General features: G+C 37.8%; 3 protein-coding genes and 2 pseudogenes across 3 annotated transcripts in view; all 5 read right to left on the bottom strand.

Moving 5' to 3' along the window:
• Positions 1–24559: 24559 nt before the first annotated feature.
• Positions 24560–26849, bottom strand: LOC121417900 (annotated as a pseudogene).
• A 15666-nt stretch (positions 26850–42515) lies between these two features.
• LOC121416708 lies at positions 42516–44323 on the bottom strand (annotated as a pseudogene).
• Positions 44324–49639: 5316 nt separating this feature from the next.
• LOC121417899 lies at positions 49640–55854 on the bottom strand. The gene is made up of 2 exons (XM_041611634.1): positions 54997–55854; positions 49640–54618 (listed from the first exon to the last, which is right to left on the bottom strand). The coding sequence occupies exon 2, from the start codon at positions 53930–53932 to the stop codon at positions 49640–49642; it is 4293 nt and encodes a 1430-aa protein (XP_041467568.1). The 5' UTR covers positions 53933–54618; positions 54997–55854.
• Positions 55396–57075, bottom strand: LOC121417898. Its single transcript, XM_041611633.1, has 2 exons — positions 56004–57075; positions 55396–55508 (listed from the first exon to the last, which is right to left on the bottom strand). The coding sequence occupies exons 1-2, from the start codon at positions 57073–57075 to the stop codon at positions 55396–55398; spliced, it is 1185 nt and encodes a 394-aa protein (XP_041467567.1).
• Positions 57076–70194: 13119 nt separating this feature from the next.
• Positions 70195–72089, bottom strand: part of LOC121417897 — a 1904-nt gene continuing 9 nt past the window's right edge. Inside the window, exon 1 of the mRNA XM_041611632.1 lies at positions 70195–72089. This exon is cut by the window's right edge and continues 9 nt beyond it. Coding sequence (XP_041467566.1) covers positions 70195–72081 — 1887 coding nt within the window. The 5' untranslated portion in view covers positions 72082–72089.

The raw sequence follows: 72089 nt of genomic DNA, 5'->3' as shown, positions 1-72089 counted from the left end.
CACACACCGATGAGGTATCGCGCGTTGTATTTCTTGGTATTGTGACGTCATTAATGCGTACCCATTGTCTGTCATACACACTGATGCATCCAGTCAAACTGTTCCCTGTACAACCTTTACAGTCTCTACCGCATACTATCTTGTCATCATTCAGTAATGCACAGGAGACTACCAATGATGTATCAGTACCTGTTATCACTCTCTGGATGTGTTTAGTGTTCATATCTAAAGGGGGTATCTCACTGGGCTTGAAACTAGTTCGCGACTAGTTCGCGACTACAAATTTTGCTAGTTGCAGAGACGTCTCCGCGACATCTCTGAGACGTCTGATGAAAATTACAGAGTCTCCGAGGAGTCGCAAGAAGATTAAACATGTTTAATATTTTTGGAGACTGTTTCTAGTCTCCGCGACGTCTCCGAGAAGTCTCCCTCAGTTGCTGCGACGTCTCGGAGACTTAATGATATCCGCGACTGCTGAGACGTCGCCGCGATGTCTCCGCGATGTCTCAGAGACGTCTCAGAGACATCGCGAAGACCTGCTGGAGACCAAAAAAAATTATAATACATTGCGGAGACGTCTCCGCGACACTTCTTCACACTGTTTGACCCACTTCAGAAACCACGTGACTGAACGCGTGCTGATATCCCTCCTCCTGCTCCAAGTCGGGTGTATGATCTTTCAAACGTTCCATCGAGACGTCTCCTTGGTGAGAGCGCAAGCCATTTTTGTCTCCGAGACGTCTCCGCGACTGCAGCGACTGATAAGTTGGAGACTGTCGCGGCGACGTCTCCGTTATTGAGATAGGGCCTTTACATGTATATATGCTCGCTATCTGAAACCCAGTCGGTGAACACATTCCATTCATCTATGCAACCAACAATAACTGGGTCTATGATTTTATCTTTGACACTTATTGCATCACGAAACATCCACTCGCCATCTGTTCACATATGTTCTTGGGTTTTGGTCCCACCTTTCAAATGAAAGCATTTTTTTTGACGGAATGCTACACTTGAGTGAGCACTGTCCATTTTAATAAATCTCACAGAAATCGGTTTGCGCAGAAATGCTTATTATTCAGGCTGTGTCAATGAAAAACGGGGGAAACAAACTGACCCTGCGGTTCATTTCTCATACTTTTTTTCATTTTCAGTTATTTGAATAAAAATATAAATTTGAACATTCTGTAACAATTTTGCAACCCAAGCTTACATTTTAACCCGAGGTAAGCACAACCATTACCTTTCTTGTGCCAGCTGGATCTGAAGAAAAATCTGAATGTAAAAAAACAATATATTTGGGATATTTCCAGCATTTTTACTAAGCTATTATTTTTAGTGCATAAGTTTTGATTTCCCTTTTCATTTTACTTCTTGTTTCTCGACACTTTCCCCGAGCATGACAATGATAAACAAAACGAAAATCATGCCAATCAAGCCATTCATCTCTGTGTAAAGCCAGATGCCGTCATAATGCCTCGGTGTGTGTGTGGGGGGGGGGGGTAAAGGCGCATTGGGGCTCTATGAACTATTTCGGGCAAGGAAACAAATTAAAAAGGTAAAACATATTTTCAAATTACTATTTTTATAAAGTCAATGAACTCTTCATGATTGATGTTTACCTTTATCCATATAACTATTTTTTTTATTTCTGTGTAAATAATTTTTTCCGAACTTTTCAAAAGTAAGTGGTGCTCACTCAAGCGGAAAGTAGCAGTTATATCGTCATTCTTTTAAAGAGACCTGTACTAATTTTTAATTGTGGAAAAAAGCTTTAGGATATTTTACACACACACACACACACACACACACACACACACATACACACACACACATATATATATACATATATATATATATATATATATATATATATATATATATATATATATATATATATATATATATATTAGGATTCTCCTAAGTGCAATTTTTTATACGCACTGTAGAGGAAAGGAAGAGATGAGCAAGAAGAAAAAGAGGTTCAAACCTTAGTCATATTCCTTTCAACCGAAAAAACATGCATCTGCAGGCATTACTTACAAATCAGCTAGTTTGGAATTATGCCACTACATGTACTCATAACTACCCAATCTAGTGAGATAAGAGATGTATTCTTCCTAAAGATCACCAAGATTGATAAAGGAAACCAAATACTCATCTGAAAACCTAAACTACAAGAGTGTTTCCCCTTTGCCATTGGAAATTCTTCACTTTCAGATGTTTCAAACAAACTATGAATAGAAACTCCGACCAATATCGTTTTCTCATGAGAGCATTTATAAAGTGTCATTTTTTATTTTTATTTTTAGGTCACAATATGAAACATAGCTCAATATGATTACAATGTGTATCTTTGTAGACCTAACCGTAATAAAAGTAATGGCAGGTAAATTAATTTGACTTTTAAACAAAGTTTAGTAGGGTATTTTCTGTCTGTTCGATCTACTCTCTTATTAGATGACCACCGCTGTTCTCACCATGTTTGGATCAACATACAGGTGCGAAAGTGCATTTCCACAATGAACACTTTTTAAGAACTCATACCGAAGTACCTTGACAGGGGCCGCGGAACGGTTTTCAAAGTGTGTGTGTGGGGGGGGGGTTGGTGGCTGGCCATGCAAAAAATCACAATCATATGATCACTATTTTTACGTTGTTTGTGCATGGTTTGGGAAAAAAGTGGGGGCTGACCCCCCCCCCGCGCTTCCGCGGCCCCTGCTTGACCAGTGAACATTTGTACCAGTGCCTTTGTTGGCAATTACACCTTTTGTGCCAAAGTTCAAGCAACTTGTTGCTGACAGACACTTTTCACATGTATATTGAAAGTGACTAGGAGACTGACATCCTTGTTAGAGTCTACAACATACATACTTTATTATTAATTCTACTTTGACTACCAAAAAATATTGGTACTTTAAGATATTACCTGTCTCCCCAATACCATGTATGTATAGGTACAATATAGAAACGACAATTTTGTTTTCATTAATATTGACTCTCGCTGCATTTTGAAATCTTTTTTATTTTACCTGCGTTCCATATAAAACTGTTATATTTTTGTTATTAAATGCTAAAAAAATAAGAGCCAGATTGCACAAGAGAGCATCTCGGACACCGACCGCAAGGGTCTTTCCGCTTTGCGTACATTTTTTTTCTAATTATCCACTCCACCCAGGCCCTTTCAGGTTTACTTTTCTCATCTGGCCATTCAAAGAAAAAGTTTGAGAACCCCTGTTGTAGGGTATAACGACCTTTATTACTCACCTTGTTTTTATAGATCCTCTCTGATGTATTATGACGTCACCTTCTATGATGATCTCTTGAAAAGAAATGATCGTTTTGATGTTATCTTAAAACTTTGTACAAATTTCAAAGACCGATTTGTTAAACTATAATTATCTAAGCGAGACAAGATGGCGTATGTACATGATCAATGTCGTGACACGTCTACGGATTACCCAGTGGTAATTTCCTTATTTCAGGGGTAATTTTCACACATGCCTAGGCTGTACTTCTGTGAGTCGGATGAATATTAAATATGAATTGAGAGAAATGTCACAACCCAGTTTTCAGTAGTCACATATTTGCATGGAACATGATAATAATAGCTTCATGGTGGGAGCGTCGACAATTGATGAACTTCAATGAGTATTCTGAATAGATTCTGTTTCTGTTTATGGCAGGACAGCGTTTTGCTGGTAAACGCCAAGCTGGTATATAACCAATTACCTAGGAAAGATTTTACGTCTAGGTTAATCAGTCTTAGTGGCTGACGTAATAGACGACAGATATCACTCTTGGGCCTTTTTATCAAAGTGGAGACAATGGCAGAGTAGGGATTCGAACTCACAACCTTGCGATTATGAGTCCAATGCTCTAACCACTGGACCACACGACCCCTTGATTGATATGAATACGAATTAAAGTAAAGAGAAGAAGAAATAGACACAGAGATAGTATAGCAGTGATATTGAGGAGAATAGATAATAGAGAGAGAGAGAACCAATCTATGAAATATTTGACATTTCCCAAAGTTAAAAAGGAACGGTAAGGGCAATTCCACAGGTTGGGACAAATCATGTAACGTGAGTAACCGACACATTCCAAAGATTTGCCAGGAGCATAATAGAATTTCCCAAGTTTTGTTTGTATATAAAGGATAGTCAGACTGTGCACTTTGTTGTGATACGGAGATGTTTAGTTCCTATCAATAATAATGGAGTTACAGCTCCAAGTATGAGTCAAGGTGTCTCCAAATGTAACGTGAGTAACCGTGGAATAGCCCGTAAGTATATTCTTAGAATCTGACGAGGTCTTTTTTACACCTCATATACAGTGCGTCCCAGAAAAAAAGCCCGGGATTCCTATGTATTTTCAATTCAAAGGCAAATGAATTCTTAAATTTCATTTACATAATCAAATAATTCAATTATTCCTCTTTATAGAATGAGACGAACACCTCATGTATTATAGAGCAAGACGAGTTTGAAATTTTAATGTCAAATCCAGAAAAAAAAAACAAATTGACATTGTTCGCGATACGACGACCGTGCATATTTGACGAGTAACTCATTAGCATTTTTTTTATAATTCTTTGTTAAGCTTCTCTCAAGTGATCCCTGAAATGAGAGCAATATTTTTTTTCTGTGCAAATCGTTTCTTATATGCCTCAATATTTTGTAATCTGGCGTGCGTAAGCGATTTGCTAAGCTGTGGGTTTCAAAATGAGAGATGAGATTCCACTCTTGACATGAGTATCAAATTCATTTTAAAAACATATTCATTTTGATTGTAAAATCTATCTCTGAAAACGGGTTTCTTTCTTTGTGGGACGCACTATATCAAAGGCAAAAAAGGTAAACGTCATGATTTATTAGAGGTCACATGATTAAAGCGTTTCTGATTGGAGGAGTTATCAGTCACGATGGGAGCATCGATGAGAGACATGCTTCAGTGTTTCTTGTGAATAGATTAACATGAATATGAATTAAAGCAAAGGAATATTTATGAAAAGGGAGTGAAAGGAGAGACAAAATGAACTTGCTAAACATTGAACACTTCACAAAGAAATAAGCAGGGAAAGAGAGAAGAGAAAAGAAAGAGAGAGAGTCAGAGAGATAACAACTCGTGAAATATTAGACATTACACCAGCAAAATAGGAAATAAACGTGGACTGTATAATCGTACATGGCATTGCTCCATGTGTACGGTATAGTGACAATAGGGAAACAGGGGCACTGGTAGTGCTGAATCACCCCACCCCAGGGATTGATTTGATTTATTGATTTCCGTTTCACAATTGTACATTATATGTTAAACATAACATAACATGGTCGAAAATACTACAAAACATAGATAATATATATGTATAACATAATCATTAAAGGAACACAATTCATTAAATAAATACATGTTATCTCAGATGAAATTTGTATTTAAAAGTAAAACGGTGGGTCTCGCTGAAAAAAACAAAGCTTGTATAAAAGGCAAGCCCCTAACTTAGTTTTATTACAAAATTACAACAAATAAATGTTGGGTCTTAATAATATATAGAAACTTTGTTTAAAAATAAATACACAATTTGTGTGCGCTTTACAAAAAAAACAAAAACAATTTGTCATACATTTCTAGGATGTGTTGTATATTACCTACTGGAAATCAGCCGGGTATGCCGAAATATAGAAATTTAATCAAAATCATCTGTTTTTGAGCGAAAAGCTATATATTGTATCGGTTTTTGTTCGTCAATTGTAAAACATAAATAACTCTTTAACAATAATTTCAAGGCCCTTTGGGAAACTTCACAACCACACCCTTCTCACTCGTCATATAATTAGAGCTGGTATGAGCTTCACAATGAAAGTATCGATGAGGGCGTGCTTCAGTGCTACTTGTGAATACATTGGTTTAATTACGGGGTGCATGGGGGCACGTGCCCACCCCCCCCCCCCCCCGCCATCGGCTGACCCCCAAAAAAATTAAAAAACGGGGAAAAGAAAAAATGAAGAAAGGAAGAAAAACGTAGTGGCAACGAATAAATTATTGTTCATTGTAATGATGTTTGCATAAAAAAACGTTTTTCATAATTTTATGAAACATGATTTCAGGGCCTATGTCTTTATTGTTCCTGTGCTCGTATTCTCTGTTCAACGTGATATATGATCCTGCAGTACTAAAACATCCCGTTTTCAAGTCAATTTACACGAAATATATTTCCTCGTACTTCAACTTATTATTGTTTTATGTAGTGACATATGCTTCTTATCCATGACTATTTAAAGTAATTGCCCCCTTTTATGATATAAATCTGAATACAAGAAATGTTCAGCTCGCGCTTCGCGCTCGCATCGTTTGGTTAGTGAAATACGCTTGGTCTTAGTAAATTCCTACAAACAAGCCTTAGAATGCCCCTCGCCAGGTCTGAATTTCCTAAATTTCCTCGCAATATATGATTAGTGAGATGCGTATGATAACAATGATTACAACTACAAAAAGTGCTTCGTGTGTTGAGATGTAATTTTAACAAATTCAACAGGCACTTGACCATGTTGACATTCGCATTAGATGACTATGTTGAGATATGTATGCTCTTAATTGATTCCTTAAAAATAGTCCTTAAAATATCCGTGTATGGGGTCAAAATATACAAATATTTCAGTTCGCTCTTTGCGCTCGCATTTTTTGTTTAGTGAGACAGGTACGTATCATGATTACAAAAGTTTGCTTATAACGTCCCATTTTGGGTCTGATTATCAAACATTTTCAGCTCGCGCTCGCACTATTTCATCGGTGACGTACATATCCGTTTAATGCACTGCACTTAAAATGTCAATACATGAATATATATCAATATGAATATGATTTAAAGCAAATTAGTGTTTATTAAACGAGGAGAAAGAGAGACATAAGAAGGTGAGACAGCATTTGAAAAGATGAAAAGATTTGAAAAGAATTCCATAAAGCATGTAAAGTAAGAAAGGAACATCGTGTGTATGATGATCGCATATGGCATGTATGTAGGTGCATTTACATGAGAACAAGAGCAGAGTAACCGTTTCGTGCTTCAGATTAAACTGGTTAAGAATTGATTGCCCCCCAAAAATGGATGTGATCCATGAGCTATGTGGTGATAAAAAATACAACTGCATTTTAATAACTCCATCTCAACTACCATCCTGTTTGAAAATTGATTGCATCTTGTATTAATTAAATGGGAGGGGGGGGGAGAAGCAGCGACCAAAAACAAGACCTACACTTGTTCAAGTGATATTTTTTAGTGTTGAAGTCTATCATATCATGGTAAGACCCCCTCTCTAGACTCAATAATTTCATGGAAATTCAATTCTGACCTTCTCTACGGCTAACAAATGACAGAGTGAATTCAATGTATTAAGATAAGGATGACAGACATTTTGACAGTATACAAACCTTTACTCTTTACAACGTTGTCCTCTTGAACTAATTGCCAATCTGTTTTTTTTGTGTTGATTCGATTTGTTTCAAACTTGAAATTTGACATCAACCACCCTAACACGCACACATCCACTTAAACATGCATGCACCCTCAAACACACCCACACAAATTCTTTTCTTTCCCTTTTGTATTAACTCTCCCCCATTCTCTACCCCTCATCTCTGTTCTCCATTTATATATTTCCTTTCTTTTTAAATCCATCCTCCATTCACACACACACACACACACACACTCTCTCAACCACCCCCTCTCTATCACACACACGCACCCTCCCTCTCTAACACAATCACACACGCACGCGCGCACACACCCATGCAAATTCTTTTCTCTGTATTAACTCTCTCCCATTATCTACCCCTCATCTCTGTCCTCCATCTATATATCTCCTTCTTTGTAATCCATCCTCCATTCACACACACACACACCCTCTCTCTCACACACACCCACACACACACACACTCTCTCTCTCTACTAAATCATTCATCTATCTCTTCTTCATCCCATCTTTTTCGACAAAACCCCCTCAGCTCTCCTTTGTTATTTGACATGTAATATCAAATGTATTTATGTGTTGTAGAAAGCGTGTGCGTAGTGATTGCTAAAGTAACCTATTGTATACAACCGTTCTCTAGAAAACACACACACACGCACACACACACACAGGGGCCGGGGGAACCGGGGGGGGGGGCTTCAGCCCCCAACTTTTTTTTAAAAACCGTGTACAAAAACGTTGAAATGATTTCTAGCATGGTCAGCTCCCCACCACTTTTGGCTCAGCCCCCCTCTCTCTCTCTCCACTCTAATAGACCTTCATTCCCCTTCACTATCTCTGTTCTTCATCTTTATATTTCCTCGTTTATACTCCTTTCTCAGGGGCGGATCCAGGTTTCGCCAATAGGGGGTGGGGGGCGAAAAAATATTTTCATCAACATTTTTCTAGTTTTTTTTTTTTTTGGGGGGGGGGTTCAGGAAGTTTTAAGTATATGTTAGTCTTTATTGTTATAACAAGATAAGGTATCTCATGTGGTCTTAATATATAATGCGAGCGCGAAGCGCGAGCTAAAATTCTTTGATATTTTATGTCCTTAGAACGGGAGATTCTGAGCAATTTTAAATCATGAACAGATATATGTATCCAACGAAACAATGCGAGTGCAAAGCGCGAGCCGAAATTTTATTATATTCACGTGAACTCAATTACGACTGTTTTTAGTGATTAATGAAGAAGATACAAGTATCACCAATTAAATAATTACAGTGCGAAGCGCGAGCTCAATTTTTTTTATATTCCGACCTGACTGAAAACTGGACAGTCCTTATAAGCGCGTTTTTATGTGTCTCAAACAATTAAATGCGAGCGCGAAACACAAGCCTAATCTTTTGATATACTGACATGATAAAGGAGCATTTTGACAAATTTTGGAAAGAATTTCCAAAGAGGATATTTATCTCACAAATCAAAGAATACGAGCGCGCAGCTTGAGTTGAAAATTTCGATAATTATAACAATTTGTGTAAATCAAACAAAATAATGAAAGCTTGATGTGCGAGCTAAAATAATGTGTGCAAATTGATTTCAGAACTGGATATATTAAATGTCATTTAATCCTCCTGAATGGGATTCATTACACAGGCAACGCGAGCGCGAAGCGCGAGCGAAATTTTTACATAAAATCTATTTTCCAATTCTTTCCCTCACCTTTTTTTTGTTTCCTTTCGGGGTCGGGCCGGCCGTTACGAGGCTGTAAATTACACATTATGTGTATAATACCCATACTTACTTTTATTTCTGTTTTTGATAGTTTCTATCAAGTTAAAGACTACACTTTTTCTGCAGGTTGCCAAAAAATAGGGGGGGGGGGAGGCCGGCTTGGCCCCCTCCTGGATCCGCGCCTGCTTCTCCCCCCACACACTCTCTCTCTCCATTCTAATTCACCTCCATTCCCCTTCGCCATCTCTGTTCTTCATCTTTATATTTCCTCTTTTGTTCTCCCTTCTCCCCCCACACACTCTTTCTCTCCATTCTAATACACCTCCATTCCCCTTCGCCATCTCTGTTCTTCATCTTTATATTTCCTCTTTTGTTCTCCCTTCTCCTCCCACACACTCTCTCTCTCCATTCTAATACACCTCCATTCCCCTTCGCCATCTCTGTTCTTCATCTTTATATTTCCTCTTTTGTTCTCCCTTCTCCCCCTCACACATATTTTCTCTCTCCATCTCTCTCTCCATTCTAATACACACTCTAGTAACATTCTCCCACTCTCCGTCCTTGATCTCTGTCCACTATTTATTTCCCTCTTTTGTGATCCCTCCCTCCTCCCACACACACACACTCTTTCTCTCAAATCAATCATCTGTATCTCACATGCTTTCTCTCTCTCTCTCCCTCTCTCTCTCTGTTTGTTCTCCCGTCTTACCCCACCCGCACACACACAAACACACTCTCCATTCTAATACACCTCCATTTACCTTCGCAATCTTTGTTCTTCATCTTTATATTTCCTTCTTGTCATCCCACACCCACGCACACTCTCTCTCAAATCAATCATCTTTATCTCACGTGCTATCTCTCACTCTCCATGCTCTCTGTTTAATCAATGCACTAGACCGATCTCTGTCTCTCTCTCTCTGCGTCATTGCACCCCTCTCATCAATAACCAACGGCAGTGTCTTGTAACGTAAAGAAATAAAATCAATCTTACGATCTGTCTTATCACATTGCAGTAAATGTTCGAAAAATTGATTGGTTTCATGTACATATACCATACAGAACAGATACCTCAGTTACAATGTTCATGTGAAACCGATTATTGTACTTTTATTATTCACAAAAGTTCAAAAGTCTTCATATATTATTGAACAAATCAAACGAGATTTAATGTGTGTCTGCATTCAATCATAAAGAAGTGATTTAACAACAGAGTCCAATGTACAACATCTACGATCAGGGGCCCGGTATGTTACGTGGCCAGGACCAACTCTACATCTCAGCACACAACAACCTCAACTTCTCCAACTCCTAAGTCACCCCAAATCCTCACAATCGATGACACATCTTTTAAAGACAGGGAAGCCGTGTTTGTGTATTTGATCTCTAGCCGCGAACTTTTTATTACTGATAGTCTACATCCAGACTTGGGTGCGTCACACCTCCACCCTTTAAAAACGAAAGTTATAACAGAACTTTCGTGACAAAATAGTACATAATCAATAGTAAATGTGGTTATTGAGGAATAAAAGTTCCAGACTTATGAAAATTTTGATGCTAAAGCCTTTTGTGCGTGCATTCGTTAAACTCTTTGTGATATCAATATCTTGGTTTAGAATACACTCAATATTTTGTTTAATTAGAACATTCCTTTTGAGAATGTTAGTATCCAAATAATCAAATACATGAACTATGTACTCACTGAGTGATTGAGTAAAATATACTTTAACATCCAAATGAGGGTTTTTGTTTTGAATTTGAGAATCCTCAAAAACCACTAACAACGACAAGTAAAAATACCATTGTATGAAAAATGCAATATAGTTGTACATCATGCTCATTCAATTTTGTCACACAATTTTTTTTTAACTCACTAATTAAAAACACAACCAATTTCAGATTGGTTAAAACCTGAAACTATATACTTTCTGAAGAAAATATCAATGCCATGAAAACGCAGCCCCAATTACTTATTTTGGGTACAATTTCTTTGTGTTTTGTTTTAATTTTTGTATCCAAAAAGCTTACAAGCCCCCAGTGACAAAGACTGAGCATAAATGTACATGTATATCTTGATACAAAATAACAAACAGTTTGCAAAAATAAGATCAATGATGGAAGTTAAAGTTCACTTTGGGTTCATTTTGATGAGGTATCAGTTCGCACTTTAGTTAGTGTTCAGTTTGTGATTGTTCAACTTCCAGTTTCCAAGATCAGTTTAAATTGAAGTATATCTGTCAAAGTTCCGATTCATCATTATCAATGTCAAGATCCAGTACATCCGTTGGATTCAAATTCACCATTTCTCAGTTTAGGTTTAAATACAATATTACTCAGCAAATCCACGAGACAAGGTATCCGCGATCACATTGTCCTTTCCAGGTATGTGTTCTATGATAAGATTGTATTCCTGAAGCATCAAGGACCACCTCATCAGCCTAGCGTTCTTGTTCTTCATTCTGTTGAGGAAGGTCAAGGGATTGTGGTCTGTTCTGACCACCAATGGATTGTTCGATATGTAAACATCAAAGTGCTGAAGGCCAAGAATCAGTGCGAGCGTCTCCTTCTCAATAGTGCTATACCTAGCTTGATGGCTATTTAGTTTTTTAGACATGTAGCACACTGGTCGCTCTATCCCATCACCATCTTTTTGAAGAAGAACCCCTCCAACTCCAAGACCACTTGCATCAACTTCCAGCACGAACGTCTTGCTGAAGTCCGGTGCTGCCAAAACAGGCTCACTAGCAAGAGTTGCCTTCAGGCGTTCAAAAGCGATCTGGCATGACGGTGTCCAAGTATATGGCACATCCTTCTTCAGCAGGTTCGTCAGAGGTGCAGAAACAGAAGCAAAGTTCTTGCAGAATTTCCGATAGAATCCAGACATCCCCAGAAAGCGACGTAGGGCTCGCTTATCCTCTGGAACCGGGAAGTCCACAATGGCTCCTACCTTAGCACTGATCGGGCGTACAGTCCCAAGCCCAACGATGTGGCCGAGGAATACCACCTGTGCACGTACAAAGTCCGACTTCTTGAGATTCACGGTCAAGTTTGCCTCGGAGAGGCGATCGAAGAGGGACTTCAGGAGATGAAGATGTTCTGCCCAGGTCTCGCTGTATATCACAATGTCATCAAGGTATGCCTGACATCCTTCAAGACCAGCAATCACTGCATTCATCAACCGTTGGAAAGTGGCAGGGCTGTTCTTCATTCCGAACGGCATGACTTTATATTGGTAGAGACCATCTGGTGTAACGAAAGCAGACAGCTCTCGTGCCCTTGGTGACAGGGGCACTTGCCAGTATCCTTTTAAGAGATCTAGTTTCGACACAAACTTGGCACTCCCTATCTTGTCAATCAGGTCGTCAATGCGAGGTATGGGGTACGAGTCTGATTTGGACTTGGAATTCAACAACCTATAGTCTGTACAGAACCTATAACTACCATCCTTCTTTGGTACTAATACACAAGGAGAACTCCACTGACTACTACTTGGCTCAATAATGTCATTGACAATCATGTAGTTGACTTCCTTCCTGAGAATTTCCAACTTTGACGGATTCAACCTATACGGATGTTGCTTAATTGGGGTACACTCCCCGACATCAACATCATGTTCTACGAGAGTGGTTCTACTAGGAACATCACCAAACAAATGACTGTATTCGGAAATCAACTCCTGCAACGACTCTCTCTCACTCACTGGAAGATAATTCAACCTTTCCCCAAGATTCTCCAGAACTTCTGAATTCTCAAGCTTAACTTCAGGCAAGGAAAGACCAACTTCCTGTTGTACGTCAACAGTATCACTCCTACCACAAGCAACACCAACACTCGCAACCGACTTCGCTTTGCAATCCTCGCTGCTCTCTACATACTCTTTCAACATGTTAATGTGACAAAGACGTTTCTGTTTCCTCTTATCCGGAGTGCGAATTACATAGTTCACCTCACTCACTTTCTCCTCCACAACGTATGGACCAGAGTACCGAGCCTGCAAACAATTACCTGGAATTGGCAAGAGCACTAACACCTTAGAACCGGGATCAAAGCTTCTCTCCCTAGCTTTGCGATCAAACACTTTCTTCATGTCTGTCTGAGCAGTCTTCATGTGCTGCATGGCAAGTTCTCTTGAATAAGACAACCTTTCTCGGAACCGAGATACATAATCTAGTAATCCACACTTCTCATCCGATTCAAGCATCTTCTCTTTCAACACCAATAAAGGCCCACGAACAGTGTGGCCAAATACCAAGTCAAATGGACTAAATCCTAATGAGTCTTGCACAGACTCCCGAACTGCAAACAAGAGTAAGGGTAGTCCCTCGTCCCACTCTTTCTCACACTGAAAACAATAAGTTCTCATCATGTTCTTCAAGGTTTGATGAAACCTTTCCAATGCCCCTTGGCTCTCAGGATGATAGGCACTCGAATTCACGCATCGAATTCCCAACTGCGACATCACTTGTCTGAACAAATTGGAAGCGAAATTAGAGCCTTGATCACTCTGAATAATCCTTGGTAATCCTACCAACGAAAAGAACTTCACCAGTGATTTGCAAACATTCTGAGCCGTTATTCTACGAAGTGGCACTGCCTCGGGAAATCTGGTTGCTGCACACATCATAGTCAAGAGATACTCATGTCCAGCCTTAGTCTTAGGCAGTGGACCAACACAATCAACAATAATTGTTGAAAATGGCTCATCAAATGCCGGGATGGGCCGTAATGGCGCCGGCGGAATCTTCTGGTTGGGTTTGCCAACAACTTGGCACGCATGACATGCCCTACAAAATTCCCTAACATCACTCCGCAGCCCTGGCCAAAAGAAATGTTTCAGAATTCTGTTAACCGTCTTATTGACACCAAGGTGTCCACCAAGACCAGTTTCATGTGAAACTTTCAAAATCTGCCTACGAAAGACCTTAGGCACCACAACCTGATGGATAACCCTCCAATCTTCATCAAGACTTGCATCTGGAGGTCTCCATCTCCTCATGAGAATATCATCCTTCATGTAAAAGCATGTGCTTTCATTAACAGCTTCCTCCTCAGACAGAGCACTATTGATACTTCCAACCAACTCAGGATCTTTGCCTTGAGCATCGATCAAAGACAACCTATTAAGTCCTACATCAGATTCACCATCCTGATTAACTCCACTATCGTCTTCAGCAGATTTGCTATCATCTACCTGACAGAACACACTGTTATCATCCAAATGACCAAGAAAACTATCTCCCAAATTAACAGTATCCGGACTAGTCTCTTTCAAACCCTGCTCTGAATTTTTCCTTTCCTGTTTTTCCTTAGCAGCCATAGACCTAGTCAATACACAGGAGGAAAACACGTCTGGCATCTCTTTTACCAAACTTTCAGTTTCCTCATCAGACACAGGAATGTTTGATTTAACTGGATGTGGCAAAACCTTATCACCCGCAAGATCATTACCTAACAGCAACGATACGCCTTCTACCGGTAAGGCAGGAGAAACTCCAACCTCCACCTGACCCGAGACAATAGCAGACTTCAAATTCACACTATGTAAAGGCACCTGTATTACACCACCTACACCTCTTACAAACACATCCGAATGAACAGCCGAGTCCTCAGAAAAAGGCAAAACATTAGCTAAGAGAAGAGTCTGGGTGGCCCCAGTATCCCGAAGAATACGGATAGGAACCTCCTCACTACTACCTGACAAACTTACAAAACCTTCAGTCACAAACGGTTTATACCCTACAGACACTGCTCTATTCTCTCTCTTGACACTAGCTAATGCATTAGGAACTACTTTCCTCTCACCAAAGCCCTCTTTCTCTCTCTTTTTCTTCAGCTTACTACACTCAGACATTCTATGTCCTTCTTGCTTACAGTAATAACAAGGACCAGGAACAGGTTTTTGCCTATTACCACTCTTGACAGTATTGTTACTACCTTGACTCTCATCTTGCCATGAATAATCCTTCTTACCAACAGACTGATTAACCTTCCCTTGAGGTTTACTCCTATCAACTACCTTATGTGTTAAGACATATTCATCCAAGAGTACTGCTGCCCTCTGAACGTTCATCACGTCACGCTCCTCTAAGTACTGCCTTAACTCATGTGAAACCGAACGTTTCAACTCCTCAGTCAACATAAGCTCCTTCAAACTCTCAAAGCTATTAACACCAGTTGAGGACAACCATCGTTCAAAATGAACAACCTTCTTACGAACCAAGTCTACATAAGTGTCCCGTTCGCCCTTTTTAGTATTGCGAAATGCTTGCCTATGTGCCTCAGGCACTAACTCGTAAGCCCTCAAGACAGAAGATTTCAGTTGCTCGTAGCAACCCCCCTCTTCCACAGACAATGAGGCATAAACCTCCTGGGCCCTACCGATGAGCACACTCTGTACCAAAGTTGGCCAGACAGATCTCTCCCAGCCTAAATTGACAGCTACCTTCTCAAAATGCTGAAAGAACTCCTCTACCTTACTCTCATCAAACTTAGGAACTAACCTAACATACTTACAAGCATCAAACTTGACAGAGGAATCACCACTCCTCACATCCAATTCCTTAGATTTCAAATCTAGGCTCTTCATCTGTAGCTCAACCTCTTTTGTACGAAGTTCAAGCTCTTTCAATTTCAACTGTGCTTCCAGAGTTTTTAGATTTAACACAGAATCACGAGATCCATCAGAAGGCGCAGAATCATCCCCCTCCTCCTCAGAATCAGCACGAGTTGACCAAATGTCCGTTTGGACCAAAAACTGACGAATGCAGTCCATAACCTCATCCTTTCTAAGTGAAGGACGAACCGAAATGTCTAAAAGACGAGCAGCTTCCACTAACTCAGCCTTAGTCAACTGCCCCAACAGCTCTGGTGTGGGACCATCAACAAAACTTTGCACTCTATCCTCAGCCATTGAGATATAACTATGCTCAGACCACAAAACAAAACAACCAGTCTATAATATATACCAAACTCCACTAAGGAGACAAAACCAGCATAACAGCTAGTAAACAAGACAGACTGATCCAAAACATGCAGTGAGCAAGCACAAAAATGCAAAAGGAAACCTAGCAGCGAATAAAAATACCAGAAATCCACTGCGCCTTGAACGAAGGCTAAATCCGAGAAAAATTGAGCGTGACCCGTCGCCTACACGAGCCCAACGAAACGCTCCACACACAAATCGTGCATACACGCCATGCACAGAACACGCACATAACTACACGCAGCGCTAGCGCATTATACCACATGTACTGTACGTAATAACCGGTATACGGAATACGAAAACGAACTACCTCGACATGAAAACTGGCTTGTTTTCCGACTCCTGGACAAGGTCCCAAATATGTTATTACTGATAGTCTACATCCAGACTTGGGTGCGTCACAGGTAACACACAAATTTAGGATCAATTTATCATTGTAAGTTTTGATTCTGATTAGTTCATTGTGATTTTCAACTATGATCGTGTTACGCCATGGCATTTTTACGATTAACTGTAAACTTTTGTGAAACGGTGACTAAATGGGGTATTCTTAATCCGATTCTCGTGCTCAACGAGCCACAATGACAACCTTTTTGCTCCCAATTATTGTTCGAAATCAGTTTGTTGAAAATATAACCTGACAAAAGAGAACAGACTGTGATTTAGGCAAACATTTCCCAGAACAATGTATATTATGCGAGAGTCAAAATCCGATATAAAATGAAAGCAAGACAAAATCCCTCTGATGTCATGTAGCTTCTACACAAAACCAAAGTTAAAAACATATGAACTTAAGAGACAGAGATACATCAAGTAAAAAAATACTCATATGTTGTGGTTTCCATTACCAGCTACTCAAAAAGCGACTTTGTAAGCTTGAATACATTTCTTGATTAATGATTCATGATGAATAAATATACCTCATTTTACAGCTTATATCATATTAAGGGATAGTAATATTTAGATCATGCACATATCCTCTGAAGCGTATATTCTTTTTTTTTTCTTTTTTTCTTGAAACATTGGGCATGTCAATCATGTCGAAAATATCATTAACTCATCATAATTTGATATATTATAGTGAAAATTGTATTGATAAATCTCTTAATCCATTAAAGATAAATATAAAAAAGTAGTTGCTGTGTATACCGATTTTACTAGAAATCAGCCCCCCTAAAATACTAATCAGTACATGTATTTTCAAAGATAAACGATAACGCATAGAACTGAAATGTTAGAAATCAGTGTTTTGCTAAAACCAACATTCTTATTATTTTCCACTGCTAATCTACACAACGCTTAGACTGACCAATCAGGTTTCTACATTATATTCTAAAGATGAAAGGCTTTCAAAATTACAAAGGAATTCAAATTGTAAATATTTATTCCACTTATCAACATTATAAACGCAATTATTATGAATTCTCACAAATTGATAGATTACGAGGTTATTCATAATATCATATCACTGGATGTATACGTACAAACTAACACCATTTTCTAACAATAATAAGCTATTACACCAATTCGGAAACAAGTATATACATGTAACCATAAACATATTAAGTGAAATTTGATGATAAGTAATAATAATAATACTACTATTAATAATGATAATAATAATAATATAGAGTATTTCTAAAGTACCAAATCCACATTGATTATGTGCTCAAAGCACTGAAATATACTTGGTATATTATTATTACCCCGTCTGTAGCTGAGCGGCCATATAGGCGCCAAAGCATTCAAGGAATAAATCCTACTGGCTACCCATTCACCTCACCTGGGTCGAGTGCAGCACAATGTGGATAAATTTCTTGCTGAAGGAAATTATGCCATGGCTGGGATTCGAACCCACGACCCTCTGTTTCAAAGTCCGAAGACTAATCCACTGGGTCACAACGCTCCACATAAGTGCCTAATTGTTCTATATACACTTTATAAAATGCAATCAATATCAATGTTCTTTATACAATTATCTTTTGTCTAAGCTAGGTATTATGAAGTTATGTGCACTTTGCTATGAATATGTATTATAATGTTAACTCAATTTTATATTACAAATTAGTATACTAGTCACTGTATTCTGGACCGTCGTCTACATCACTATCATTATCATTGCCGCCATCATCATTATTATCATCAACATCATCATTGTCACCATCTTAACCAGTATGATATCAGGAATGCGAAGAATAAGATGGGCCTAAGTTTAGAAGAACAATCACTTGCGTCCCATTAATCAGATAAATATAAACATTTCCCAAAATGGATTTTACATTGTTTATGTAAAAATGAACTAGTTTTCAGTTCGAGTTAGCTATTGAACCATCAATCAAAGACGAATTCTTATCATCATCGTAATCATCATCATCAATCATCATAATCATCATCATGATCATAATAATGATCATCATAAACGTAATCATCATCATAATCATCATCATCATAATCACCAATATCATCACCATAATAATAATAATAATCGTCATCATCATCATTATCATCATCATCATCGTGAACGGTCCGTCATACTACGGCTGCAATTTTTCTCTTGGAAGTGGGTACGTCATTTCATTTGTTCACTTCTCTCATCCTGCGCTCATAATGATATATATATTGCTTCTTACATCATGATTTGATAACAATGCACAAAAACCCCTCTAAATACCATGTTTTACAAACTTCATTGACTTACTGCACATCAACACAACTATATATCATGAGGCACGGGCGTAAATGAAGGGGTATGGGGTATACATCCTCCTTGTGAAGAGGGGGGGGGGGTGGCATGCACAATCATTCCCTTTTTCAAGATAGAAATAAAATGCGTGGACTCAACTTTAAATGCGGTCAAAATGCTTAAAATTTCCCAATTTTGAATTCTAAAAATGCATTTTCTTTTCGCGCAGTCGCTCCACTCCCGCGCTCAATCTAATCTTACAAGATTTTGGCCATTACAAATCCCGACGTTTAGCATATAGTAAATGTTACATTCCCTGCATCATGAGAGTAATACGTCCCCTTGTATTCATTATGTATGATACCATTGGCTTTTAAATGTGATTATTACTTTGATCATAAACCAATCAAAACATCATTTATCATACACTGGTGGTTAAGGGTGTGTGCGTGTGGGGTGTGTGTGTGTGTGTGTGTGTGTGTGTGTGTGTGTGTGTGTAGGTGTGTGCTGGGGGGTGTCATACTATCCTTGCATCGGGGAAAATATAGGTCTACTCTATACTTCGAGTTAAGTTAACGATGAGTTACTGATGACATTGACCAAATCAATGCCGTTAATTAAACGCAGAAGCAAGTTAGGACAGCAAAATTTCCCTCACACTTTGCAATTTTATCTGTTTATACGAGACTTTAATTAATTCCACAAAAATATGACAAAATTTAGAATATGAATTTTGTCGCAAATTTTGAATGTTACATCACCTCTCAATATAATCTTAAAGATTATTCAAAATCTTTCCTTTCTGCGCTATTGTTATCGCATTTTTTTACCTGTTTGAAAGTTAATTTTGTGGCCTGTGATGACTTATAATCATTTCATAAGCACCCTTAATCCCAGTAACAATGATTCCTTTTTATTCTCGTCTCACCATTAACCAGTCAGCAAATGAGTTTTCATTTAATAGAATATGGACTGTTTGATATTATTTACTCTCTTTATTTCTTTCCTTTTCTTCTGTAGTTCTGTAATTTATTGCTAATTAACCTTCATCATCCTCTGTAATTATATGCACATCATTTTAAACGACTTAAGCAACTTTTCAAGGCTAGCAAAATACGCCCACTCTCTGCATTTTCCCATAATTACATACCCCTAGAAAGATAATTGTCATAATTTTGTCTTAAACTATTAAAAATTGTACTCCCTCGGTTCTTTAGCTCGCATATTGATATTTGCTCTAAATCATTTTCTTATAACCTAGCAAATCTATTTCACCATATCCATCGAACGAATTCATTTTAGGCCTTTATTAATATATACATTTTAAGTCTATACACTTCCCGTGATGTGATAATTACACGCCAGTTGATAGAGGTTTTTGGACATAAATTTATCTTCCAAATACTCGCTCGCATATTGATATCAACTGTACATTATTACTTTACATCCATCGAAAAAAAGATCGTTAAATGCCTTTAAAGGGGAAGTTCACCCTGACAAAAACTTTATTGTAAAAATAGCAGAAAAAATAATAAAAAATATTGCCGAAGGTTTGAGAAAAATTCATCAAATAATTAAAAAGTTATTAGAATTTCAATTATTTGATTTGTGACGTCATATGCGAGCAGCATTCCTACATAGCGAATGGTAAAAAATCAATTAAATGTCATTTTCTCAGAAAATTGAAAATGGTTTTCACTGTACCTTTTGTGTATCAATAGACAAATCATTTCACACCCGATCATGAATAGAAAACAAAATTAAGTCATCAGGAACCATGCAACATTTGAAATTCATGCATTTTATATTACATAACACATGGGGCAGCTGCTCGTTTATGACGTCACAAATCCAAAACTTTGAACTCTAATAACTTTCTTACTCTTTAACGGATTTTCCTCAAACCTTCACCAATATTTTTTACTATTTTTTCTGCTTTTTTTGCAACAAAGTTTTCTTCAGGGTGAACTTCCCCTTTAACTCAATGATGGTAGCATTATGTACATACACTACTTTCATTCAGCAAGGAATTCATCCACAGTGTGCTGCACTCGACCCAGGTGAGGTAAATGGGTACCGGCAGGAAGTAAATCCTCAAAAAGCTGTGTGCACCGAAATGGTAGCCTAGCTTCGCCGGGTAATAATAATAGCAGGGCCTGCTGGGAGAACAGTTTTCGGAACTGAAGTGGCTACCCTGGGTAAATATACCGCTATTATTATTATTGTTATCATTACCGCATACATTCGTAATTCCGAAGCTTCGTAATTCCGAAGGTTCGTCAATCCGAAAACGAAATGAGGTTCGTAATTCCGAAGGTTCGTTAATCCGAAAACAAAATGAGGTTCGTTATTCCGAAGGTTGGTCAATCCGAAAACGAACTTAGGTTCGTTAATCCGAAACCGAAATAAGGTTCGTTAATCAGAAAAAGAAATGAGGTTCGTAATTCTGAAGGTTCGTCAATCCGAAAACGAAATAAGGTTCGTTAATCCGAAAATTAAATAAGGTTCGTATTTCCGAAAATGAAAATTATTCATTTTGGTAACAAAAACGGTGTTGTCATTTCAAGATTACACGATATTATGCAATGATAGTAATAACGATCGATGATACATGTGTGTGTTGTGGAAAAAAAACATGTATTTCATTAAGAATAGGCGCCCTGATCAAGCATAGGCTAATTTCGATTTTATCTGACCAATTGCTGCCTAAGCAAATGGTTTAAAGATGCGGGGATCAAGTTTGTTGGTCGCGTGGGAGTAACCTCTAGATAAAATGATTTGTATTGGAGGGGATGTCATTTTTAATAACAGCTTCTGCTGGTAATAAAAATAAAAATAATATTAATTGTGATCCTTGTGGGATGTTGAAAGCACGAATCGCAAGCTCAAACTAGTAGACATTTCATGCAACAAGGCGTGAACTTAAACATTCTAAGCATTTTTTGTAATCGTGAGAAAGATGTGCATCTTTGAATTAACTCGAGGGCGAGCTGTAATCTGTTTATATACGTTTACTTTTAAGGACTGCATTTAGTGACTCATGAATAGAATATATATCTCACGAACTAAATAATGAGAGCGAGAACCGCAAGCTCAAAATTTGTGATAGTCCACCTTGAAACTGGACATTTTATACTTTTTTGTAACCAGGAATAGAATGAGTTCCTCAATAAACAATGATGCGAGCGAGAAACGTGAGCCAAAATTTTCCGATTTTCCAACCTGAAAACTGGACATTCTAAGCATTTTGCAAAAAAAATAATAGCTGGGAGAACAGTTTTTAAAACTGAAGTGGCTTCCCAGGGTAAATAATATCTATATCATTATTATAATTCTAGGCCTACATGAAATTTCCAAAAGTTTGAGCACTTGATTCGCTTGCAACATCTCACAAGGATGCCCTTTTAACAGTAATTGACCAAAAAGGCGAATTTTATCTTCAGATTTGATTTATTTCCCCAAACCGCTTGCTCACTACGCTCGCAGAAATGAAACATAAATATATAATTTATCAATCAGTGATCACTTAATTTTTTTTGCTCAATTCAATTACTACAAAATACACAACCTCTATACACAGATGATAATCTCATTGTTAAGATATACGTTTGCACCAAATTGCCCCTATTGGCCCCTTTTTTGGCTCCCCCTAAGGAAAATATGTTCCGTCGCCACTGGTTGAAACAAGCATCGTCTTCATGGCTAACTGCAAAAAGTTCTTAAAATGTCCCCTTTAGATCATGTCAGAGCTTATATATTTAAAATTTAGAATTCTGCTCGGATTGTTAAAAACTTATTTTCATTTTTTATTGAAATACCCTAAAGTTTTAGCTTGTGATTCACGCTCGCAACACCTCACAATAATGCCATTTTAAGAATAATTGACCCCCCAAAACGTTTTACAACTTCACCTTTAAATTTGTTTTACCAAGCCGCTCGCTCATTATACTCTCTCCCGAAAAACAAAGCCTAAATATACGTTTTGCCATAATAAGAAATCACTTCAAAAAAGGTTTTTCTCTACTTAATCACCTTCAAACACACAATGACTTCAAGCAGATGATAATCTTAAGGTGAAAATATCACCATCCTCATAACAATTGAACGGCAACAGTGTCCCCCGCCCCCTCCCCCTTACCTCTGCCTCTACTTTCCCGGTTTTCATTTTAGGATTAACGAACCTTATTTTGTTTTCGGATTAACGAACCTTATTTCGTTTTCGGATTAACGAACCTTATTTCGTTTTCGGATTAACGAACCTTCGGAAAAACGAACCTTATTTCGTTTTCGGATTAACGAACCTTCGGAACAACGAACCTTATTTCGTTTTCGGATTAACGAACCTTCGGAACAACGAACCTTATTTCGTTTTCGGATTAACGAACCTTCGGAACAACGAACCTTATTTCGTTTTCGGATTATCGCACCTTCGGAACAACGAACCTTATTTCGTTTTCGGATTATCGAACCTTCGGAATAACGAACCGTCGGAATAACGCCACAAATGTTCGAATAAACGAACCCTTTTTCGTTTTCGGATTAACGAACATCGAGGTATAGGCAATTTACGTGTTTCGGAATTACGAACCTTCGGAATTAAGAAGTGTAACCATTTCAAAGATTTAAACAGTGGAGATGTGTGTGCCCTGAAGTTAGCGTTGCAGCATAAACGAACAGCCCGTTTTTGAAGTATTAAAAGGGGTTTTAAAAATTTGTCAAATGTTTTTGCCCATACAAGATTACAATACATTAAGTACGGATATACAAGTGCATCATGTAAAGAAAGCATGGCAGAAGATGGTAAAAAACTTTTTAGTTTACACATAACTAATATTATAAAACGGGTTCAAGGATGTAGCCAATGGTGAGTGCGTATTCAAGTCACGTGTTCATGCTTTAATTATGCGCAACCTTCCAGTCGTGCATTTTTCGTGCAGCACTGTGCATTTTTTGTGCAGCATTAGTTCCAATAGCACGTAAAAACTGATACGCGTTCAGTAAAAGAGGCTGGCTAGGATTTTGATGCGCTTACTTAGGCGCGCATAGTAGATACGCCTGTGATGTCATAAATGACAGTCTTGTGATCTCTTCGTCTGTGCGATCGTACACAAGTTGGAGGGATTTGAACAAGATTTCCATGAAAAAGATTCATTTTTCCGACCCGTTTTATAAAACAATTAATGCACATTTTAAGATTCGTGATGTTAGTGACGATGCGAGCAACTCTCGGGCATTCACAATATTATGCAAAAGCACTCGGCGCAAGCGCCTCTTGCTTTCGCATAATTGTAAATACCCTCGAGTGTGCTGCATCGTCATAACACACTCATAACATTAATTGTATACTATCAGTTCCTTTTAACATCAGATCTATTGTGTTTAGTATATCAACAATCATGAAAATCGCAACACAATCAACACTGCTGGACATTCAAATTTTAATTTCGTTTTATAGAAAAAAAAATATAAAAAAAATGTAATGCATACTTCCAAATTCATAAAATACTCTGAAACTTATCATGCAGGCCTTATTAAAATAGTAATTTGCCAAAACGGGAAATTAGAGTTGAATAAAGAGGCAGAGTTAAAGTAGGCATACGTTTTTATAAAATGTTTTTCATTGTCTAAAAGGAAGGTTTTTCCTTGTTAATGTGTCTCATAGTCATCATAGTGAATACAATAATTAATTTATCCCCGACGTTTCGTTTAGAACTTGAATCTCTTTTCGAATACGAGAATACTATCTCCATCACAAGCAATCATCTTGCCTGATGATGAGATCATTACACGAGACAATAAAAGGTAACGCAACCTATCATCCTCACCAGTCAGTCTAGCTGGTAGAGGAAATGACGTCACTCTTCTCATCTTCACTTCACTCCCTCTCATCACCTAATCAATCATACACGTCTTGTACTCATCATCTGATGTCACAACGTAGAGATCGTCTGTTATAGGATCAACACTGACATTCAAGATGACATCACTATGGGGGATTTCCCTTTGACCACCCTGTCTGTCTATGATTAGTACTCTCTTATCAACAAGGTAAGGTTGAGCGATGATGTGACCTGATGACAGCACACCTTGCATCACTACATTCTGTTTACATTTGATGGTATTCACGATCTTACTATCAGCTGGGTTGATGGCGTATATCTTAGACTGATTCCCTTCAGCAGCGATGATCATCCCATCACGGTCAACAGCTATATCCACCCATGGCGTATCGTCTGTTGAATTTCTTGGTATCATAACGCCGCCAATGTGCTCCCATTGTCTGTCATACACACTGATGCATCCAGTCAAACTGTCCCCTGTACAACCTTTACAGAATCTACCACATACTATCTTGTCATCATTCAGTAATGCACAGGAGATTACCCCTGATGTATCAGTACCTGTTATCACTCTCTGGATGTGTTTAGTGTTTATATCTAACATGTATGTATGCACGCTATCTGACACCATGTCTGTGATGATCACATTACATTCATCTATGCAACCAACAATACATGGGAATTCGATTTTATCTTTGACACTGATTGTATCACTAAGCATCCACTCGCCATCATACCCACCAATCCTACCATCATACTTCTCTCTCCCAACACCCTTTACAAACCTCACACCTGATATTCTATCAGTGATTTGTTTCACATCATTCTTATTTAGTGGTTTCTTTAGTTTATCACTCACTGACATGTTCACACTATGACCGTCTTTAACAATGTTTTTATCGTCTTCTAGTACTGTATCTATGGTCTGTATTGCATTCTCTATTGTTTTTGTGTAATCCTGCAATGATTTCATCAACTCTCTGAATTTCCTATCCTTTTCTTTAACAATGTTATCAATGTCTCTATGAAGACCAATCTTCTTATTGACCATAGGCGGTTTCAAACCGCCTCGATCACAAGAATCCCCGTTAAATTATGAGAACTTTTTAAGGCTAAAAAATACCCGTTAATTATTCCTGCATTCACACCGCCCCGAAACACATCCTTCGGGATAAGTTCCCGAAGTTACGAGCATGCGCAGTGTGGTCTGATAAGCAGGCAAGGCGGGAGATTCAAAATCACTAGCCCAGCAGCCACCCACGCCGCCGCGCCCAACGACACGCTGGGATAAAAGTTCCCGTAATTTGCTTTCACATCGCCAAAATACCTGCGACCTTGGAAAAATCCCCACGAAAGTTCTCGTAATTTCGCCAAGTACCTACTATTTAGCGGGTATTTTCTTTCGGGGAGATTACGCGTAGTTTGCTTTCACATTACCAAAATACCTGGTATTTTCTGATCGGGGTAAATTTCCCGATCAGAGAATACCTGGAACTGGCGAACTTCGAGGCGGTCTGAAACCACCTCATGTGTCTTTGTCTAATCTGTGCATTTGTATGGATTAATTCAAGTTGTTTATCTCTCTCTTCATTGTTCTCTCGAATCTTCTCATTAATCTTCATAATCTCTTCTTGAAGTACTTGATTCTGATCATCAAAACGTTGGTTGATTTTGTCAGCATCCATCTTCTCCTTGACTTTATCTATGTCGATTGCCTCATTGATTATGGAATTAACTTCATCTTTCAAAGCTTGCAGATGGGTGTCTGTGTCTTTCGTGCATTGGTCAATTTCATCTTCATAAAGACGACCTTCTTTTAATTTGTTCCTCGCTCTTTCTTTTAGAACTGTTAGCATCGCCCCACTGTCTTTTATTGCTTCATTTATGTCTTGTCGCTCGCAAGGATGCCGGTGTTTGATCATAGCGCATGAATAACACAATGGAACGCCATGATATTTACAATATAATTTTACCTTTTCATCATGTTCTTCACAATAAATATTTGGTACACCTCTTTTAACTCTTGCAATGCATCCTTCTTTAGAGGCGCAGTCATCACAGAGTCTCTTCTTCTCCTCCACGTAGTACGTCACATCTATGATTGATTGACACTCATTTCCTTCACATTGTTGGTCTGGGGTGAAGTTAGCCGCCATGATGATCAGAGTAGTGAACTGATGAAAATGGAAGACAAAACAATATATAAAAAGGGAAGATAGATAGATAGATAGAGAAAGACAGAGAGAGAGAGAGAGAGGGGGGCAGATTTGGTGGTAAAGATTTATAAAGAGGGAGAGTTAGAGTGGAGGAAAGAGAATGCACACAGATAAATAGGGGTGATTTGAATAAAGGGGGGGGGGGGTGGGATAGAGATGGAGGGAGGGAGACAGAGTAGCGGTTAAAGAAATAAAAAAGAAAGAATCAATGAGAGTGAGGGTATGGAGAGCAAGGAAAAGACAATTAAACCATCTAGGGAGAAAGGGAGAGAAGGATGAAAAACTTAGAGAGAGATAGAGAGAAAAGGGGAGAGAGAAGCAGAGAAAAATAATAAGTCATAGAAACGACTTTTTTTCCTTACGTTGGCAAATGCCCTATTATGAACAATTCTCTTTCTTAATCACAAAATGTTTAAATTAACGATGAGATAAATCACAAGAAAAAAATATTTCTGATTGCTGTGATAGAATAAGACAACTTTTGCTTTTCACAATTTGACATATTACCTGTTGTGGTAAGCGCTTTCTTGTTCATCAAATATTCACCGAAGATGACATGGTTGCTGATGCAGCAGAAAGATGAAGGTGCGCTCCAGGCTGAAAATGATATGAATTGAAGAATAGGAACAATAATGTCAGACAAATGTTACAATGAAAATTGGGAATTGTAAAAATGTATTTTTTTTGCTATTTTTAAGGAACCTTTCTTTACAATTTTGGCTTTGTTAATATGAGTCTCCCAACCGTCTCAAGACCTTTTTTCCATAAAAGTGAGAAAATAGGATTGACATTTGATTCAATATGTAAGATCATATTTTCTTAATTTGTTACTGGGAGACATATTGCTCACGCACATACCATTAACTGTATATATAGGATTACCCGTTTTCACAAAATATTGTCAAATTTTGATTTTCAAAATACCTTTAAAGGTATTGTTTAACTTTGTGAGCAGCCGATTTAAAAAATTCTCAAACCAAGATGAAACATGTGTACAAGTGCATGTATTAGAACTAATAAACCCTGAAAACAACCATTATTGAGAATGAAAAGCTAAAACTATAAGGCAAACCCTGATTTTGTAAATAGGCGTCTTATAGACGCCTCGATAGTACACATAAGTGTATGGGATAAAATTAAGGTGGTGTTTCCGGTCACTTTATATTTCAATTTTTCAAGCACTAAATAATTATTTTCGAACACAATTTTTTTCTGGGCTTCATTTTTGTAACATATCACAGACACAGGTGACAAGTGTGACCTTCTAGCTCAGATTTTTTAAAAGTCAAACCAATGTTAACAAATCACTTTAATCTATAATGTTGATCGATTTTTTTGTGCGTGTGCTCGTTGAAGCTTTCTTGGTTTATATACATGTATATATGCAATCATATTCTTTACGCTTCGAGTAATCATAGGCAGTTTGATATGTGACTGTGCGTAAGCCTCGATGTGGATTGTTTCATACCCCTCCTACCCTGAACATTGTTCTCACGAACTGAAGTTTTGTTAGCTCCGTTTTTATTTATTCTCTCACTTATACAGTACGTATCGATAACAAGTTAACACTTTCATTGATAAAGTTCTTGGAATTGAAAAGGAAACAACCTAGGGTAATCTGTTCAGATAATATGTTCTTGGGTTTTGGTCTCATCTTTCAAATGAAAGCATTTTTTTTGACAGAATGCTTCACTTGAGTGAGCACTGTCCATTTTAATAAATCTCACAGAAATCGGTTTGCGCGGAAATGCTTATTATTCACGCTTTGTCAATGAAAAACGGGGGAAACAAACTGACCGTGCGGTTAATTTCTCATACTTATTTTCATTTTCAGTTATTTGAATAAAAATATAAATTTGAACATTCTGTAAAAATTTTGCAACCCAAGCTTACATTTTAACCCGAGGTAAGCATAACCATTACCTTTCTTGTGCCAGCTGGATCTGAAGAAAAAACTGAATGAAAAAAACAATATATTTGGGATATTTCCAGCATTTTTACTAAGCTATTATTTTTAGTGCATAAGTTTTGATTTCCCTTTTCATTTTACTTCTTGTTTCTCGACACTTTTCCCGAGCATGACAATGATAAACAGAACGAAAATCATGCCAATCAAGCCATTCATCTCTGTGTAAAGCCAGATGCCGTCATAATGCCTTGTGTGTGTGTGTGTGGGGGGGGGGGGTAAAGGCGCATTGGGGCTCTATGAACTATTTCGGGCAAGGAAACAAGTTAAAAAGGTAAAACATATTTTCAAATTACTATTTTTATAAAGTCAATGAACTCTTCCTAATTGATGTTTACCTTTATCCATATAACTATTTTTCAATTTCTGTGTAAATAATTTTTTCCGAAATTTTCAAAAGTAAGATGTGCTCACTCAAGCGGAAAGTAGCAGTTATATCGTCATTCTTTTAAAGAGACCTGTACCAATTTTTAATTGTGGAAAAAAACTTTAGGATATTTTACACACACACATATATATATTAGGATTCTCCTAAGTGCAATTTTTTATACGCACTGTAGAGGAAAGGAAGAGATGAGCAAGAAGAAAGAGAGGTTCAAATCTCAGTCATATTCCTTTCAACCAAAAAACATGCATCTGCAGACATTACTTACAAATCAGCTAGTAAGATAAGAGTCTTCCTAGAGATCACGAAGATTGATAAAGGAAACAAAATATTCATCTGAAAACCTAAACTACAAGAGCGTTTCCCCTTTGCCATTGGAAATTCTTCACTTTCAGATAATGTTTCAAACAAACTATGAATAGAAACTCCGACCAATATCGTTTTCTCATAAGAGCATTTATAAAGTGTCATTTTTTATTTTTATTTTTAGGTCACAATATGAAACATAGCTGAATATGATTACAATGTGTATCTTTGTAGACCTAACTGTAATAAAAGTAATGGCAGGTAAATTAATTTGACTATTAAACAAAGTTTAGTAGAGTCTTTTCTGTCTGTTCGATCTACTCTCTTATTAGATGACCACCGCTGTTCTCACCATGTTTGGATCAAAATACAGGTGCGAAAGTACATTTCCACAATGAACACTTTTAAAGAACTCATACCGAAGTACCTTGACAGGGGCCGCGGAACGGTTTTCAAAGTGGGGGGGGGGGGGGGGTGGTGGCTGGCCATGCAAAAAATCACAATCATATGGTCACTATTTTTACGTTGTTTGTGCATGGTTTGGGAAAAAAGTGGGCCCCCCCCGCGCTTCCGCGGCCCTGCTTGACCAGTGAACATTTGTACCAGTGTCTTTGTTGGCAATTACACTTTTTGTGCCAAGGTTCAAGCAACTTGTTGCTGACAGAAATTTTTCACATGTATATTGAAAGTGACTAGGAGACTGACATCCTTGTTAGAGTCTACATCAGACATACTTTATTATTAATTCTACTTTGACTACCAAAAAATATTGGTACTTTAAGATATTAATTGTCTCCCCAATACCAGGTATGTATAGGTACAATATAGATACTACATTTTTGTTTTCATTAATATTGACTCTCGCTGCATTTTGAAATCTTTTCTTATTTTGCCTGCGTTTCATATAAAACTGTTATATTTTTGTTATTAAATGCTCAAAAAATAAGAGCCAGATTGCACAAGAGAGCATCTCGGACACCGACCGCAAGGGTCTTTCCGCTTTGCGTACATTTTTTTTCTAATTATCCACTCCACCCAGGCCCTTTCAGGTTTACTTGTTGTCTCATCTGGCCATTCAAAGAAAAAGTTTGAGAACCCCTGTTGTAGGGTATAACGACCTTTATTACTCACCTTGTTTTTATAGATCCTCTCTGATGTATTATGACGTCATCGTCTATGGCGATCTCTTGAAAAGAAATGATCGTTTTGATGTTATCTTAAAACTTTGTATAAACTTCAGAGACCGATGTGTTAAACTATAATTATCTAAGCGAGACAAGATGGCGTATGTACATGATCAATGTCGTGACACGTCTACGGATTACCCAGTGGTAATTCCCTTATTTTCGGAGATAATTTTCACACATGGCTAGGTAGTACTACTGTGAGTTGGATGAATATTAAATATTAATTGAGAGAAATGTCACAACTCAGTTTTCAGTAGTCACATGTTTGCATCGAACATGGTAATAATAGCTTCAAGGTGGGAGCGTCGACAATTGATGAAATTCAATGAGTATTCTGAATAGATTTTGTTTCTGTTTATGGCAGGACAGCGTTTTGCTGGTAAACGCCAAGCTGGTACATAACCAATTACCTAGGAAACATTTTACGTCTAGGTTAATCAGTCTTAGTGGCTGACCTTATAGACGACAGATATTACTCTCTGGCCTTTTTATCAAAGTGGAGACAATGGCAGAGTAGGGATTCGAACTCACAACCTCGCGATTATGAGTCCAATGCTCTAACCACTGGACCACACGACCCCTTGATTGATATAAATATGAATTAAATTAAGAGAAGGGGAAAGAGAGACAGAGATAGTATAGCACTGAGATTGAGGAGAAAAGAGACAGAGAGAGGACCAATTAATGAAATATCTGACATTTCCCAAAGAAAGTTAAAAAGAAACGGTAAGTATATTTTCGGCATCTGACGAGGTCTTTTTTACACCTCATATACAGTACGACCTAGAAAAAAAAACCCGGGATTCCCATGAATTTTCAATTCAAAGCCAAATGAATTCTTATATTTCATTTACATAATCAATTAATTCAATTATTCCTCTTTATAGCATGAGACGAACACCATGCATTATTGAGCAAGACGAGTTTGAAATTTTAATGTCAAATCCAGAATGCGAACATTGTTCGTGATACGACGACCGTGCATATTTGACGACTAACTCATTAGCATTCCTTTTGAATTCTTTGTTAAGTTTCTCTCAAGTGATCCCTTTAATGACAGTGGATTCAATTTCACACGTAAGTTTCTACGCAAATCGATTCTTATATGCCTCAATATTTTGTAATTTGTCGTGTGTAAGCGATTTTCTATTAAAACTGTGGGTTTCAAAATGAGAGATGAGATTCCACTCTTGACATGAGTATCAAATTCATTATAAAAACATATTCATTTTGATTGTAAAATCTATCTCTGAAAACGGGTTTCCTTTTTGTTGGACGCACTATATCAAAGGCAAAATAGGTAAACGTCATGATTTATTGGAGGTCACATGATTAGAGCATTTCTGATTGGAGGAGTTATTAGCGACAATGGAAGCATTGATGAGAGACATGCGTCAGTGTTTATTGTGAATAGATTAACATGAATATGAATTAAAGCAAAGGAATGTTTATGAAAAGGGAGTGAAAGGAGAGACATAATGAACTTGCTAAGCATTGAACACTTCACAAAGAAATAAGCAGGGAAAGAGAGACATGTGTACGGTATAGTGACAATAAGGAAACAGGGGCACTGGTAGTGCTGAATCACCCCACCCCAGGGACTGATTTGATTTATTGATTTCCGTTTCACAATCGTACATAATATGTTAAACATAACATAACATGGTCGAAAATACTACAAAACATAGATAATATGTATGTATAAGATAATCATTAAAGGAACACAATTCATTAAATAAATAATTGAATAAATAAATACATGATATCTCAGATGACATTTGTATTTAAAAGTAAAAAGGTGGGTCTCGCTGAAAAAAGCAAAGCTTGTACAAAGGCAAGCCCTTTACTTAGTTTTATTACAAAACTACAACAAATAGATATTGGGTCGTAAAAATATATAGAAACTTTGTTTAAAAATAAATACACAATTTGTGTGCGCTTTACAAAAAAAAAACAAAACGATTTGTCGTACATGTCTAGGATGTGTTGTTTATTACCTACTGGAAATCAGGCGGGTATGCCGAAATATAGAAATTTAACCAAAATCTTTTTTTTTTGAGCGGAAAGCTATATTTTGTATCTTTTTTTGCTCGTCAAATGTAAAACATAAATTACTCTTTAACAATAATTTCAAGGCCCTTTGGGGAAACTTCACAACCACACCCTTCTCACTCGTCATATAATTAGAGCTGGTATGAGCTTCACAATGAAAGTATTGATGAGGGCGTGCTTTAGTGCTTCTTGTGAATACAGTGGCGTAACTATGGGGGGCATGGGGGCACGTGCCCCACCCCGCCCCCCATCGGCTGACCAAAAAAGGGGAAAAGGAAAAAAGAGGGAGAAAGGAAGAGACACGTAGCGGGAAAAAATAAATTATTGTTCATTATAATTATGTTTGCATAAAAAAACGTTTTTCATAATTTTATGAAACATGATTATCCCAGGGCCTATGTCTTTATTGTTCCTGTGCCCGCATTGTCTGTTCAACGAGATATATGATCCTGCAGTACTAAAACCTCCCGTTTTCAAGTCAATATACACCAAATATATTTCCTCGCATTTCAAGTTATTATCGTTTTATGTAGTGACATATGCTTCTTTATCATGACTATTTGAAGTGATTGCCCCATTTTCTTAAATAAATCTGAATATGAAAAATGTTCAGCTCGCGCTTCGCGCTCGCATCGTTTGGTAAGTGAAATACGCTTGGTCTTGGTGAATTCTTACAAACAAGCCTTAGAATGCCCCTCGTCAGGTCTGAATTTCCTATATATTCAGCTCGCGCTTCGCGCTCGCAATATATGATTAGTGAGATGCGTATGATAATAATGATTACAACTACAAAAAGTGCTTCGTGTGTTGAGATGTAATTGTAACAAATTCAACAGGCACTTGGCCATGTTGACATTCGCATTAGATGACTATGTTGAGATATGTATGCTTTTAATTGATTCCTTAAAAAAAATAGTCCTTAAAATATCCCTGTATGGGGTAAAATATGCAAAATTTTCAGCTCGCTCTTCGCGCTCTCATTTTTTGTTTAATGAGACAGGTACGTATCATGATTACAAAAATTTACTTATAACGTCCCAATTTGATCTGATTATCAAACATTTTCAGCTCGCGCTATTTGATCGGTGACGTACATATCCGTTTAATGCACTGCACTTAAAATGTCAATACATGAATATATATCAATATGAATATGATTTAAAGCAAATTAGTGTTTATTAAACGGGGGAAAAGAGAGACATAAGAAGGTGAGACAGCATTTGAAAAGATTGAAATTCCATAAAGTAAGAAAGGAACAGTGAGTGTATGACGATCGCAAGTGGCGTACCGTGGGTCACGGTATTGTGGTGGGGGGCACCAGCAAAATTTTTGAGTCACTTAGGGTTGTCAGGTATACTGACCTAATAGAGATATTTTATTGACATGCAGTGCCATTGAACGAATATGTATCTCACAGATTAAATAATGCGAGCGCGAAGCGCGAGCTGAAAATTTTGGATATTCAGAGCTAAAAGGGGACATTACAAGCAATTTGGTTTCAATCATGACTCGTAAATGTCTCGCTAAACAAACGATGTGCCCGCGAAACGCGAGCTAATTTTTTTGTATATATTGACCCTAACCAGGGAAATTTTAAGGACTATATTTCAGAATCCACTAGGAGTATGAATATCTTTCCATATTCATCTAATGCTAGTGCCATCATTTGCTGATTTTATTAGAATTACATCTAAACACAGTCATAAAGCACCTTTTGTAGTCATTGTAATCATGATTATCAAGCGCATCTTACTAATCAAATACTGCAAGGGCGAAGCGCTAGCAGAAACTGGGGGTTGTGGCGTGCGCCTGTAATCCAAGCTGTGGGGAAGTTACAAATTGATGCAGAGGCTAAAGATTCGAGCCCTGGTCACGTCCTTCGGATGGTGACGTTAAATGTCGGTCCCAGACATAAATAATCATATCTAATTGATTACACGTCTGACAAAACTAAAATACACACACGCTAGCTGAAAATTTATGAAATTCAGACATGACGAGAGGCATTCTTGGCTTGTTTGTAGGAATTCCCTAAGACCGTGCATATTTCAATAACCAAATGATGCGAGCGCGAAGCGCGAGTTAAAATTTTAGTATATATATTGACCCCAGAAATTGATATTTTAAGGACTATCTTTTATAGGAATTCATTAAGAGTATAGTTATCCAATGTGAGTGCCAAGCGCTTGCTGATTTTGTTAGAATTACATCTAAACACATGAAGTACTTTTTGAAGTAATTGTAATCATGATTATCATACGCATCTCACTAATCAAATACTGCGAGAGCGAAGCGCGAGCTGAAAATTATGCAGGAAATTCAGACCTGAAGAGGGGCATTCTAAGGCTTCTTTGTAGAAATTCACTAAGACCCTACGTATTTCACTAACCAAGTGATGCGAGCGCGAGCTGAACATTTTTCATATTCAGATATTCAGAAAAATTGACGTTTTAAGGACTGATTTAAGTTCATGAAGAGCAGAAATCCCACCAATCTACTTATGCGAACGTTAGCACGGACAGGAAATGTTTTATATTAAGACCTTAAAATAGGGCAATCACTTTAAGTAGTCATGAAAAAGAAGAATATGTCAATACATAAAACAATAATAACTCGAATTGCGTGGAAATATATTTGTTGTATATTGATTGAAAACGGGAGGTTTTAGTACAACAGGATTATATATATATATACATGTAGTTAATCAGTCTGTGCGAGCACCAGGAACAACATGAACAATGAAGACACTATGAAGCAAATAATGTTTTATAAAGTTATGAAAAAAATGCTTTTTATGTAACATAACATATCACATAACATAATATAACATTATAATGAACAATAATTTCTTCTTTCCCCACTACCTTTCTCTTCCCTTTTCCCTCTTTTTCTTCTTTCCCCCGTTTTTTTTTTTTTGCCAGCCGATGGGGGGGGGGGCACGTTACGCCACTGATGATCGCATATCGCATGTATGTAGGTGCATTTACATGAGAACCAGAGCAGAGTAACAGTTTCGTGTTTCAGATTAAACCGGTTAAGAATTGATTGCAAAAAAAAAGAATTTGATGTGATCCATGAGCTACGTGGTGATAAAAATACAACTACATTTTAATAACTCCATCTCAACTACTATCCTTTCCTATCCTGTTTGAAAATTGATTACATATTGTATTAATCAAACGGGGGAGGAGGGCGGGGGGGGGGGGAGAAGCAGCCACCAAAAATTAGAACTTTTGAATTGCTGTTGACCTGCACTTGTTCAAGTGATATTCCTTAGTGTTGAAGTCCATCATATCATGGTAAGACCCCATTTCCAGGCTTAATACTTTCATTGAACTTACACTCTGGTCTTCTCCATGGCTAACAAATGACAAAATGAATTCAATGTATTAAGATAAAGATGGTGGACATTTTGACCGTAACAAGCCTTTACTCTTTAGAACGTTGTCCTCTTGTTGAACTAATTGGCAATCTTCTTTTATGTTGACTCGATTTGCTTCAAATTTGAAATTTGACATCAATATTCCTCCTGCCCTATCACACACACAAGAACCCGCGCACACACCCACTCAAACTCTTTTCTCTCTCCATTGTACTAACTCTCTCCCATTCTCCACCCCTCATCTCTCCCCTCTTTTGTAATCCACACTCCATTCACACACCCACACATACACACAGGCACTCTCCCTCCCTAACACAAACACACACGCACGTGTGCACACCCCAATGCAAATTATTTTCTCTGTACTAATCCTCTCCCATCCTCTACCCCTCATCTCTGTTGTCCATTTATATCTTTCCTTTCTTTTTTTAATCCATCCTCCATTCACGGACACACTCTCCCTTCTCCCCCACACACATCCCCTCTCCCTCTCTGTACATTATAATACACCTCAATTTCCCATTGCCATCTCTGTTCTTCATCTTTATATTTCATCTTTTGTTCTCCCTTCTCCCCCACACACACTCTCTCTCCATTCTAATACACCTCCATTCCCCTTCGCCATCTCTGTTCTTCATCTTTATATTTCCTCTTTTGTTCTCCCTTCTCCCCCACACACTCTCTCTCTCCATTCTAATACACCTCCATTCCCCTTCGCCATCTCTGTTCTTCATCTTTATATTTCCTGTTTTGTTCCCCCCCCCTCACACCCACACACACACTCTTTCTCTCCATTCTAATACACCTCCATTCCCTTCGCCATCTCTGTTCTTCATCTTTATTTGTCCTCTTTTACACTCCCTTCTCCCCCACACACGCACACACACACATACTCTCTCTCAAATCAATCATCTTTATCTCACAAACTTTCTCTTTCTCTCTTTATAACCAATGCACCCCCTCTCGATCGCTCTGCTCCCTCAGGCCCACACCCCACGCACTCGCTCTATACTCTAGTAACATTCTCCCATTCTCGGTCCATCATCTCTGTCCTCTATTTATTTCCACTGGTTTATTCCATTCTCCCCACGCACACACGCACACTTTCCCTTAAATCAATCATATTTATCTCACAAGTTATCTCTTCTCTCTGTTTAATCAATATACTAGTTCTCTCTCTCACTCGCTCTGCTTCTTTGTACCCTCTCAATAATAACCACTCTCAGTGTCTTGTAACATAATGAAATAAAACTCTTACGATCAGTCATATCACATTGCAGTAAATGTTGTGCGTGATATTGATTGCTTTCACATAAAACAATAACATATATCTCAGTCAAAATGTTAACATGAATCTGATCAGTGTAGTTTTATTTTTCACAAGCGTTCACAAGTCTCCATATATTATTGAACAAATCAAACGAGATTTAATGTATGTCTGCATTCAATAATAAAGAAGTGATTTAACAACAGAGTCCAATATACAACATCGACGATCAGCGGCCTCGTAACACACAGATTTACTATCAATTTCTCGTTGTAAGTTTTGATTCTGGTTGGTTCATTGTGATTATTATGAACAATTAAGTACATTCAACCATGATCTTTATTTGCCATTGTAGTTTTACGATTGACTGTAAACTTTTGTGAAAAGATGACTAAATTGGGTATTCCCAATCCGATTTTCGTGCTCAACAATAACAACCTTTTTGCTTCCAATTATTGTTCGAAATCAGCTTGCTGAAAATGTACACTGACAAAAGAGAAGAGACTGTGATTTATGCCAAACATTCCCCACAAAAATATTTTTCACGCAAACGAGTCAAAGTGCGATAGAAAATTTCACCAAAAAATAAAAGAGAAAGATCCCACTGATGTCATGTTGCTTCTACACAACACCAAAAATTAACATGAAACATATCAACTTAGGAGGCGGAAATACATTAAGTAAAAGAACTACTCATATGTTGTGGTTTCCATTACCAGCTACTCAAAAACACAACTTTATAAGCTTGAATAAATTTCATAATTTATGATTCATGATGAATAAATATACCTCATTTTAATTACAACTTATATCATATCAAGGAATAGTAACATTAAGATCAAGCACATATCCTCCAAAACGTATATTATTGTTTTTTTCTTGAAACGTAGGGCATGGCAGTCATTTCGAAAACATCATTAACTCATCATTATTATTTTGATATATCATGGTCAACATTATATTGATAAGTCTCGCAAATTAAAGATAAATTAAATAAGGATCGTTGCTGTAAACACTGATTCTACTAGAAATCTGTAAAAATGAGATCATTAGTACATGTATTTTCAAAGATATACCATAAGACAACGCATAGAACTGAAATTTTTAGAAATCAGTATTTTGCTGAAACCAACATTCTTATCATTTTCCACTGTTAATCTACACAACGCTTATAGACTGACCAATGAGGTCTCTACACTATATTTTGAAGATGAAAGAGTTTCAAAATTACATAGGATCTTTTTCCAATTATCAACACATTAAACGCAATCATTATGAATTTTCACAAATTGATAGATTACGAGGTTATTCATAATATCATATCACAGAATATATACGTACAAACTAACACCATTTTAATAAGCTTATTACACCAATTCGAAAACAAGTATATACATACAAATATATTAAGTGCAATTTGATGATAAGTGCCCAATTGTTCTATATACACTATATAACATGCAATCAATATCAATATCCTTTATACAATTATCTTTTGTCTATTAAAGCTAGGTATTATAAAGTTTTTTGCTATATGTATTATAATATTAACTCAATTCTATATTGACCCTTCTTACGAATAACAAATTATTATACTAGTCATTGTATTCTGGACCGTCGTCTACATCATTGTCATTAACATTACCGTCATTGTCATCGTTATCATTAACATCATCATTGTCATCATTATCACCATCATGAGCAGTATGATATGAGGAATATGAAGAATAAGATAGGCCTAATGTTCTAAGAACAGTCACTTAAGTCCCATGTATCATAGCAATGCACAAATTTCCAAAAATATATGTTTATGTTGTGTATAAAAAATGAACTACTTTTCAGTTCGATTTAGCTATGGAACCAGCAATCAAAGACAAATTCTTATCATCATAATAATCATAATCATCATCATCATCACCATCATCATCATCATTATCATCATCATCATCATCATCACCACCACCATCATTATCATCATCATAATTACCATCACCACCACCACCATCATCATCCTCATGAACGACCAGTCATATTATGGCTATAATTTTTCTCCTGGCGGTGGGTACGTATATCATTTGTTCACTTCTCTCGTCCAGCGCTTATAGATTTTGCTTCCTAATGAACATCGTGTTGAACAATACACGCAAGTTTAACCCTCTCAATATCAGGTTTTACAAACTTCATTGACTTACTGCACATAAACATAACTATATATCATGAGGCACGGGCGTAAATGACAGGGTATGGGGGGATACATCTCCAATTGTGAAGAGGGGGATGACATGCACAATCATCTCCCCTTTTCAAGACAGAACAAATAATCAATAGATGGATACTACTGTTAATGCGTGGACTCACCTTTAAATGCGGTTAAAGTGCTTAAATTTGCCTAATTTTGGATTCTGAAAAAATGATTTTTTTTTCGCGCAGTCGCTCCACTCCCGCGTTCAATCTAATCTGACAAGACTTTGGCCATTACAAATCCCTACGTTTAGCATATAGTAAATATCCTATGCATAATGAGAGTAATACGTCCCCTTGTATTCATTGTGTGTGATACCATTGGCTAATGAATATGGTTATTACTTTGATCATAAACCAATCGAAATATCATTTATCATACACCGATGGTTAAGGGTGTGTGTGGGGGGGGGGGTGTCATACTATCATTGCATCTTTGTGGAAGCGAGGAAAATATAGGTATACTCTATACTTCGAGAGTTAAGAGAACGATGAGTTACTGATGACATTGACCAAATCAATGCCGTTAATTAAACGCAGAGGCAAGTTAGGACAGCAAAATTTCCCTCACACTTTGCAATTTCATCCGTGTATAGAAACTTTAATTGATTCCACAAAAATTGTTGAACATTTCAAATATGAATTCTGTTGCAAATTTTGAATATTGCATCACCTCTCAATATAATCTTAGCTTATTCAAAATCTTTCCTTTCTGCAATATTGTTATCGCATTTCATCACCTATTTGGAAGTTAATTTTGTGGCTTGTGATGACTTATAATCATTTCATAAGCACCCTTAATCCCGATAATGATGATTGCCTTTTTCATTCTCATCTCACCTCTAACCAGTCAGCACATGAGTTTTCATTGAATAGAATATGGACTGTTTGATACTTATTTGCTCTCTTTATTTCTTCTCCTTTTCTTCTGTAGTTCTGTAATTTATTGCTAATTAACCTTCATCATCCTCTGAAATAATATTCACATCATTTTAAACGACTGAAGCAACTTTTCAAGGCTAGCAAAATGTGCCCATTCTATTACATACCCCTTGAAAGATGATTTGGGCATCATTTCGTCTTACGACTATCCAAAATTATATCTATCCCTCGCTTCGCTTGGTCGCATATTGACTTATTCGTTTATTATAACCTAGCAAATCCTTTTCAACAAAGCTATCTAACGAATTCATTATATGTCTTTAGTAATATATACATTTAAAGTATATACACAGTTATACACTGCCCGTGATGTGATAATTACATCCCAGTCTTGAAAGAGGTTTTTGGACATAACTTTGTCTTTCAAATACTCGCTCGCATAACTAGATTAAATGTACACCATTACTTTACATCTATAAAAAAACCCGTTAAAGTCCTTAACTCCAAGATGGTAGCATTATGTACATAGACATATACCCCAATAGAAACAAAATATGCTGAAGATAAAAGGTAATGCTTTAAAAAGGTAAAAGGTGAACTTTGACATATACCCCAGTATACATAGCTTTTAATGTGGGGGGTGTATATTGCTATCACCCCCCCCCCCCCCCCATTGCTCGGATCGGATTTACCCCAGTGTTATAAGGGGAATGATGTCTAATGCTGAAACAGAATCTACCCATCATCCCTGTCCCGTCATATCCATATATCTTACCTTCTCTCTCTCTCTCCCTCTTTATGTTCAACCTTCCTCATTCCCTTGGTTTTCTTACTCTCCGTCTCTCCCTTTCTCTCTCTCCCCTCTAAGCATATCATGCATCATAATATCAATATTCAACATGTTTTCGGCCTTTATTATTTCAGTATCACATCATGTTTATTCTAAATATATCTATACCGTCCAACAACTGCAATTTCGTGAAACTTTAAGATCATTACAAGAGGGAAGATAAGTGAAAATGGTAAAATGAGATGCAGCATAAGTAAATTTCTATGCATTTTATCATGGATCAATAATAAATGAATCTGAATCTGAATCTTTGTCCAAGCATTGGAACTTGTCTTGCCAATTTCACTTTATATCACCATGTTTACTACTTTTTTTACTTTGTAACGTGTTGAATTCATTAAATATTGGTTGAAGCCTAATATTTCATGCAGCCACCCGGTTCATTGTTCGCAAAATAAAAGCCAAAAATTGAGATGATTATTTTACATTCATTTTCCATCTTTTTGTTCGCTGATAGAAACAAGAATGTTATTAGAATGACAGACGAAAGTCAAGAAACAGATTATTTCAAACAGTGTCCGACAGCCCCCTTGTTCATGCTGGTATATACATGTATTTCTCGAAATAGGTAACACTTTTTTCATGAAGAAAATGCACATTCCTCGCTTCATGCGAAATTCCAGTTATATTAAGCGTGAATGATTTTGTTTTATATCTTATCATTAATTTTTTGATAAATCTCATTAATCTTTTCCTAGTAAGTCCGCGTGCCCATTCTAAACTAAATTTGTTCGATCACCGTGTTCAGTGGCTGATCATTATCTGCCCCTCTATATCATGGTGTGTATGGCTATCTATCTTTCAATATGACACGGAAAAATAAGGAATTAGAAAATATGACATTATGAAATATTTCATCGCATATAATAGATTTAACAAATGATATTGAGACCTATTTCCATATGAATGATATGTTCTTGGATGCGGACCTATTAAAAAAAAATGTTCATTTTCAACCGGGATGTTTAAAATGGCTGAGAGTTATTAGGCCTACAACTTAATAACATAATTGATGCAAATAATTCTCTAAAGATGGTATAAAAAAATGTCAAAGTTAATCCAATAATCGATCCCGATATATCATCATTCTATAGTGAGATTCTCTTTTCGAATACGAGAATACTATCTCCATCACAAGCAATTATCTTGCCTGATGATGAGATCATTACACGGGAATTAACAAGGTAAAGCAACCTATCATCCTCATCAGATAGTCTAATTGATAGAGGGAATGACGTCACTCTTCTCATCTTCACTTCACTCCCACTCATCACCTGATCAATCATACACGTCTTGTACTCATCATCTGATGTCACGACGTAGAGGTCGTCTGTTATAGGATCAACACTGACATTCAAGATGACATCACTGTGGGGATTTCCCTTTGACCACCCTGTCCGTCTATGATTAGTACTCTCTCACCACGAGGGGTAGGTTGAGCGATGATGTGACCTGATGATAGCACACCTCGCATCAGTACATCCTTTTTACATTTTATGGTATTCACGATCTTACTATCAGCTGGGTTGATGACGCATATCTGAGACTGATTCCACTCAGCAGCGATGATCATCCCATCACGGTCAACAGCTACATCCACCGATGAGCCATCGCGCGTTCTGTTTCTTGGTATTGTGACGTCATTGATGCGCATCCATTGTCTGTCATACACACTGATGCATCCAGTCAAACTGCCTCCTGTACAGCCTTTACACCATCTACCGCACACTATCTTGTCATCATTCAGTAATGCGCAGGAGAAAACACATGATGTATCAGTACCTGTAATCACTCTCTGAATGTGTTTAGTGTTCATATTCATTATGTATGTATGATGGTTATCTGACACCCAGTCAGTGATGATCACATTACATTCATCTAAGCAGCCAACAATAACTGGGTCTTTGATTTCATCTTTGACATTGATTGTATCACTAAGCATCAACTCGCCATCATACCCACCAATCCTACCATCATACTTCTCTCTCCCAACACCCTTCACAAACCTCACACCTGATATTCTATCAGTAATTCGTTTCACATCATTCTTATGAAGTGGTTTCTTTAGTTTATCACTCACTGACATGTTCACCCTATGACCATCTTTAACAATGTTTTTATCGTCTTCTAGTACTGTATCTATGGTCTGTATTACATTCTCTATTGCTTTTGTGTCATCCTGTAATGATTTCATCAACTCTCTTATCTTCCTATCCTTCTCTTTAACAATGTTATCAATGTCTCTATGAAGACCAATCTTCTTATTGTCCATGTGTCTTTGTCTAATCTGTGCATTTGTATTGATTAATTCAAGGTGTTTATCTCTCTCTTCATTGTTCTTTCGAATCTTTTCAAAGATCTTCATTATCTCTTCTTGGAGTACTTGATTCTTACCATCAAATGCTTGATTAATTTGGTCAGCCTCCATCTTCTCATTGACTTTATCTATGCTGATCGCTTCCTTGATTATGGAATTAACTTCATCTTTCAAAGCTTGTAGATGAGTGTCTGTGTCTTCCGTGCATTGGTCAATTTCATCTTCATAAAGACGACCTTCTTTTAATTTGTCCCTCCCTTTTTCTTTTATGCTCGCAAGTTTCGCTTGAAGGTCTACAATTGCGACATCCATATTTTGTCGCACACAAGGGTCTAAATGATCTAATGCACAAAAAGCACATAACGCTTTACCATGACTTTTACAATATAATTTTACCTTTTCATCATGTTCTTCACAATAAATATTTGGTACACCTCTTTTCACTCTTGCGATGCATCCTTCTTTAGAGGCGCAGTCATCACAGAGTCTCTTCTTCTCCTCCACGTAGTACGTCACATCTGTGATTGATTGACAATCCTTTCCTTCACATTGTTGGTCTTGGGTGAAGTTAGTTGCCATGGTGATAAGAGTAGTGATCTTCCCTTTTTAAAAAAAGGGAAGATAGATCGATGAAGAAAGGGGGGAGAGAGAGAGAAATATAGAGAATGAGGGGAGGGAGGGAGGGATGGAGGGAGAGGGAGAGAGAGAGGGAGGGAGGGGGAGCAGATGGGGTGGTAAAGATTTATAAGGAGGGAGAGTTAGAGTGCAGGGGGAGAGAGAAAGTGTTCATTTGTAAACAGATAAATAGAGGTGATTTTAAGAAAGGTACGGGATGGGATAGAGGTGGAGAGAGGGAGACAGCGTAGCGGATAAAGAAAAAAAATAAGGAAACAGAAAGAATCAAAGAGAATGAGAGTAAGAATAGGAGAGAGAGAAAGATGAAAAGTTAGAGAGAGGGAGAGAAAGAGGGAGATGGAGAGAGAGAGAGAGAAATAATAAGTCATAGAAACGAATTTCCCCTTACGTTGCCAAATCCCTATTATTATCTTTTCTTAATCTTGAAATCTTCAAATTAACGATGACATAAATCACAAGAACAAATATTTCTGAATGTTATGATAAAATGAGAAAAAAAATATTTTCACAATGTGACATATTACCTGTTGTGGTAAGAGCTCTCTAAGATGCCATATTCATCAAATATTTGCCAAAGATGACGTGGTTTCTAACGCAGCAGAAATTTGAAGGTGTACTCAAGGCTGAAAATGATATGAATTGAATAGAAAAAAAATAATGTCAGACAATTATTACAATGAAAATAGGGAATAATAAAACCATGGAACCTTCCATACATGGCTTTGTAAATATATAATTATATTATAATATATAATATGTAAGATTACATTTTCTTAATTTGCTACTGGGAGACATATTACTCACGCACATACCATTAACTGCATATGATGAGTTTAGTTGCAAAATGGGTTAGGTCCACTTTTTTCCATTCCAAGAAAAACCATTTTTTTTTGTTCCCACTCACTGCAATACTCTAATAAGAAACTAATTTGTCATGATGTACTCCCGGATGTACTACCCTATCATGTGAACATAAAATTGGGTATAAAATAAATTTACCTGTCTTCATCTTTTTTTTATATATTCTTTTCCAAAATTATCATTGTGGACCTAACCCCTTTTAACAAAATGAGCTCTTCAGAATATTTTGTTTGCAAAATGGGTTAGGTCCACTCCAAGAAAATCAGATTTTTTTTATTCTTCCATATTGCAATATTATTATGCGAAACTAAGTTTTCGTGATACCCTACCATGAGAACATAAAATTGGCTATAAAAGAAATCCACCTGTCTTCATATTTTTGTAAATATTCTTTTCCCAAAAAATTCTTTGTGGACTTTTCCCTTTTGCAACTAAACTAAAATGGACCTAACCCCTTTTTTTAAAAATGTGATTTTTCTTTGCCATTTTAGATCGCTTTTTCATGGGAATTTCAACTTTTCTTTGGTAGAGCTACTAAAAATCTATACATTGAGATAAAAAAAATCAAATTTGATGAAAAATTGACATAACCCCTTTTGCAAGTGAGCTCTTAATATATAGGCCTACCCGTTTTCACAAAATATTGTCAAATTTTAATATTCAATATCTCCGTTACTTTTTAACCTATAGTGTTGATCGAGGCTTTTTTTTGGTTGTTGTCCTCGTTGAAGCTTTCATATTCTTTACGCTTCGAGTAAGCATAAGCAGTTTGATAATATCAAACTGCTTAAGCCTCGATGTGGAATGTTTCATACACCCCCTTCCCCGAACATTGCTCTCACGAACTGGAGTTTTACAGCTCTGTTTTAAGGAATACTTTATTCTTTCACTTATACAGTACATATCGATAACAAGTTTACACTTTGATAAAGTTCTTTGAATTGAAAAAGAAACAACCTGGGGTGATCTGTTCACATATATTCATGGGGTTTTGTCTCCTCTTTCAAATTAAAGTACAAATTTTTGACAGAATTTGACAGAATACACTTGGGTGAGCACTGTCCATTTTTGTAAAGCTCACAGAAATCTGTTTGCGCAGAAATGCTCTTTTTCACGTTGTGTCAAGGGGAAAGGGCGAAATCATACTTACCCTGTGAAGCATTTCTCATAAATTTCCCTACCACTTTTAGCCAATTGAAATAAAACGGATACTTTCAAGCATTTTGTAACAATTTTGCCACCCAAATTTGAAATTTCAACACTTAGTAAGCACAACCTTTACCCTTTTTGTGCCATCTGGATCTGAGGACATAACTGAATCTGAACAAAAGTTTATATCAGACATCTCCAGCATTTTTCACTAAGTTTTTATCATTTAAAGTTGGTTTACATTTCATTTTCATTTAATACTTGTTTCTCCACACTTTTCCCAAGCTTGGCAATGATTAACAAAATGAAAATCAAGCCTAACCCATTTCATGAAAATTACAGCTCAGTGTAAAGCAAATATCGTCACGATGGACTCGGTGTGTGGGGGAGAGGGATGGGGCGCAATGCACTCTTCGAAGTGTTTTGGGCAAGGAAACAAGTTTAAAAAGGTAAAAAATATCTTCATATAAATTTTTCTTGCTAATTTCCACTTTTTTTCATGATCAGGGTCTACTTTTATTCGCATAACTATTTCAAAGTTCTGCGCAAATCATTTTTCACCAACTTTTCAAAAGTTAGTGGTGCTCACTCAAGTGGAAATATTTTTCGACAGTTATATCGTCCTTAAATGGATCTGTACCAATGCTAAAATGTGGAAAAATCGACAGGATGTTACAAATATATAATTTTACAGGATTTTTTCTAAGTGTTAACTTTTTTTTGATACGCACTGTATATTAGGATTCTCCTAAGTGCAACTATATACTATATACATGTACTCATAACTACCCAATCTAGTGAGATCATAGCTGCATTCTTCATAGAGATCACCAAGATTGATAAAGGAAACCAAATACTCATCTGAACACCTAAACTACAAGAGCGTTTCCCCATATGGCATGGAAAATTCTTTATTTTTAGTTAATGTGTCAAACAAACTAAGAATAGAAACTCAGGCCAATATCGTTCTCTAAGAAGATAATTTTATAAAGTATCATTTTCTCATGATCATTGTCATACCGCCATCAACGACACAATGTGGAGAAGTCACAACTTAGAGGAGATAGTAGTCCTCCTGTCCGAAATCATTTCATCAATTATAAAAACAAATATTACTAAATAGGTTCATTATTGCGGATTGAAATAATCGCTAGAGGGTATTCATTTGTCTCGCAATCTACTATGGTCAACAAGGAAATTCGTGATCACTCTCGCAAAAAGTGTTCACTGGCTTTCTAGGAAATTCGTGATCACTCTCGCAAAAAGTGTTCACTAGCTTACAAGTTCACGAGCTTTCGAGTGCCGCTGCAACTCTTTATCAAGTGACACGGATTGTCCGATATCGTACTCTATTTATACTAACCTCCAAGACCGTACGCACAAACGCGAGAACAATAGGTGGGCACTGATCCGTTGTGCGATTGGTCAGGAGGTATGCAAATAAGCCGGGTGTATATGCAAATACGCCGTGGGTCGGCAATATGCAAATGAGACCTAAATTGGCGGGCTCGCTAGTTTCCCGTGGGCGGGGGTTGACTGGCTGAGCGGTCCCTCGATGGTGGCCGGGAACGATCGGGTCGGCGTGCAGTGCCAGGTAAGGGGGTATTGTGCTGTCGGATGGTTCGCATCCAGAAATCGGGGATGTCGATCCCGCTGTCTCTGTTGAAATTGTTAGGACAAAGACGTATATTAATAGCCTCCTTAATCCTGCGTGTATACCAATGTCTTTCTTTGGCAATGCAATGTACACCCTCCCAATCTGGGTGGTGTTGCTTCTCCCAAGCATGTTCTGCCACCGCGGATGTGTCGGTTCGCTGTAACCGAACATCGCGCTTGTGTTCAGAAATGCGTTCAACTATCGGTCGGGCTGTCTCTCCGATGTAAGACCCGTCACATCCCTGGCAAGGAATGTTGTATACTACGCCATCACGTCTGTGATCAGGGATAGGGTCTTTGGGGCGTACAAGCTGTTTGCGTAAGGTGGTGTCCGAGCGGAAAACCGTTCGGATACCGTGACCTTCTAATCGGCGTTTAAGTTGTTGTGAAAGGCCATCTATGTAGGGCAAGACTGTACAAGTGTCACAGGGTCTACTTTCAATTTGAACTTGATCCACCTTGTGATGGGATCGTTTTAACTGCAGTGTTATTCCACCCCACAGACTCTTATAAACTTGTTAAACAGAATACCAATTCACACCAGTAATTAGGTTTATGAAAACCTTTATTACAACAAACTACTCTAACGAGGGTTACAGATTATGAACGAAGTATAAACATATGAAATATTAACAGTTTCTACAATTCAATGATAATGACGATGCTTAGCTTATTCTTCTTCTTCTTTGATTCTTGGTTTCACACTTGAGTTCCCTGACGATGACTATCTGTCTGACGTCAGCTCCTGTCTCCTGGATATAGACCTAGACCAATGATTCCGTCCCCGTCTCTTTAACTCCAGTTACAGATCATAAATCTAAACACCCTGTCAAATTAGATATAAATATAACCCACTTCTAGTGATTTGTTCAAAACCCCAAACATTTATAGATATATCAAGTTAAATCCTGACAGGTTAAACATCTTATTTAGAATATATTCTTTTCCAAAAGTATGTTTCCTCACATCCATCACTTTCTTACAGTAGATGATGATAATTATTAATCAACATTGTAAATGATACTAACACAATATTCTTTACATAATAATTAAACATAGGTATGTAATACACATGTAGTAACATGGAAAGGTATCACAACAATATTCAGTACAGTAAACTCAGAATGATATTATATCCTTTACATTATACAATAACAATGCATAACTTTAACAATGCTATAATATTAAAATAGTGTGTACTCACAACTTCTCGTTGGTGTTACTGATTTATAACGATTCCAATTTTGCCAATGTGGAATCCCAAGACCCGGACTATCAGGTTGTCCTTAACAACACCTTGTTGTATTCACCGAGAGCTGAACATAGTATTCTGATGAAAACTTGTAATACTTTTGTGCAGTATCTCTAACAAGTAGTATCTCTGTTGAATTACAGCAGCTTCTGATTTAGAATCAAATTTTAGCTAAATTTATAATAATTTTATCCCATAGACCTAACAGTCATATCTTGACACCACCCCCCATTTTAAGATAGTAGCACTATCTACAACATTGTATGATCATGTAGATATGTGATCAAAACATAATAGATACCAAATTATTACTCTATTAAAATATGAGTGGATACCCCTGCCTATTGTTCAGGGCAACGGCTAAGAAAATCAGCCCCTACATTATCTATTCCCCTTACTGCAGTCACATGGTAACGATATGACTGAAGCGCAAGAGCCCACCTCAGAATTCTACTATTTTGCAATTTCGCTTGTGCTAAGTACATCAGTGGTCTGTGATCTACTTCTAATTCAAATTCAGTGCCATAGAGGTAGACATTGAATTTTTTCACTGCCCAAGCAATCGCAAGACATTCCCTTTCGATTACCGCATAGCGTCTTTCTGTGTCGGACAGTTTTCTACTCGCGTATGCGATTGGAAATTTTTCTTCCCCTACGCGCTGCATCAGAACGGCCCCTATGCCTACATCTGAAGCATCCGTTGCCAATATGTATGGCTCATCTTGATTTGGGAGATGCAAGATCGGTGATGAAGTCAGACGTGACTTTAGTGTTTGGAACGCTCGCTCTTCAATTGGACCCCATTCCACTTTATTTGGCCCGTTTTTCTTTGTGAGATCGGTCAGTGGCGCCGCGATTGTCGCAAAGTTTGGGATGAACTTCCGATAATAGCCTGCCAAACCTAAGAATGCGCGTACCTCCTTCTTGGTAGTTGGAGGAGTTGCATGCAGAATTTGATCCAGTTTTGCTGGATCAGGCCTGAGTGTGCCTTCCCCGACAACATGTCCTAGGAAATCCAAAGATTGGAATCCAATCTGACACTTACTCGGTTTTGCTGTCAGTCCAGCCTCGGCAAGTCTTGTGAACACTTGGACCAATGCCCTGACATGACCCTCCCAGGTTTCTGAATAAACTAAGATGTCGTCAATGTAATTGACTACCCCGTCTAGCCCAGATAGAACCCGTCGCATAAGACGTGAGAATGTAGCTGGTGCATTAACCATTCCGAAAGGTAACACAGTGAAGTGAAATAGCCCCTCAGAAGTTACAAAAGCAGTCTTCTCTTTGTCTTCTGCTGCCATTGGTATCTGCCAATACCCCTTGCTCAGATCTAGCTTCGAGAAGTAGCACCCTTTTGCTAGATTTGACAATAAGTCATCCGCGTTAGGCACCGGCTCTGGGTCGAAAACTGTTACTGCGTTCAGTTTCCTGTAGTCGACGCAGAATCTGTTTGTGCCGTCTTTCTTCTTCACCAAGACGATTGGTGAAGCGAAACGCGATTCCGACTTCTCAATCACACCTAGTCGGAGCATATCAGTTATCTCAGACTTGACTGCTTCGCGTGTTGACTGAGGTAGTGGGTATGGTTTGCTTACCACTGGGTCATTACTTGTCAGTTTGACTGTGCACTGCATAGTATTAGTTCTCCCTGGCACATCTGTCAGTTGTGCTTCAAATTGGGCTAATACCTGTCTAGCCTGTGCACCTTGTGTGTCGGTCAGCTTGTCACTGATTATCACATGTTGGAGATCCTCGGTCTGGATTAGCGCAGGAAATCCAATACATGGCCTATCATGGTCATGTTCTTCTTCGACCACAGAGATTGATGCAGCTTGGTTGAGATCGCTTACGCCGCTTCGGTCAATGTATTTCTTCAGGAGGTTAACATGGTAGGTTTTTAGCCTACCATTAACTTCGATACGGACATCGCATCGGCCTACCTTCTGCTTGATCTCATACGGACCTTGCCATTGCATCAGTAGTTTGCTTGCGCTTGTGGGTCTGAGAATAAGGACCTTATCCCCCACGGCAAACTTCCTATCTCTAGCTGTGGTATCATAATACTTCTTGTAACGGGCTGATGCGCGTTTCAGCTCTTCCTGCGCAAGCTTGCAAGTTTCTTCCATTCTTGCACGCAGATCTACAACATATTCATACGTTGTCTTAACTTCCTCAGATGCATCCTCTTCTTCCCAGATAGTCTTAATTAGGGAGAGAGGCCCACGCACGGTTCTACCATATAGAAGTTCAAATGGGCTGAAGCTGAGGCTAGCTTGCGGTACCTCCCTGTATGCAAATAGTAGCGCTGGAATGTATCGGTCCCAATCTTTGGGTCGCTCTGCGCACATGCGCTTAAGCATCGTCTTAAGCGTCCCATTAAAGCGCTCTACCAGCCCATTGCACATTGGGTGGTAAGGAGTTGTGGTTAACTGTTTTACGGACAGCAACCGCCCTAACTCCTTCATAAGCCCGCTCATAAACTGGCTCCCTCTATCGGTGAGAATTTCATCCGGTAGGCCTAGCCTACTGAAAATCTCGAGAAGAGCTTCGGCAATCCGCTCGGTCTCAATATTAGGCAATGGTATTGCCTCAGGATATCGCGTCGCATAGTCAACTAATGTCAAAATATAGCGATTCCCTCTGTCAGTCTTTGGATCTAATGGCCCTACGAGGTCAATGGCCACGCGCTTAAAGGGAGTGTCAATGAGGGGTGTGCTCTCGAGTGGCACGCGACCAACACTTCCTTTCTTTATTGTCCTCTGACAAATGTCGCAGGAGATACAATAGCAGCGCACATCTTCTGCCATGCGCGGCCAGCAAAAACTTTGCTGTAGGCGATCAAGAGTTTTTTGTACCTTAAGGTGACCAGCCATGATACCATCATGGGCTAGTGCCATAACTCCTTCCCTAAATCCCTTGGGTACACAAAGTTGAGTAATCGGCCCGCCTTGAGTTTGCTTGGCAGCTCTAAATTCTCGATACAATAGTCCGCGTTTTACCAAAAAGCGCGTCTCATTACCCTTTCCAGTAATAGACAGAGCCCCTGTTTCTGCCGCTTTCCAATACTTACCAAGTGTCTCGTCCTCCTTTTGCGCGTGCTGAAAATCAGCCTTGCTCGTAGCAAGAGAAAGTGCTTTGGCAGTCGGTAATGGCTTTAGTGGCTTTAATTTCTGTGCTTTTTGACCCCGCGTCTCTACTGCGCCTCCCTCGGATGGGATTTCCGAATCGATGTCGATTTCGGCATCGAAATCATCATCATCGTCTAATTCTAACGTCCAATCAGGGTCAGGATCGGTGTGTTTCCTCACCCCGGTGACGTTACCGAGTATTAACTCATATAGTGGGTTCTCTAGTACTAACGCATCTAACTGCCCAATATAGTAAGGAGTATCCACCCATATCCTAGCAACAGGGAATTCCCTTATCGTCCTATCGATTAAGGCTACCCTCTTCTTAATATTCAGGTACTGATCTGGCCTTACATACTTGGATTTTACAATCGTCGTACTACATCCACTATCCCTAAGTACAGAGACAATATGCCCCCCTACCTTGCCTTGAACGACAGGCATTTCATCCTTCACAGTCCCCGAGACTCCCCCAGCCTCTAGTAAGGGCAACTCGTCCCCACTAGACAATTTTACATAAGAGCCTGGTTGCCGAGCTTCTGAGTACATGACTGTATTCATTTCTTTGCAGGCACCCCCCTTCTCCGAGTTTGAGGGTATTTCCTCTAAGGCCGCCCCTTTCTTGAAATTTGACCTTGCTGCACTTGGGCAAGCTTTTGCTAAGTGCCCCCCTTTCCCACATATAAAACATCCACTTGACCCAGATTTATGCCCCTTCCTCTGCTCTCCAGAGGGTGCCTGTCCATTTACTGGGCGCTTGGAGCTTGAGTCCTTAGCCTTGTTTTCTTTCATGTTAGGATGGGCCTCGCAATATTGCTCGGCAAGTTTTGTCAAATCCCCCAATCCCTCGGGACGCCTTTCCTTCAGAAATTGTTTCATTTCTTTTCCACAGCCTGCATAGATTTGATCTACAGTCATGAGCTCTACTAAGCCCTCAAAGTTTTCTGTCATACTTGACAGCTCAACCCACCTATGCAAATACCTTTTTAGTCTGTCTCCAAACTGTGTATAAGTTTCACCGGCTTCTACCCGCGAAAACCTAAATTTACTCCTAAACCCTTCTGCTGTTAAATCATAACGTCGCAGCAATGCTGCCTTCAGAGTGTCATATTCACATGCCTCTTCATCAGGCATCCTGGAATATACCTCTAACGCTTTGCCAGTTAATAAAGTACTAAGGGGCAAAGCCCATTGGGACTCTTCCCAATTTAAACTTCTAGCGTACCTTTCAAATCGTCTAAGAAAAGAATCCATGTCATCAGTCTTTTCATTGAACAAGGGAAGTTTGATATTCAAATTATCCCTACCTGGATGAGAACTTGTTTTAACATCTTGAACTTTTTGACTAGCTAGCTTTAGCTCTAATTCTTTTAGTTCCTTTTGATGTTCCCTATCCTTTCGTCTCTCATCCCTTTGTTTACTCTCCATTTCTTTGGCAAAGTCTATCAATTCTTTGCCAGACAAACCTGCCTCTTTACCCAGCTCCATGTATTGAGAAAATTCCATGATGCCCTACTAGTGTTAAACTCCCTCCTCAATACTACTACACAAAGTTGAAACCGGTTGTTATGGCAACCACTGTTAACCTTCAATGAATTAGTATGGTCTGGCTGGAAGTGGTATAATTCTGTCAACACTATAATAGCTGGAACTTGCAAAGTTTGCTTTGGTTTCCTGTCACAAGTTATAAGTCTGTTTTGGGAATTTGTAAAGAGGTTCAAAACACTCCTTGTTTTAGTAATTAATTACTAGTGGATTAAAACACTGCCCGCGGGTTCTCCACCAAATGTCACAGGGTCTACTTTCAATTTGAACTTGATCCACCTTGTGATGGGATCGTTTTAACTGCAGTGTTATTCCACCCCACAGACTCTTATAAACTTGTTAAACAGAATACCAATTCACACCAGTAATTAGGTTTATGAAAACCTTTATTACAACAAACTACTCTAACGAGGGTTACAGATTATGAACGAAGTATAAACATATGAAATATTAACAGTTTCTACAATTCAATGATAATGACGATGCTTAGCTTATTCTTCTTCTTCTTTGATTCTTGGTTTCACACTTGAGTTCCCTGACGATGACTATCTGTCTGACGTCAGCTCCTGTCTCCTGGATATAGACCTAGACCAATGATTCCGTCCCCGTCTCTTTAACTCCAGTTACAGATCATAAATCTAAACACCCTGTCAAATTAGATATAAATATAACCCACTTCTAGTGATTTGTTCAAAACCCCAAACATTTATAGATATATCAAGTTAAATCTTGACAGGTTAAACATCTTATTTAGAATATATTCTTTTCCAAAAGTATGTTTCCTCACATCCATCACTTTCTTACAGTAGATGATGATAATTATTAATCAACATTGTAAATGATACTAACACAATATTCTTTACATAATAATTAAACATAGGTATGTAATACACATGTAGTAACATGGAAAGGTATCACAACAATATTCAGTACAGTAAACTCAGAATGATATTATATCCTTTACATTATACAATAACAATGCATAACTTTAACAATGCTATAATATTAAAATAGTGTGTACTCACAACTTCTCGTTGGTGTTACTGATTTATAACGATTCCAATTTTGCCAATGTGGAATCCCAAGACCCGGACTATCAGGTTGTCCTTAACAACACCTTGTTGTATTCACCGAGAGCTGAATATAGTATTCTGATGAAAACTTGTAATACTTTTGTGCAGTATCTCTAACAAGTAGTATCTCTGTTGAATTACAGCAGCTTCTGATTTAGAATCAAATTTTAGCTAAATTTATAATAATTTTATCCCATAGACCTAATGGTCAAGAGTTTGGAACTCTGATATTCTTGGAAAGTTTTCTGAAGTATACGCCCCTCTAAATATCATTGGCTAATGCTGGGTCACTCATTCTGTCCCTTGCATTCGATTGGTTAAGAGCTATTTACCCTCTACCACCGGAAATGGTCAGAAACAGAACTCTGATTCTTCTTGGAAAGTGTCTGACCCGTCTAACGGTAAATGTTTACGTTTTACCCCATTGATGTTGGGCCTTTCTCCTTTTATGGTCATGAGGCTTCCTATTCAGGGATAAGTACTAAGAAAACCTGACTCACAAGTGGTACCTGTATGACGTTTGACCATCGTCATAATTACTGGGAAAACCTTCCACCGGAAGCTTTCTATTTCCTTCTTATGAATTTCATTCATAACATTGGAATGTTTACTACTACATTATAGAACATACAATAACATAGATGATACATATAGAAAAAATCAAATACATAACAGAATGTTATACATTTGCAGTAATAACATTTCATATAACACATGATATGAACAGTCTTATAATTAATACACAGTTATAATTACACAATTATAAACTCATTATCACATGATGCATACAATAAATACAGTCATATCTTGACAACAAGTCTTGAAAACTTTCTGATCCCTTGGTGGTTGTTTTTTCTTGAAAGTATTCTTGATAAAACGGCGTGGGTAGCCGTTACTGTATAAGGCGCCACGTATGTGTGCTCTTTCTTTCGGGAGTTCAGGCGGGTGAGTTATAATACGTGCTGCTCTGTCGAACAGACATTTAATAAGACCCTTCTTGAACGATTTGTCGTGATGAGAATCATATGGTATGTATTGGTCTGTATGAGTGGGCTTGCGGTAGACAGAGGTGGAAAGTTTCCCGCCCTCGTGTCTTTGGACTAGCGTATCAAGGAATGCTAATTTCCCTCCTTGTTCAGTCTCCAGAGTGAACTGGATGGACGGTTGCTGGCTATTCATGTATGCGAGTAGGCCGTCTGCTTCGGAATTATTTACAATTATGAAAGTGTCATCGACGTATCTCTTCCACACCCGCGGGCGGCATGTGGAAGGACACTTGGGCAAAGCGTTCTGTTCAAATCCTTCCATATATAGGTTAGCCACAACCGCTGAGACTGGGCTACCCATTGCTGCTCCTTCTGTTTGCTCATAGAAAGAGCCTCTGTACAGAAAATATGTGGATCTGAGGACGAACTCGAGGAGTTCGACTATTTGTTCAGGCATAAGTGTGGAACGTTCTGATAATGTGGGGTCGGATTGCATTCGTTGCAGGGCCGTACTGCATGCGCCCTCTATCGGTACGTTAGTGAAGAGGGAGACTACATCAAAAGAGATCATGGATTCTTGTTCGTTAATTGTCTGCTCCGATGTGAATTCAGCGAATTCACTGGAGTTGGTAACCGTGTGTTCTGAGCAGTTAGTGAGAGGGGACAGGATGTCCGCCAGGTACTTTGATAGGTTATAGGCAAAAGAACCTATGCATGAAACTATTGGTCTGAGAGGTATCCCGGGTTTGTGTATTTTGGGCAACCCGTATATTCTAGGTGGCTGTTTCTGTGTGGGCTTTATCTTTTTGTATGTAGCCTCATCTAGAACTTTGTCTTTCTTTAGTGCCAGTAACGTACTGGTCAGTTTGCGACACATTCGATCTGTGGGGTCTTTCTTTAGCATTTTATACGGACCAGAGCTTAGAAGCTCGGTCATTTTGTCTTCGTAGGAGGTACTATCTAGAATGATTGTGGCACTACCCTTATCCGCAGGAAGGATTGTGATGCTATCATCATTCTTGAGTGTCTTAAGAGCATCACGCATCTCTCTTGTGGTATTCGGGTCGGCACTGCACGCCGACCCGATCGTTCCCGATCGTTCCCGGCCACCATCGAGGGACCTCTCAGCCAGTCAACCCCCGCCCACGGGAAACTAGCGAGCCCGCCAATTTAGGTCTCATTTGCATATTGCCGACCCACGGCGTATTTGCATATACACCCGGCTTATTTGCATACCTCCTGACCAATCGCACAACGGATCAGTGTCCACCTATTGTTCTCGCGTTTGTGCGTACGGTCTTGGAGGTTAGTATAAATAGAGTACGATATCGGACAATCCGTGTCACTTGATAAAGAGTTGCAGCGGCACTCGAAAGCTCGTGAACTTGTAAGCTAGTGAACACTTTTTGCGAGAGTGATCACGAATTTCCTAGAAAGCCAGTGAACACTTTTTGCGAGAGTGATCACGAATTTCCTTGTTGACCATAGTAGATTGCGAGACAAATGAATACCCTCTAGCGATTAAAACAAATATTATTTGAATTTACCCATCAGCTCGATAATACTCAGGACGTTCGATCATATCTTATTGCGGGTGAAAAGAATTACAGTAGATAATGTAGGAGTTTTTATTCTTATCACATGAATTTGGGGCTTGATTTATTTGGCAAAAATATAACGAAATGATATTCGTTTTTTTCTATTCAAACATAATACAACGTGATATGTATCCAGATACAAACTAACGGATTTATACGGAAAACAGTAGACTATACAATGCATGGAAATGGATACAGATAAACTGATCGTTCTCAATTCTTAGAATATTGTTTATTTCCTCGATATCAACCGACAAAATGACATTGTTGGGTATATCGACCTTTATAACTCACCTTATCAATCCTCTCCGATGTATTATGACGTCAACGTCTAGGTGGTCTCTTGAAAAGAATTGGTCGTTTTGATGTTACTTTAAAACTTTACTTTAACTTCGGACATCGATTTATTGAACTGTATCTATGCTGTGAGACAAGATGCGTATGTACATGACCAATGTCCTTACACGTCTACGGATTACGCAGTGGTAATTCCCTTATTTCAGGGTAATTTTCACACATGGCTAGGCTGTACTACTGTGAGTCGGATGAATATTGAATATGAATTGAGAGGAGCGTCACAACTCAGTTTTCAGTAGTCACATGTTTACATAGAACATGATAATACTAGCTTCATGGTGGGAGCGTTGACAAGTGATGAACTTCATTGATTCTTCTGATTAGATTGATATGAATATGAATTAAAGCAAAGCGATGAGGTAAGAGAGAAAGAGACAGTAGCAGTGAAAGAGAGAAGGAAAAATAGGGAGAGAGGACCAATTTCGCAAACAAAGTAGGAACGGCAAGTGAGTGGTGCAGAATATTAGCTACGATGGGAGCATCGATGATCGAAGGACGTGCTTCGGTGCTTCTTGTTAATATACTGTATCAATATAAACATTTATTTCTATTTTATGTATTTATTTGTTTGAAAAACAGGGAAGCATATTCATCAGTTTGTTGGTCTCCCATTGTCCCCTGTGACAGTGTACATAGTATAACATAACAATTATAACAAATCATTTACATAACAGTATCATAATAAGAGAGGCATAGATAAAATGGTAAGTACTTGAATCAAAGCATAGGAATAACAGTTTGTTTCCAAAAATTGAATCATCTACTGGAATTTGTTGAAAATTGAAAGTATTAACTTACAATTCTCTGTCGTCGCGACGTTTCACCAACCGCTGTTGGCTTCATCAGGCGAATGAACGCCAATCACGTCTTTCCAAGTGACTTCGCGCCAGAGTCAGCCGACCGTAGCGTCACTTGGTTCCCCAGGGGCGGAAGTTAATATACAGAAACATGGATGTGCCATGGGTTCTCCTGTCTCGCCCATAGTTGCTAACCTGTATATGCAAGACTTCGAACAGAAGGCAATTTCGAGCTACCCAGGCAGAAAACCTAGAACTTGGTTGAGATACGTGGATGACACCTTCGTTATCATCCACAAGTCAGAGTTGCACGACTTCTTCAAACACATCAACAACCAAGACGTGAATATCAAGTTCACACAGGAAGCCTGTAAGGACAACAAACTTGCGTTCCTTGACTGCGAAGTACAAATAGTGGAAGGAGGCAGTTTGGATTTCCGAGTATATAGGAAGGAAGGTGATAAGGACGCTGTTCCATCGAGCGGACAGCGTTGTGAGTAAACCGGAGGACAACTCGGCTGAAAAGAAAATCATTACGAACTCTCTTGGAAAGTGCGGATATCCCAGCTGGGCGTTCCAGAAAGCCACACGTCCGAAGCAACCTCGACCTGTAAGACCTTCGGAAGAACAGCCCAACCTCGCCGGAATAGGACCCTTGTTACTATTCCCTACGTTGCGGGTCTATCAGAAAGGATCAGTCGCACTTTTGGTAGGTTCGGAATCTCCACCTCACATAAGCCGCATAGAACACTGAGACAGCTGCTTGTGCACGTGAAAGACCAACCGGTCAAGGATAAGAAGCGAAACGTGGTGTATGGTATTAGATGTGAACAAAGGGAATGTCAGGATTCCTACATCGGTGAAACTCAACAATCACTGAGAGCACGGATGTACCAACACCGTAAATCTACTGGTCTCGCAGCCATTCCTGAATCGGCGGTTTTCACCCACTTGAACGCGACGGGACACACCTTCAACAACAAGGACGTGGTGATCCTGGACAAAGAAAGCAGGTGGTTCGAGAGAGGAGTAAAAGAAGCTATTTGGGAAAGAGTGGAGAAGTCAACATTGAATCGGAGAGGTTGGTTTGCGGTTCCAGCTGTCACACGCCTGGGACCGAATCCTACGGGAAGTTCAAAGCCGTCTCTCACGGGATTAACTTCCGCCCCTTGGGAACCAAGTGACGCTACGGTCGGCTGACTCTGGCGCGAAGTCACTTGGAAAGATGTGATCCAAACCAATGGGGGGTTTTGATATATTTAATTTAATTTAATTTGTATTTTATGTCATGCTTCAGTTAGCACCCCTAGAGGGCAAAATTGTCACTTTTCAAAAGGCACAAGCCAAGTATCATGACTTTGATTTTACTTTATTGGAACGAACTCCACATTAATACTATTATTGCGGATTGAAATAATCGCTATAGGGTATTCATTTGTCTCGCAATCTACTCTACTACGGTCAACAAGGAAATTCGTGATCACTCTCGCAAAAAGTGTTCACTGGCTATTTAGGAAATTCGTGATCACTCTCCAAAAAGTGTTCACTAGCTTAGAAGTTCACGAGCTGCAACTCTTTATCAAGAATTCCACATTCTCATCATAAGAAATAGTCACAAGGCTTGTAAGATGTGCTTTCTAAAGACGATACAACTTTCCCCTAAATTTTACGGTTGAATAAACACAGTTCAAAATTTTCCATAATTTGATTTTTACACATTTCTATCGATAAAAATGATCAAATGTCATGACGGTTGTTTTGGCAAAGAGTATCTTCAACAATTCTCATCATTTAACGGTTCAATGAACATTTAATGAAAACAAAAATACGATTTTCTAAATCATAGGCAACCATGGATATCTGTCACAAAACTCCTTGCATGATTCATTTAATTCGATTTTTATGAAAATCTCGATGTCTAATGTTTCAGTGAGCACACAGTATTCGAAAATGTTGCAAATGAGATTAAAATTCAAGGCCTTGGCCCCACTCTGTACCGTATCGAATGATTATTTTGGTGTGCGCACCTTTTGGATAGTGTTCCTCTGAAGCCATGTGCAAAGTTTCACGAAAAAAAATATTGGCAAAAGTAACAAAAATCGTCCATAAAACAAACCCTCATTTCCTTTTTGTTAAAAAATTGACTTCCTCTCTCATACACATTGTGTACACTATGGTGTATTGCTTAATCAACCCCCATTCAATATGGTGGGACTTTTTTCGAGGCTGTCTTTAGCGATGTCATTTGACAGTAATGTTTATGAACCTATGAGCAGAATTTTATGCAAAAATAATTTTTTTTTATTTATGGATGAGTGAACACGCATCAAAGTGGGAAAACGGGGCATTTTTAATGTCACTGACTCATATTGAGGGGTAATAAAGTGAATGATTGGGGCACTTTCGGTTTCAAATGTGACTTAATTAACTTGGGAAAGAATACTGTATATAGGCATAAATGTATTATTTTCTTACTTATACCTCAGGATCAATTGAATTTATGGACAAATAGTGGTGGATCCAGAATTCTAAAAAGGGGAAGGTCGAGTAAATGGGGGGGGGGAGCCATCAGCATTTTCAAATTTTTACATGTTTTAACAAGTTTAACAAGTTGTAGAAGATACTACTCTAAACCCCTATGACGATACGTCGCAAAAAAATGTGCTCACTCAACCATAAACATACGTTATAAAAATTGTGTGTGGAGTGGCTAAATGATGGATAGAAAAACAGCAGTAACACCACAAAATTCAGCTAAAGAGAACCTTTGCCCAACTTTTTATTTACACAATCTGAAAAACGACTCTTGTGACTTTTGAAAATGGTTATTTTTAATTCAATCATTAATTTCTCATGCGTGACTTCATCGATCAATATCATTTTTCACCAGGAGTTGTTTAATGACTGTAGAGAAATACCTACGAAATATAATATTTCAAAATTATTCCTTTCAAAAGTTACAGCGATTTGATATAAGGGGGGTGGGGTTAAATTTTTGTTGTATATATATATCAATATGAATACGATTTAAAGCAAATTAATGTTTATCTAAAGGGGGAAACAAGAGACATAAGGAAGGTGAGACAGCATTTGAAACGTTTGAAACTCTATAAAGTAAGAAAGGAACAGTGAGTGTATAATGAACTCATATGGCATGTATGTAGGGTGCATTTATACGAGAACCAGTTTCGGGTTACAGTTTAAACTGGTTAAGAATTGATGACAATAAAATATGTATGTGATCCATGAGCAACGAGGTGATCGAAAATAGGACTACATTTGCAATCCTGATGGGAAATTTATTGCATCTGTATTAATTGGGATAAAGAAGCAGCGACCAAAATAAAAACTCTTGAATTGCTGTTGACCCGCACTTGTTCAAGTGACATTCTTTAGTGTTGAATTTCACCATGTCGTGGTAAGACCCTCTCTCACACACACACACACGCTCTCTCTCTCCATTCTAATACACCTCCATTCCCCTTCGCCATCTATGTTCTTCATCTTTATATTTCTTCTTTTGTTCTCGCTCCCCCACACACGCACATCCACACACACACACCCAAACTCTCTCAAATCAATCGTCTTTAACAAACTATCTCTCTCTGTTTAATCAATGCACTAGCTCTCTCTCTGCTTCTTTGCACCCCTCTCATCAATAACCAACCTCAGTGTCTTGTCACATAATGAAATAAAACTCGGAGAGGTTGGTTTGCGGTTCCAGCTGTCACACGCCTGGGACCGAATCCTACGGGAAGTTCAAAGCCGTCTCTCACGGGATTAACTTCCGCCCCTTGGGAACCAAGTGACGCTACGGTCGGCTGACTCTGGCGCGAAGTCACTTGGAAAGATGTGATCCAAACCAATGGGGGGTTTTGATATATTTAATTTAATTTAATTTGTATTTTATGTCATGCTTCAGTTAGCACCCCTAGAGGGCAAAATTGTCACTTTTCAAAAGGCACAAGCCAAGTATCATGACTTTGATTTTACTTTATTGGAACGAACTCCACATTAATACTATTATTGCGGATTGAAATAATCGCTATAGGGTATTCATTTGTCTCGCAATCTACTCTACTACGGTCAACAAGGAAATTCGTGATCACTCTCGCAAAAAGTGTTCACTGGCTATTTAGGAAATTCGTGATCACTCTCCCAAAAAGTGTTCACTAGCTTAGAAGTTCACGAGCTGCAACTCTTTATCAAGAATTCCACATTCTCATCATAAGAAATAGTCACAAGGCTTGTAAGATGTGCTTTCTAAAGACGATACAACTTTCCCCTAAATTTTACGGTTGAATAAACACAGTTCAAAATTTTCCATAATTTGATTTTTACACATTTCTATCGATAAAAATGATCAAATGTCATGACGGTTGTTTTGGCAAAGAGTATCTTCAACAATTCTCATCATTTAACGGTTCAATGAACATTTAATGAAAACAAAAATACGATTTTCTAAATCATAGGCAACCATGGATATCTGTCACAAAACTCCTTGCATGATTCATTTAATTCGATTTTTATGAAAATCTCGATGTCTAATGTTTCAGTGAGCACACAGTATTCGAAAATGTTGCAAATGAGATTAAAATTCAAGGCCTTGGCCCCACTCTGTACCGTATCGAATGATTATTTTGGTGTGCGCACCTTTTGGATAGTGTTCCTCTGAAGCCATGTGCAAAGTTTCACGAAAAAAAATATTGGCAAAAGTAACAAAAATCGTCCATAAAACAAACCCTCATTTCCTTTTTGTTAAAAAATTGACTTCCTCTCTCATACACATTGTGTACACTATGGTGTATTGCTTAATCAACCCCCATTCAATATGGTGGGACTTTTTTCGAGGCTGTCTTTAGCGATGTCATTTGACAGTAATGTTTATGAACCTATGAGCAGAATTTTATGCAAAAATAATTTTTTTTTATTTATGGATGAGTGAGCACGCATCAAAGTGGGAAAACGGGGCATTTTTAATGTCACTGACTCATATTGAGGGGTAATAAAGTGAATGATTGGGGCACTTTCGGTTTCAAATGTGACTTAATTAACTTGGGAAAGAATACTGTATATAGGCATAAATGTATTATTTTCTTACTTATACCTCAGGATCAATTGAATTTATGGACAAATAGTGGTGGATCCAGAATTCTAAAAAGGGGAAGGTCGAGTAAATGGGGGGGGGGGAGCCATCAGCATTTTCAAATTTTTACATGTTTTAACAAGTTTAACAAGTTGTAGAAGATACTACTCTAAACCCCTATGACGATACGTCGCAAAAAAATGTGCTCACTCAACCATAAACATACGTTATAAAAATTGTGTGTGGAGTGGCTAAATGATGGATAGAAAAACAGCAGTAACACCACAAAATTCAGCTAAAGAGAACCTTTGCCCAACTTTTTATTTACACAATCTGAAAAACGACTCTTGTGACTTTTGAAAATGGTTATTTTTAATTCAATCATTAATTTCTCATGCGTGACTTCATCGATCAATATCATTTTTCACCAGGAGTTGTTTAATGACTGTAGAGAAATACCTACGAAATATAATATTTCAAAATTATTCCTTTCAAAAGTTACAGCGATTTGATATAAGGGGGGTGGGGTTAAATTTTTGTTGTATATATATATCAATATGAATACGATTTAAAGCAAATTAATGTTTATCTAAAGGGGGAAACAAGAGACATAAGGAAGGTGAGACAGCATTTGAAACGTTTGAAACTCTATAAAGTAAGAAAGGAACAGTGAGTGTATAATGAACTCATATGGCATGTATGTAGGGTGCATTTATACGAGAACCAGTTTCGGGTTACAGTTTAAACTGGTTAAGAATTGATGACAATAAAATATGTATGTGAACCATGAGCAACGAGGTGATCGAAAATAGGACTACATTTGCAATCCTGATGGGAAATTTATTGCATCTGTATTAATTAACTGGGATAAAGAAGCAGCGACCAAAATAAAAACTCTTGAATTGCTGTTGACCCGCACTTGTTCAAGTGACATTCTTTAGTGTTGAATTTCACCATGTCGTGGTAAGACCCTCACACACACACACACACACACTCTCTCTCTCCATTCTAATACACCTCCATTCCCCTTCGCCATCTATGTTCTTCATCTTTATATTTCTTCTTTTGTTCTCCTTCCCCCACACACGCACATCCACACACACACCCAAACTCTCTCAAATCAATCGTCTTTAACAAACTATCTCTCTCTCTCTGTTTAATCAATGCACTAGCTCTCTCTCTGCTTCTTTGCACCCCTCTCATCAATAACCAACCTCAGTGTCTTGTAACATAATGAAATAAAACTCTTACGATCAGTCATATCACATTGCAGTAAATGTTGTGCGTGATATTGATTGCTTTCACATAAAACAATAACATATATCTCAGTCAAAATGTTAACATGAATCTGATCAGTGTAGTTTTATTTTTCACAAGCGTTCACAAGTCTCCATATATTATTGAACAAATCAAACGAGATTTAATGTATGTCTGCATTCAATAATAAAGAAGTGATTTAACAACAGAGTCCAATATACAACATCAACGATCAGCGGCCTCGTAACACACAGATTTACTATCAATTTCTCGTTGTAAGTTTTGATTCTGGTTGGTTCATTGTGATTATTATGAACAATTAAGTACATTCAACCATGATCTTTATTTGCCATTGTAGTTTTACGATTGACTGTAAACTTTTGTGAAAAGATGACTAAATTGGGTATTCCCAATCCGATTTTCGTGCTCAACAATAACAACCTTTTTGCTTCCAATTATTGTTCGAAATCAGCTTGCTGAAAATGTACACTGACAAAAGAGAAGAGACTGTGATTTATGCCAAACATTCCCCACAAAAATATTTTTCACGCAAACGAGTCAAAGTGCGATAGAAAATTTCACCAAAAAATAAAAGAGAAAGATCCCACTGATGTCATGTTGCTTCTACACAACACCAAAAATTAACATGAAACATATCAACTTAAGAGGCGGAGATACATTAAGTAAAAGAACTACTCATATGTTGTGGTTTCCATTACCAGCTACTCAAAAACACAACTTTATAAGCTTGAATAAATTTCATAATTTATGATTCATGATGAATAAATATACCTCATTTTAATTACAACTTATATCATATCAAGGAATAGTAATATTAAGATCATATCCTCCAAAACGTATATTATTGGGTTTTTTTTCTTGAAACATAGGGCATGGCAGTCATTTCGAAAACATCATTAACTCATCATTATTATTTTGATATATCATGGTCAACATTATATTGATAAGTCTCTCAAAATAAAGATAAATTAAATAAGGATCGTTGGTGTAAACACTGATTTTACTAGAAATCTGTAAAAATGAGATCATTAGTACATGTATTTTCAAAGATATACCATAAGACAACGCATAGAACTGAAATTTTTAGAAATCAGTATTTTGCTGAAACCAACATTCTTATCATTTTCCACTGTTAATCTACACAACGCTTATAGACTGACCAATGAGGTCTCTACACTATATTCTGAAGATGAAAGAGTTTCAAAATTACATAGGATCTTTTTTCCAATTATCAACACATTAAACGCAATCATTATGAATTTTCACAAATTGATAGATTACGAGGTTATTCATAATATCATATCACAGAATATATACGTACAAACTAACACCATTTTAATAAGCTTATTACACCAATTCGAAAACAAGTATATACATATAAACATATTAAGTGCAATTTGATGATAAGTGCCTAATTGTTCTATATACACTATATAACATGCAATCAATATCAATATCCTTTATACAATTATCTTTTGTCTATTAAAGCTAGGTATTATAAAGTTTTTTGCTATATGTATTATAATATTAACTCAATTCTATATTGACCCTTCTTACGAATAACAAATTATTATACTAGTCATTGTATTCTGGACCGTCGTCTACATCATTGTCATTAACATTACCGTCATTGTCATCGTTATCATTAACATCATCATTGTCATCATTATCACCATCATGAGCAGTATGATATGAGGAATATGAATAATAAGATAGGCCTAATGTTCTAAGAACAGTCACTTAAGTCCCATGTATCATAGCAATGCACAAATTTCCAAAAATATATGTTTATGTTGTGTATAAAAAAATGAACTACTTTTCAGTTCGATTTGGCTATGGAACCAGCAATCAAAGACAAATTCTTATCATCATAATAATCATAATCATCATCATCATCACCATCATCATCATCATTATCATCATCATCATCATCATCACCACCACCATCATTATCATCATCATAATTACCATCACCACCACCACCATCATCATCCTCATGAACGACCAGTCATATTATGGCTATATTTTTTCTCCTGGCGGTGGGTACGTATATCATTTGTTCACTTCTCTCGTCCAGCGCTTATAGATTTTGCTTCCTAATGAACATCGTGTTGAACAATACACGCAAGTTTAACCCTCTCAATATCAGGTTTTACAAACTTCATTGACTTACTGCACATCAACATAACTATATATCATGAGGCACGGGCGTAAATGACAGGGTATGGGGGGATACATCTCCAATTGTGAAGAGGGGGATGACATGCACAATCATCTCCCCTTTTCAAGACAGAACAAATAATCAATAGATGGATACTACTGTTAATGCGTGGACTCACCTTTAAATGCGGTTAAAGTGCTTAAATTTGCCTAATTTTGGATTCTGAAAAATGATTTTTTTTTTCGCGCAGTCGCTCCACTCCCGAGTTCAATCTAATCTGACAAGACTTTGGCCATTACAAATCCCTACGTTTAGCATATAGTAAATATCCTATGCATAATGAGAGTAATACGTCCCCTTGTATTCATTGTGTGTGATACCATTGGCTAATGAATATGGTTATTACTTTGATCATAAACCAATCGAAATATCATTTATCATACACCGATGGTTAAGGGTGTGTGTGTGGGGGGGGGGTGTCATACTATCATTGCATCTTTGTGGAAGCGAGGAAAATATAGGTATACTCTATACTTCGAGAGTTAAGAGAACGATGAGTTAATGATGACATTGACCATATCAATGCCGTTAACTAAACACAGAGGCAAGTTAGGACAGCAAAATTTCCCTCACACTTTGCAATTTCATCCGTTTATAGAAACTTTAATTGATTCCACAAAAATTGTTGAACATTTCAAATATGAATTCTGTTGCAAATTTTGAATATTGCATCACCTCTCAATATAATCTTAGCTTATTCAAAATCTTTCCTTTCTGCAATATACCTATTTGGAAGTTAATTTTGTGGCTTGTGATGACTTATAATCATTTCATAAGCACCCTTTATCCCGATAATGATGATTGCCTTTTTCATTCTTATCTCACCTCTAACCAGTCAGCACATGAGTTTTCATTGAATAGAATATGGACTGTTTGATACTTATTTGCTCTCTTTATTTCTTTCCTTTTCTTCTGTAGTTCTGTAATATATTGCTGATTAACCTTCATCATCCTCTGTAATTATATTCACATCATTTTAAACGACTGAAGCAACTTTTCAAGGCTAGCAAAATGCGCCCATTCTGTTACATACCCCTTGAAAGATGATTTGGGCATCATTTCGTCTTACGACTATCAAAAATTATATCTATCCCTCGCTTCGCTTGGTCGCATATTGATAATTGCACTTATTCGTTTATTATAACCTAGCAAATCCTTTTCAACAAAGCTATCTAACGAATTCATTATATGTCTTTAGTAATATATACATTTAAAGTATATACACAGTTATACACTGCCCGTGATGTGATAATTACATCCCAGTCTTGAAAGAGTTTTTTTGACAAAACTTGGTCTTCCAAATACTCGTTCGCATAACTAGATTAAATGTACACCATTACTTTACATCTATAAAAAAAAACCCGTTAAAGTCCTTAACTCCAAGTTGGTAGCATTATGTACATAGACATATACCCCAATAGAAACAAAATATGCTGAAGATAAAAGGTAATGCTTTAAAAAGGTAAAAGGTGAACTTTGACATATACCCCAGTATACATAGCTTTTAATGTGTGTGGGGGGCGTGTATATTGCTATCACCCCCCCCCCATTGCTCGGATCGGATTTACCCCAGTGTTATAAGGGGAATGATGTCTAATGCTGAAACAGAATCTACCCATCATCCCTGTCCCGTCATATCCATATATCTTACCTTCTCTCTCTCTCTCCCTCTTTATGTTCAACCTTCCTCATTCCCTTGGTTTTCTTACTCTCCGTCTCTCCCTTTCTCTCTCTCCCCTCTAAGCATATCATGCATCATAATATCAATAATCAACATGTTTTCAACCTATATTATTTCAGTATCACATCATGTTTATTCTAAATATATCTATACCGTCCAACAACTGCAATTTCGTGAAACTTTAAGATTATTACAAGAGGGAAGATGAGTGAAAATGGTAAAATGAGATGCAGCATCAGTAAATTTCTATGCATTTTATCATGGATCAATAATAAATGAATCTGAATGAATCTGAATCTTTGTCCAAGCATTGGAACTTGTCTTGCCAATTTCACTTTATATCACCATGTTTACTATTTTTTTGTTACTTTGTAACGTGTTGAATTCATTAAATATTGGTTGAAGCCTAATATTTCATGCAGCCACCCGGATCATTGTTCGCAAAATAAAAGCCCAAAATTGAGATGATTATTTACATTCATTTTCCATCTTTTTGTTCGCTGATAGAAACATGAATGTTATTAGAATGACAGACGAAACAGATTATTTCAAACAGTGTCCGACAGCCCCCTTGGTATATACATGTATTTCTGGAAATAGGTTACACTTTTTTTCATGAAGAAAATGCACATTCCTCGCTTCATGCGAAATTCCAGTTATATTAAGCGTGAATGATTCCAATTTATTTTGTTTTATATCTTTTCATTAATTTTTTTGATAAATCTCAGGAATCTTTTCCTAGTAAGTCCACGTGCCCATTCTAAACTAAATTTGTTCGGTCACCGTGTTCAGTTGAATCTGATCATTATCTGCCCCTCTATATCATGGTGTGTATGGCTATCTATCTTTCAAAATGACACGGAAAAATAAGGAATTAGAAAATATGACATTATGAAATATGTCCTCGCATATAATAGATTCAACAAATGATATTGAGACCTATTTCCATATGAATGATATGTTCTTGGATGCGGACCTATGAAAAAAAATGTTCATTTTCAACCGGGATGTTTAAAATGGCTGAGAGTTATTAGGCCTACAACTTAATAACATAATTGATGCAAATAATTCTCTAAAGATGGTATCACTGTGGTCATGGTATAAAAAAATTGTCAAAGTTAATCCAGTAATTGATCCCGATATATTCTATAGTGAGATTCTCTTTTCGAATACGAGAATACTATCTCCATCACTAGCAATTATCTTGCCTGATGATAAGATCGTCACGCAAGATAATGAAAGGTAGGCACAGCTCCCACCATCCTCATTCAGTCTAGTTGATAGAGGGAATGACGTCACTCTTCTCATCTTCACTTCACTCCCACTCATCACCTGATCAATCACACACGTCTTGTACTCATCATCTGATGTCACAACGTAGAGGTCGTCTGTTATAGGATCAACACACCCATTCAAGATGACATCACTGTGGGGGATTTCCCTTTGACCACCCTGTCTGTCTATGATTAGTACTCTCTCATCAACAGGGTGAGGTTGAGCGATAATATGACCTGATGATAGCACACCTCGCATCAGTACATCCTGTTTACATTTGATGGTATGCACGATCTTGCTATCAGCTGGGTTGATGACGTATATCTTAGACTGCTTCCACTCAGCAGCGATGATGATCATCCCATCACGGTCAACAGCTACATACACGAGTGAGATATCGTCCGTTGTGTGCTTAACCTTTTTAGAAGTTAACCGGGAGAAAAGACGAGTTAAGCGACGAGAAGATGACGAGATATCGTGAGGTTTGTTTCTTGGTATTGCGAGGTCATTAATGTGCATCCATTTTTTGTCATACACACTGATGGATCCAGTAGAAAATTTCCCTGTACTACCTTCACGGCTTCTACCGCATACTATCTTGTCACCATTCAGTAATGCACAGGAGATTACACATGATGTATCAGCACTCGTTATCACTCTCTGAATGTGTTTAGTGTTCATATCTAACATGTATGTATGGCTATCTGACTCCGCATCTGTGATGATCACATTACATTCATCTATGCAACCCACAATACATGGGAGTGTGATTTTATCTTTGACACTGATTGTATCACTAAGCATCCACTCGCCATCATACCCACCAATCCTACCATCATACTTCTCTCTCCCAACACCCTTCACAAACCTCACATCTGATATTCTATCAGTGATTTGTTTCACATCATTCTTATAAAGTCGTTTCTTTAGTTTATCACTCACTGACATGTTCACACTATGACCGTCTTTAACAATGTTTTTATCGTCTTCTAGTACTGTATCTATGGTCTGTATTGCATTCTCTATTGTTTTTGTGTCATCCTGCAATGATTTCATCAACTCTCTGATTTTCCTATCCTTCTCTTTAACAATGTTATCAATGTCTCTATGAAGACCAATCTTCTTATTGTCCATGTGTCTTTGTCTAATCTGTGCATTTGTATGGATTAATTCAAGTTGTTTCTCTCTCTCTTCATTGTTCTTTCGAATCTTTTCATTGATCTTCATTATCTCTTCTTGGAGTACTTGATTCTTACCATCAAATGCTTGATTAATTTTGTCAGCCTCCATCTTCTCCTTGACTTTATCTATGTTGATCGCCTCCTTGATTGTCGAATTAACTTCATCTTTCAAAGCTTGTAGATGGGTGTCTGTGTCTTTCGTGCATTGGTCAATTTCATCTTCATAAAGACGACCTTCTTTTAATTTGTCCCTCCCTTTTTCTTTCATGCTCGTAAGTTTTGCTTGAAGTTCTACGATTGCGACATCCATATTTTGTCGCACACATGGGTCTAAATGATCTACTACACAAAAAGCGCACAATGCTTTACCATGATTTCTACAATATAATTTTACCTTTTCATCATGTTCTTCACAATAAATATTTGGTACACCTCTTTTAACTCTTGCGATGCATCCTTCTTTAGAGGCGCAGTCATCACAGAGTCTCTTCTTCTCCTCCACGTAGTACGTCACATCTGTGATTGATTGACACTCCTTTCCTTCACATTGTTGGTCTGGGGTGAAGTTAGTTGCCATGGTGATCA

The sequence above is a fragment of the Lytechinus variegatus genome, chromosome 6 (assembly GCF_018143015.1).
Source record: "Lytechinus variegatus isolate NC3 chromosome 6, Lvar_3.0, whole genome shotgun sequence".
In the NCBI taxonomy this organism is placed as follows: domain Eukaryota; kingdom Metazoa; phylum Echinodermata; class Echinoidea; order Temnopleuroida; family Toxopneustidae; genus Lytechinus; species Lytechinus variegatus.
Note: the sequence above shows the minus strand (reverse complement) of the source record. Positions and strands in the feature narration are given on the sequence as shown.

Excerpts from the sequence above, each read along its gene's own strand:
- LOC121417899 (XM_041611634.1), bottom strand. The coding sequence starts at position 53,932 with ATGGAATTTTCTCAATACATGGAGCTGGGTAAAGAGGCAGGTTTGTCT.
- LOC121417898 (XM_041611633.1), bottom strand. The coding sequence starts at position 57,075 with ATGCGTGATGCTCTTAAGACACTCAAGAATGATGATAGCATCACAATC. Across the intron at positions 55,509-56,003 it reads TCTGTTCGACAGAGCAGCAC|GAAGCCTCATGACCATAAAA; the intron begins GTATTATAACTC and ends ATCCCTGAATAG.